The following is a 71196-nucleotide window of genomic DNA, read 5'->3' as shown; positions in this document are numbered from 1 at the left end:
GCATCCTGTTGAGATGATAAGGATCACTGTTTTCTATGTGGAGAGCTCCCTAATCACTAGCTTCATTATCATCATCGATCATCACGGTGTCTATGACCGGCCCGAAAGGAGGACCAGTCACCATCGCCACCGGAGATGACTTGGAGGCATCAATCTTTGCCCTCTTATTCTTTTCCCCGGCCACGAAGGAACGCCTTCTCTTCGATTATTTATCCTCCGGCTGGGGACTCCGTAAAGAAGTGTTTGCACCCGAAATAGGCCCGGAGATACATGTTCGAGTAAGTGCCTCCTGAAGCAGCCCCGCTGCATCAGAACGATCAGCCAAGACGTCCTCCTCGGGGATAGCAATAGAGCCCGCAGGTAGACCTAATTTCGTAAACAAGTCAGAAGGGTTCAACCAAGTTCTCCATATACAAAAAAAAATTAGAATCAAGGTAAGTTACAATTACCATGATTTTTGGCCTTCCACCCGTATTTAAGGGCCAGTTCTTTTCACAAACGAGTTTCTGACGTCGTGATGTCCAAGATCTTTTGAACCCACCGGTCCAAGCCTTCTATCACCGGTGGGATCTATCGAGTTGCTGAAACGAACAAAGGATGGAGGATCAATACGGCTATAGAAAAATACTTAGTAAAAGGAAATACTAAACAAAGAGCTCACAAGTGCGGTTCTAAGCAGCCGGAAAGGATGAAGCCGTTGACAGAGTGATGTCGTTGGTGGCGACTGCAACGAACCATTCCATCCATCCATGGTCGTTGTCATCATCCATGATAGACATCAAAGCATGGTGGCCACGCTTGCAGAGGATTATCATTCCCCCGCGAATAGAGATTCATCATATGAGCTAAGGTTAGCTTCTCTCCAGTCTCCTGGCATAAGCGTCGAAGGCAGGCGACCGTCCTTCACACTGAAGGACTTACCTGTGCCAAACATACCTGGTAGCGAAGGCAAAATTCCGCAATCACGGAATCAAGCTCTCCACTCAAAAAAATGCACCTAAAGTAAAGGGATACGTGTAAAAGTATGTAAAATCTTCCTTGGGAAGGGTCACTCGCTCCGATAGATCAGGAGCAATAATATCCAACTCATGGCAGCGCCAGCCTTCCTTCACGGCAGGAATACTGGAAGGAAGAATGAAAGAAGGGTACCCACTAACAACCCATGTACGAGGGTTAGCAGTAGAGAATTTCTCTTCTAAGTCCTTTGTGATACTGAGTCTCCTTGGGATGATGGAACACACCATTGGAGAAGCAGAGTCCTCGGCTTTGTTCTTGTTCTTTGAAGAACCGACACACTTGGAAGAAGAAGCCAATGAATAAGAAGAAGGAAAAGGCTTTTGTTTGAAGAGAATTAGAGAAAGGATAGAGAACAAAGATGCAAATCAGAAGTTCGAGAAATTGTGAAGTGAAAAGGAAAAGAATGGCGCGTATAAGTAAAATTTTGACGGCTAAATTTATGGCCATGATTACCTCGATAATCGGCAAAAGTTGTGCTGAATCGTGGGATGACGCATTTTTGGGGCATTAAATGCGGAGAGACGTGCGTCTAATTAACCGTCAGAAACCTTCAGAGGGAGTTATAGTAATTCCAGCCAAAAAGAGTGTTTCTACCAATTTTTCGGTAACACAAAGTTATGTCACCGGAAAGAAGGGGGACTATCTGTATAGGGTGAAATATGATATGACACGTGGTCATCTGAAGGAAAGACACATGGAAACCTAAACGGGGATGGCCGAAGACTGCATACTCATTCCGCTTGTCACCGGAAGGGATTACGTTCATAAATGTATATTAAATGCTCTGCGCCTAAGGGTGACAAATGGGTGAGTTGGGCTGAATTTTGGCGGGTCAAGATGGGTTAGGTCAATAAATGAGTCATTGCCCAACCCAGCCCAAAGTGTACTTAGGCTAAGATGGGTTGGGTCAAGATGGGCTAAATAATGGGTCATAGCCCATACCGCCCAACTTGACTCATGTTTTAGAACCATGCTCATCTTGCATAAACAAAGTCTTTTACCTTTTATACATAGGGTAAACCTTAAAATGTGTAAGTTGAAAAATATTTTGCGGGTGGGGTGGGTGGTGCAGAAAACAGAAAATTAAAAATATATATAAAAAAAAGGTAAAAAAATATTTTTGCGCACGGGAGGGGGGGGGGGGGGGGCAGAAAAACGAATAAACAAAAAATAGAAAATTGAAAATACGAAGAAAAAAAAAAAGTAAATCTTTTTTTTGGGTGATGCAGAAAAACGAAAAAACAGAAAACAGAAAATTGAAAATACAAAAAAAAAAATATTTTTGCGGGGGTGGGTGGTAACTAAGTAAATTTCTAGATAAGTTGGGTTGAAATCCCTTTGTTTTGGGGTGAGCTTCACGAGTTATAATTGGGCTACTTCATGGGTCAGAATGGGCTATAAAAAATAATGGATTAACTTGGGCTCAACTCACATAGACCCATGAGCTAAAATGTTATAGCCCAACCCATTAATCTCTGGACGGGTTGGGCGGGTTGGATGGGTTTGAGCTCAAATTGCCACCCATATCTGCGCCCGGTAGCATTTAATAAGGAATTTTCTGCAGCATTAAGAGCGACGGCCCGTTACAGAGAATTTGATATTTATATTCACCGTTACATCTTCGTCAATGACCCTCATAATTGATATTAAAGGAGGGCATGATCCTAGGACCTCCTTCCCTAGACATAACTATAAATAGCGAGCCTAGTTATCATTGTAGAGGACACGAAATTATTTGGCAAAACGTACACTACATTCTATACAAAACTTAATATAACCTTACTTTCTTGCTTTTTGATCTTATCATTGCTGTGTCCGTAAACCTTGTTCCCAGAACTGCCATCTCTGTTGTTTCATCTACATTTTAAGGCTAAGTATTGTACATTTCTTCAATTATTACATTATTTCAGGATCAAATTAGTTTAATTGTCTAGAAACCACGTATAAATTCAATTGTACTATTTTACGGGTAAACAACGCCCCTAGTCAGAGCGCGCAAAAGATGAGTTCGGGCTTCGGATTTATTTCCAATAACATTTATACCCATTATGCGTACTTCAATTATTTCAATTAGCCATTTTTACAAGAGATGTAATATGTAGAGTTGATGGAAAAGTTCAATTTATATCTATGAGTACGTAATCTGTGACATTATGTACATGTTAAATTTTGCAAATATCAAAATTTCCCATTGGCAATGGAGTAATAAACTAAATCAGACGTTAGCCACCCAAAAACATTATCAGATAGAGATGATTTTTTTATTTTGTGCTTCATACAACTGACACTAATTGTGTGATATTTCTTTTTTGTCTTATAATTTTGTGAACCCAGAATTTTATAGACCCAAAAGTATAAGATATTAGTCCATATATTTGTGAAATAAAAGAGGTCTCATACAACTAATATCATTTGTGTGAGACATACCTTAAAACTTTTTCGATAGAGATACATATGTACTTACTCTATCCGTCAAATTATTTATGATTTTTTTATAAATACAAACTTAAATAAGTTTGTATTCATAGTCACAAAAAGTACTAACTTTCCACTTTGCACACATCAGTTTAGAGGGCAAATCCAGGATTTAAGTTTTATGAGTTCAAACTCATTATACTTTTTTAAGTTATGAGTTTATATTTGTTATTCTTGTAATTTTATTAGATTTTTACACATAAAATTATATTTTGCATATAAAATATAAGGTTCAAATGAACCCAATGCTTTTCAAGGTGCATACGCCCCGATTCATTTAGAAGTTGTTTAGTTCGTGTTCTAGTTGTGCCAAGATTATAGGGTAGGAATGACTACATATAGAATAAACTACTGTACCGATTATTGTTTAATTGATGTATTATTGTCAAATATAGGTTGGTAATGCAATGTAACGTTTATTTCCCTCCTGTAGAGTTTAATAATAGCTTCATTAATTGTATGTAACATTATATTTTATTAATAATTAATAATAATATAGGAGTACGTAATAGACTAATTTTTCTGAATGTCCCCACAAATCAAACTATTCCTTTAACTCGTGGATCGCGTGTATAAACATGACACATCTCCTGAGTACTTGGACCCCGACCCGAGAAAAGAAATAAAGTAGTAAACAACTGATGACCACATGATGAAACTAACGACGAACCCCCACCGAGATCGTAACGGCGTGCGTGACTCTTCAGCAATTTCCTCTTTTCTGGATTCTAGTTTCTACTACGGCAGTACACAGTACTGTACCCAATTCTACGATAACCCCAAGTTACTCTCGTCACTTGCTTTTGTCCAATCCTATTCCAACTGTCCTTCTCTCCCTCACAAATTCATATATTCTCCCCTCGAATGGAAAGTAGAAGCAACTTTCAATTTCATATATTCTCTTCCTCTTTAAGTTCCCCTTTTCTTTATATACTTCTACTTCTCTCTTTCTCTTTCCATGGAGGCTGAGGCTGTTTCTGTATCAGTGTCAACAACTATGGAGGGTTTTAACTTTAATGGGCTTTTGAGGTTAACGGGTTGTGTCAAGAATTACGATTGGGGCCGGAACGGGAAGGAATCTTGTGTGGCACGACTCTATGGGCTCAATACTGGGGGAAAAATCGATGAGAATCAGCCCTATGCTGAATTTTGGATGGGGACTCACGACTCTGGGCCGTCTTATGTAGTGGAAGAAGGAAGAACAACAACTGAGAATGGATTTGCTAATGGCGGAGAAAGAGAAAAGCTTACTTTACAAGATTGGATTGAAAAGAACCCTAGTGTTCTTGGTCAAACTGTTCTTCACAAGTGGGGTACCCACCTCCCTTTTCTCTTCAAGGTGACCTTCTATGTTCATTGCTTTTAATTTGCTCAAAGTTTTGGTTTTTTATTGTGATATTGATAAAATAATGCAAAATAACAGCAAATTACGATTTTTGATATTTGGACTAGATAAGGAACCTTTTTTCTTCTGCTATTGATCAGTTCTAGGCTTTGATTTGCGTTATAGGTATTATCCGTTGCAAAAGCTTTGTCAATACAAGCCCATCCGGATAAGGATTTGGCTACTCTTCTGCATAAGGAGCAGCCACTTGTTTACAAGGATGACAATCATAAACCTGAGATGGCTTTGGCGTTGACCGAATTTGAGGCCTTGTGTGGCTTCACAAGTCTTGAGGTACTACTTTTGGTTTGTATATTTGGAGTTCTTTTAGGTTTATCTAGTTTGGGGTAATGCATATATCAGATGCTTTTAAATTATGATATACCCAGCAAAACGTTCCAGTAGAGTTAAGCAACTTGTTTTACTGGATATATATGTAGTAATTATTGGTGCTGTCTAGACTCTAGAGGCTCTGATGTCATAATGATAGAATATCACTTAGCTGTGAGTATTTATCAGGCTCCAGCTTATTGGGAAAATATTCATTCTTAGAGCACGGTGGGGACTCTAAGCTGATTGTAGGGTTGTCTGACTTAATAAAAAATTGATGTTGAGTTTTTAAATCTTGAAAGTTTGTTTTGTTTGCCTTTTCCTTTTTGAGTATTATTAACTGGACCTTGTTGTTTTTCCCACAACCGGAAGGAATAAAGTAAGGGGAAAGGTCCCAATTAGCTTCTTTTGTCTTCTATAAATAAAAGATTAATTACTGGTTGTGCTCTAGTTAGAGCTTGTATATAATAACTAACATGTGTATGTTTTATTATTCTCTTCCTGTTATATCGTCTGTACTGCAAATTTTGGTAGGAGCAAGTCTATAATGATCTAGAAGTGGGGGCTGGCAACTGGTGTAATTAATAGAGTGCTTTATCACGTGGTTGACAAAAACCTAGCTTTTTGACTTGAGATGATCGAGTGGACTTACACTTCTGTAACTGTTTGGAAGAATTAAAAATACTAGATGTGAATTTGATGACTTTTTTCCAGGAGCTTAAAGTGATTGTTCAGACTGTGCCTGAGATTATTGAAGTGGTTGGTGATACGCCTGCAAAGCGAGTATTAGACTTGAACGAGGATGATGGAGAGGAGAAAGTTAAATTAGTGCTCAGAAAATTATTTACGGAGATGATGTCAGCTAACAAAGATGTGATCACGGAAGTTCTTGCCAAGCTGATTAGTCGTCTAAATATTAAAAATAAGGTAAAGTCTCCATGATTATATGAAAGTTCAAGGTTCTTTTGTTTTTCTTTTGATGTAATTTAACTCTCTTTCTGCGCTTCTACATGGTAGTGACTCATTGATGTGGCAATCTGTAAATTTTTGCTCTTCATTGTCTTAGTTAATCATTTGTGTCTTATTGCACAATTCTCTACCCATCTCTCAATCTAAAAACAATCACTATGCCTCCCCTGATTAAATTTGAATTTTTACGTGTTTGTTTGTATATTCTTGAAGAATGTGGAGCTTGTCCTTACTTAACAGTGTATTTCTATCTAAGCACTAAATTCTTCTGTTTTAGGGTAACTTTTGGTCGTATCATCAGAGTTAAAACAGATTCTTTTGGATTTTATCCCCAAAACAGAATGTCCTGCCTATTTTCTTTTATGACACATGCATGCTCAGCTGATCACTGAGAAAAGTCGGCTATCAAATTAGTATGTAATTGGGAACTCTGTGTCTTTAACTCAAATTTTATGAAGGAGTAGCTCAAATACCCCATTCTTTTGGTTGTGTAGCACATGGGTCATCTCTGTCTTAACCTGGGACACATAAGATATTCTGAAGTAAGTGATTTGCTGAAGATGAACCACATGTTGTCTTGTTTTCTCCTCAAGCATATCTGGAACTGTTGCTGTTTAAATTCATGTTGCACGTTGTTTATTAAAGAAGATGCTTGCACTTTGGTGTTTAGGCAAGGCGGCTGACGGACAAAGAACAACTGGTCCTAAGACTTGAGAAGCAGTATCCAGCTGATGTTGGTGTTTTAGCTGCATTCTTGTTTAATTATGTGAAGCTCAATCCTGGTGAAGCTTTATATTTAGGGGCAAATGAACCTCATGCATATGTATATGGTGAGTGTGTCGAATGCATGGCAACCTCAGACAATGTGGTACGTGCTGGCCTAACTCCCAAACACCGGGATGTTACAACTCTCTGTTCAATGCTCACATATAGACAGGTACAGTCAGAGTCACTATTAGAGGCGCTCTTTCATCCTCCATGTTTTATTAACCTTTGTCATATAGGTTGAGACTGCAGATCATTTGAAGGGGAATATCCTTCAGATCGATCATAGTATACGAGCCCAAGATCCACCAAGATAGTGCTATATTCATATTAAAATCACTTGTATCTTTGATTGAGGCATAAAAGTTCCTAAAGTAACAGTACTAGTGGAAATTAGTCAGCAACATTTAGAATATCGCCCAATACCCCTAATAGGTAGATTTTATTGGTTATGGAAGGCAGGCTAGTTATTTGGCAAGACTACCGAACATGCAAGTTACATGGCATTATGTATCTTTTGATCTAGGAACTAAAATTAGTGTTTTCTGTTACAGTGTTACCCTGAAATTCTGCAAGGTACGAAACTAAATCCGTTCACGATGAGATACCTCCCTCCCTTTGATGAATTTGAGGTGGATCGTTGCATTCTTCCCCAACAATCAACTGTTGTCTATCCTTCTTCTCCTGGTCCGTCCATTTTTGTGGTCATGGGAGGAGAGGGAACAATGACCACATCAGCAGAAGAGACTGTTGCTGAAGGTGATGTCCTATTTGCACCTGCAAATACCAATATTACCATTGCAACCTCCTCTGGTTTGCACTTGTATAGAGCAGGAGTAAACAGCAGATTTTTTGAGGAATGACAATAATAGCCACGTACGCTGGCTCATAAATATAGTGAATCTGTGTTATATTGGCTGGCTCCACTTTGTAATATTAGCATGTGCAGGTATATAACCACTTTATTAATGTATTGTTGTAAGCAAAAACTATCATTGGAAGGGTGGAAATTTTGCTCTACTTTCTTTGTTTCTTCATGGTCTAATATCAACTTTTGAGAACAGATATGGTAAGGATGAGAAAAGTACAAATGCTAGAAAAATAAATAAACTCAGAGGGACTAGGGGTGAGCAATGACTTGTTAGTCTCAAATTTTGGTCGTATTTCTTGTCTTTATCTTCACACTGTATTTGGTTGTGCAAGAATCCTTGCTGATGTGTTGTTGATACCTGGTGCGATTCATCCTTTGTCTGATGGACTCTGCCACTCTTCTCTTTGGCTGTTTCATTCATCTCTTTTGGGTAGAAGATTAATAGTTGCACAGCAGTTAAAGCTCACTCGTAGCAAATGCCAATATTTCATGAAAAGTGAAGCCAAAGAAACCCTGAATGGAATAACTAAATGTATAAATGCCAAACCAAACAATTTAATCATTAAAGTGAAAATGCATATCACTTAAGTGTCTTATTTTAAAGGCTGGACATCTTGGAAGCTAAATTTATATGTGGTACTGATTTAATAGAGTTACAACCGATGAGCATCCAAGCGGATCAAACTGTTAATGATTTTGATCGTTGATCTGCCATCATTGAAGTCGTGCTTATTCATCCCTGAGACTATTCTGTCTAACAATTGGACAGAACTACTGTCTCTGTCCTGTTAGTATCTTGAAGATCATCTATCTCCAAAAGCGATAAAAGTACAAATTCAATCCTATTCTAAAACCTCTCAATTGTCAATATCTTGATTGAATCACGGGCCAAGGCAGTGGTTCTCGAAAATATCCGGAGGCAATATCCCTTCATAATTTTGTCCCAGCTTTATTTAAGCCGTTCATCCATGATAGAATCGATTGTGCACCCTTTGTCCATGAGCAATCTAACATCATATCATGAGCAACCCCTTCAATACAGATCGTCGGGATGCCGTAAAATCTTCCTGTTTCATTGAGTCCCTCCATGTCCTGAGAAAATCACATCATTCATACGTTACTTCCAGAGCACCTGAGATATTTAGCTCTCACAAAGAGTACTTTAAATGCACTTACCACAATGAAATCATCCTTTGCACCCACTACGAGTACTTTAAATGCAGGATCCTCGAGTCGAGGGACAGGAAGAGCTGCGTTGAGCTTTCTTAGATCAAACAAAGGCATCCTTGAGCTTTCAGTCATTAGCTGTTGGTAACTAGAAAAAAGGAAAAAAAGAGAACAAGAAATATTGTAAGAATCTTGCTTGAGCGGCAGGGAGAAATCATGATTTTCCAATTGCGTCAATACAATAAAATAGATGCCTGAATCGCTCCGTGTCCAATTAATCAAGGTATTATTCCAACTTAAAATAAAACTAAACTATCAAGATTGAAATATAAACAAACTTACTAACATAACCTAGGAACTCATAAAACAAACTGTTCACATAAACTCATTCGCTACTATTTGAACTGGATATTAACTTAGGAAATGGCCATTAATGGATTGTTGATAAGGAGGAATCCTCAAGCTGACAGTAGAGTAGTATATGCACCAGTAGCCAGGTCTTTACAAATCAACCAGGAATACGTTTAGTTCAAACTACTGATATTTTTGGGAAAGTGGTAGGAATAACTCAAACGGGTAGCATGTTCAAGAACTAACTTCTTTTGCTACTCTTTGATTGTCCAATAGTACACATAGACATCTTCAAAATTAGGTCAGGCAAACATAATAATATGTTTTATGAAAAATATCGTCTATTTTAACCCATTTTCTTCTTTCATTTGATATCCAAAAAAGTAATAAACATCTAAGTTGTCATTGACTGACCGCACAACCAGCTGATCCTCCATTGCTGCTGAGAAAAATGTTTCTTTACAAAGAGGTAAATCAGTTTGAAAAGCTTTGGCTGCCAGGCTCCGAGTTACCTGCTCGAAGTATTAAAGTCACCAATTTGAAAATCACAAGAATGCAGGAATTAAAAAAAGAAGAAGAATGCAGACATTTTATGCACTTAATAAGGATATAACCACTTACTGATTTTACCACTGACAGTATAGAGAGAAAATTTGAAACAGGAAACAAGAAGCAGACGAAGTGGCTTCAATATGTATATCTGTATGCCTTTGTAAATGCTAGGAAAGGCAATTACTTTGATAGTTCATAGCTGAGATAAGTGTGTATAGCATTTCTTTTAAATTAAATAGACAAACCTTGAAAGCAGCAATAGGCTTGGAAAAGAGATACCGCCATACTAAACCACTGAATAAAACAAAAGAGAAATAAGTTATTGAGTGGAAATAAAATTCGTATCGAAAACAAGCTTTATACAGTACAGGAAGTCACCTATTACCCGAAGGGGGTACTGAGCAAACGAGCACAGCTCCAGCAAGATAGGGCAATAAGCTTTTATTTTCTGAATTAGATCCTGTAGCACCAAAAAGAAAAGAAATACGTATCTGTTTTGAGTAAAAACAACCACTTTAAGAAACTTTTTTTTTATAAGGTAACCACCTTAGAGGAACATGCTTTTGATAAGGTAACCACTTTTAAGGAACATACGGATTTGCTCTCATTGATATGAGATGTCCAACAAACAGCTTAAGCGGTTAATGTGCTTTATGATACAAATAGAGTAAGCACCTTAAATGATACTTCAGGGACCAGAAACCTAGGCCTACAATGTCACCCATCAACATACACACAAATTCTACCCCTCTTTTCGTAGGTGAATATAATGAGGTAAGTCCATGTGGGCACCAAGAGGGTGACAGCACAAGAGAGAGCTATGCAACCCAATGAATAATGAGACTAAACTGTAAAGCTTAGAAGACATATGATGTCTTAATACCATGCTGCTCTATTAATCAACTAGAGCTCAATTGCGAACTAGTTGGTTGTCGACTTTATGAATCCTTTGTAACCATTCTGCTCAATTTAAACCAAGTGCTGCTTAGAGAATGCCATATTTAATTCTTCTCTTTTGAGTAAATGACCTTTTCAAATGAAATTTCTATGTCATTGTACAGGTCTGTGCACAATAAAGTTTCTGTAGCGTGTACATAAAGTGCAAAATCTTGTATTGACCATGAAATATTTTTGGAAAACCTAGAAGCATGAAGGTGAAAGTGTAGATACCCACACAAAAACATTCTTTTTTAAGGGCAAGAAAACACTCACACCACTCCTTCACCTGCCTACACTGAACAGAGTTTGGATCCCTACCCTAATATCACACTTTCTTGAAGAAGTGCAATTTAATACGACAAACATGAAGCCACACAACTCTGTGTGGTCGGGCAAATCTCTACAATCTGAATTTAGTTTCACATCATATAGCCTAAATTGCAACTCAAGACAAATTTCCACTTGGGAATTACCTAGACCGTGCTTAAACAAATTTCCTGAATGAAAGAGATAAATAGCAACAGATCTGATTCTATTTTCATTTTGTATTTGGCCAAAACTAAGAGTTGGCTAAATTAGCCAAATAACGATTTGCATAAGAAGTGGTTCACCTGAAATTTGACCAAATAAGTTAACCACCAAAATGTCTCAAACCACAATTTCAAGTAAACAAAGACTTATATCAGAACTAGACCCCCATTCTTAAGATCCTGCGTGGACCTTCTTTCTTTTGAGGAACTTGAGTTAATAACATGAATAACATTCATTGGAACTAATCTATGAGCTAATGGGTAAACCTACAAACAATGTAGCATGCCTTAGTTTGCCAAACAATAAAGAAAACATGATTACCTTTTACTGCTTCGCTTCTAATATTTGCAATGTAATACTGAACAATAAGCCCACCAAATGAATGTCCAAGCAATACTGGTGGCAACTTGATCTCTTTGTGGATGAAATCAGCTATATTACCCGCATGTGTCTACTGAAAGCACCAGAGTACAGAACTATAAGGCACTGAAGACCATTTCGGTAATGTACTAAGAGAAACTTGAATGAGAATGTCAGCTCAACTCAAGGTCATTACTCTAGTAATTTCCTACCTTCCAATTGACACTCAACTAAAATCTCTAAACACAGAGAAATGTCAAATACCTGGAGCGTACCTGCAACTGCTGCAGCAGGTGAATCACTTTCTCCCTGGCAATGTCAAAAAAGGTAGAAATATATTAATAACGTATATTTGCTACTTTGACAGGGTTGCATTTCTTTTTTGCCATTTATATGATAATGAAATATCATCGCAAAATCACTAGGGGATTCCATTTAAATAAGTACATTAAAGCCAACAAGAATTTACTTTAGGTAGTTGTGAACTCCTTCCTAAATTTATCAGGTCTTGTTTACAAGATAAACAGTAGTTTGATCATTCAACCAAACAGCAAGTAATTCGGTCGGCTAATCGGTCTTCAGTATCAAATTAAACATTATCTGGATATTAAAAAGAATTTAAGCAGTTAAACCTACAGCCTAAAAAGAAAGTTAAAGCCATAATATCCATCATATTCGGGCTTTCAAAATACCATGATTAAGCTACTCTATAACTGACCTAGTACTGGCAAATATATGAAAGTCTTAACCTTTTTTTAGCAAAATTATCAATTTTTGAATTCTACATTCTTTAGTCCATGCAATTGCAGTTGTTGAGAACACAGAGTACCTGGCCCAGCAAGCTGAGAGCGTAACAATCATATCCGTTTTGGGAAAAGAAAGGAAGCCAATGTTCAGCCCAGCACCAAGCTGCATGAAAACTTCCATGAATAAAAACTAAAGGTGGGTTATGAGATCTTTTCTTTTCCTCATCTGGGTCACTGAATTGAAGTCCTTTTTGGAAGAGAACCTCCATGTTTAGTCCAGATGGAAGCTTGTGAAAAAGACGGGATTGTCCCTGCTTCAGTTCATAAGGAACCTTCATTTTGTAATCTCCTGTTAGAACAGCACGAGTTCTTGTTGTTAATTTGGTTTGAGGAAATTTGGGGAGAATCAAATTACAGAGTGTAGCCATTGTTTCTCCGATACTCTTTCCTCTGTCGCAGTTTAACGCTTGGAAACTTTTTGTTTCTTTATTATCCCTCGGTTTTTTTGCATCTCGCCCAACTTTACTGATTTTTCGTGATTATGCATTTCACTAAAAAATGATAGGAGTAACAAAAGCACCTTCCATCTTAAATTAATTGTCTACAAAGGGTTTAGTCAAGAGGTTGTTAGAGGTAATGATTCAAACAGTAACATTGGAAAAAATAAATTAAGGATACACGAGTCGGTAATCTGGTGGTGCACTGGTTATTACCTCCCATTCCGTAGTTACGAGTGAAATGAACAAAAAATAAAGATAATTACTCAAGATAGCGGCTAATTTCGTATATAATAATAATAAGTAAATAACATTCTGTTTTTTTTTTCCGATTCGCGCCGGAATGTTCCACATTGGGAGTAAAGCGCTCCCCAAAGGCAACTTCATATCCAAGATTCAGAATATGAGACCTTTAATTAAAAATGAATGAATATTTATCACTACACTACAATCCTTGTTAGTAAATAACATTAGGTACCATCATTATCCATTGAAGTACTATCTAAAACGCAGGCACCATTTACAATTAAATTTTAGTCAATTCATTGCTATTATCTTCTATTGCAATTTTTCTTGTCATCCTCCTCCTTGTAGAATTCATGTATACATACTAAAGACTTCTAACAAAAAATAAGATTGTGCAATATTTTTAAAATAAAGATTAGACATTCACATAACTTAAAGTCTTAAACTATCACAATTATCAAGTTAAAGCACTCTAAAAACTTGAATTATCATGTCAAGGAAAATTGTTGTTGCATGGGTTGTCACGAAATTACAATTCGAACTAGAGGTGTTTAACGGGCGAGCTGGGATGGGCTGTACACAAACAAACCAGCCCGTCCGTTTAATGTTTCGGGCTATTAGCGGGTTGTACTTTTTCGGATTTTTTTTGGTCCGTCCGGTTTCGGGCTGGACCGAGCCGGGCTATTATTTTTTTTTAAAGTAAATTTTATTTTTCTTATTCAATGTTATTGATACTTAAGTATTTGTAAATTTTTAAGGCTTAGAATTAAAATTTAAAGTTTAAAGTTTTAAATTTAAAATTTAAAATTTTAAAATTAAAATTTAAAAGTAAGTGACTACAAAAAATTATTTAATAAGACCAATAGGCAATATGTAAGGATCAAGCCCCGAAGGCTTTCATTTGATATTTTTATTGAATTATATATAATACTTCAAATTAAGTTACAAGTTCTTTTTTGATTTTTTTATTTTTGAACTTGCAAATTAAAAGTTTACAACAATTATAAAAAATAAGAAATAGTACATCAGAAACTGAACTTGAAGGAATATTTGCATCTACAGCAGAAGAAGCATCAACAATGTTAGCATAATAATTATATAATGTTTCTAAATGTTTGTGTAGATCAGAAATACAAGTGTCAATATCAAGAGTTTCAGTTGGTCCAATATCCATTTAAGAATATAAAGCACTGATTAATTGGTGACAAGTGACCATTTTGATAGTAGGGTTTAAAATAGCACCAATTAGGTAAATAAGGAAAATTGGGTAGAAATATTTTTTAAACTTATCTAGCATAGATTCAACAACAGAAGTATATCCTTCTTTCTTCTTCAGATTATGTAGTAAAAGAAAAATTTCAGCAATATGAACTAAACCATTTGCAATAGTAGGATAATAAGCTCCATAAAACTCAAGTGTAGCCACATAAAATTTTTGTAAAATTTTTACATCTTCAATGACATCCCAAGTTCTAGATGTTAACAAACGGATAGGATCGGTACAATGAGAATTAACAACTTCAGTTATAGGCATTCTATATTTATAATAATATTTTAAGAATAAATAAGTATAATTTCACCTAGTAACTATTTCTTCATGCATGAGTCTTAGTTTTGTCTATAGTGTACACATTTTTCTTTAAATGTATTTAATCTAGCACTTCTATTATTTCCTTGATACCGAGTTGAACCGGGCTGTAGCCCTTTAAAAACTCTTTAGCGGGCTTAACGGATTCCGGTGTATCGGTATTGAAAAATTATTCGTTTGAAACTCGCTCCCCGCCCAACCCGTCAGCCCGCCTCCAATGTTACAGTATCGGGCTGACCTGGGCTGAACCGGGTTATAAACGGGTCAGCCCGGCCCCGATTAACAGGTATAATTCGAACTTTAGGATAGTGTCCTGAAATTTGAATTGCCATAACTGAACTTTAGGATACTGTCCCGAAGTTTGAACCAAAAGAAGTGGTTTATTTTAAATTGTGACTATATTGAAAGGGAATACATTACTAATTCTGGTTATGTTCTAAACAAGTCCTAAAAATGGCCACTGGTTAGGGGTGTTCGTCGGTCGATGTGGTACGGTATTTAGATATTTCGGTTCGGTATTTTCGGTATTCGATTTCTTAAAATGCTATACCAATACCGTACCTAACTAAATTCGGTATGGTTCGATTTTTCTCCTTTCGATTTCAGTTTATTCGGTTCGGTAATTTCGGTTCATTCGGTTTGAATATTAACTAGTGTATAGAGTCATAGACCGTAATATTCTTAATTAAAGTACTCAAAAGTACAAAACTAAAAACGTTTGTTGACAAAAGTTTTGTCCAAAACTAACAAATATAAACCCAGAGAGAGAAACTGTAGATAAAGGAATAAATTTGATCAATAAAAATGTCTTGTTACTTGCTCAGAGTTAATTGATGAATTCATATTTAGGTTTTTTATATTTATATTATAATTAATAATATGTGTATTGAATGATATATATACAAAATATCATACCTAATACCAATTTTTTTTAAATTTAAACCAAATATCATACCGAATACCAAAATATTAAATACCAAATATCAAAACTTTTGGTTTCGATACGCTAATTCGGTATTTAACAAATTATGCACGGCCCTGCCACCACTGGTGCACTTAACCTAAAGTTTGCACCCGAGCTTGGCCCTTAATGCTTGGCCCAATTACTGATCCAAATATCCAGAATCTGACCCGAGGTCCTTTGCTACCGAGATCAACATCGGCTTTCATGGACTTGTACTCCTCCACAAGGCAAATGAATCTTCTCCATTGTTTAAGTCATAGTTTCGCATTCAGTTTCTTCTTCAGTGTGCATTTACCACTAAATTCAGTTTACATTTAATCGCTTCATTGAAGCTTAAACAGAATAATTGTTGCAAAAATGATGTCCCCAAAGCCACTTCCAGAAAATCGAGGTTCATCTCACTCGGCTACCATTAGGTATATCAATATCCTTTGAGAAAAACTCGCATGTTAATCGTATTTTGATCTTTATGTAGCTTCTCTCCAGAATTAATACTAAGTGATCGTTTTCCATTTCACTGCATTCTGCTTACTTTGATTTGGCATTTCCTGATACAAATTTATGCTTCATTCGTTTAAATTAATCGCTGTGATAAGTATTTGAAGCTTTTTATCTCCTCCTAAGACCGAAGGTAATTGACCCCCCTTTCTCGAAGATATCGCAGGAATATTTTTCTTTTTTTTGGTTGAATATTTCTATTTGGAGTTTCGAGGGTTTACCAAAGAAATGTGCTGATTCATTGTCCAATTTACGCCTTGTATTAACTGGTTAATCATTCGAATGTTCTTTTTCACATATTAATTTATTTGTTTATAGAGGCAAGCAAGATTTGAAAGCATGCACATTTGACCCTGTTTAGTGTAGTTTTTTTTTTTATATTTTTTTTTTAATTTTTTTATTTAAGTCTTAGAGAATTATCTCCTAGTTAATTTTACAGTGTTTGATGGTATAATGTAGTATTAGTAGAAGGTGATAAGCGAACTCTATAGAGTGGAGTCGAAAATGACTTAAAGATGATAGATATATTTCTCCCTCCTATTTGGTGAAAGTTTTTCCTTTAAGTACAGAATTTAGTAATATTGGCAATTAAGCACCGTAAAATGCTTTTGCCAGGAATACCTTTTTCTTTATGTCATACCAAATATAGGGCCGTTGTTTTCATCAGCTGGTTGAGTCTAAACATGCCAGAGAATTAGTTAAAAATCCTGGAACAACAGATTGAAATTTTGGTCTTACAACAAAAACAACAGCAACTAAGCCTAGTCCCAAACAAGTTGGGGTCGGCTATATGAATCCTTACTTCTCCATTTAAGCTCAACCCATGTCATCATCATACTAAATAAAATAAAAGTGAAAATAAGTTAGATATAAATGAATAATAGCAATAATATTAATATTAGAAGTTCTTTAGCAAGACTAATAATAACGAAATTTTGGTCTTACGGAGTACTAAAATTGTCCAAGCGGATGACTTCCAGCAATATTATGTTTGTATAGATGCAACCTTTATTTTCATAATGGACACACTATCGTTTTATCCAAGAACAGGGAGGGAGGGAGGAGGGGGAGAGAGAGAGTCAGAGAGAGCATTTTCTAACTTCTATTTTACCTTTTATATCTTCAGCGGCTTATTGGGCTGATAGTATGTTTTCCTTGTTTGGTGTGTTCTACTGTTGGTTTTCGGCAAATCGTGGCTTCCCAAGAATTCTGCTAAGTTTATGAATAGTCAGAACATTTATGGCTAATCCTGTTATACTATTAGTATTGAATTCAGAAATTTTAGTTAAGCAAGTTTTCCAACACTCTTATATAAATAAAGCTATCAGTTGTTGATCTTTAAGTGGAAATGGTGGGAAAAAATGAATTTATCATCCTGCTTAAGAAAATGAATTTATCACTGTAGTTTTGAGTCATGTGTGAAGTTTTGCGTACTGTACTGTGAGGCCTCCTGCTCCGTGTTGCCCCAGAAGCTATTACTGATAGACTTGTCCCATTGCAGGCAAACCCCGGTGCAGATAATCCATATTGTTGGGAACTTTATGAGAATATGGTCAGTTTACTCCATGTACCGCTATTTGTCTCAGACAGGGGCTTCAGTTGTTCTTTTTATGTTCTGCTGTCTTCTTCCATCGTGCATATGGTTTCTAGTAGCGCAAAAGCCTTGGAAGGGCAGGGCACTTTCTAATACACAGGTCTAGTAGAGCTATCATTTTCTTCCTTAAATAAATATCGAAAAAGTATTGGAAGGTCATTTCATTGTCACTTATGCTTTTTTGCTGATAATCTTTCTTCCGACAGGTTGTCCCTTCAGTTGTAAATGGTGGTATAACAGCTCTTTACTTCATCTTGTGGGGAAAGGGGCTTAAATCTTGTGGTCCTGTTCGGTAAGTTCAAGGCTGAGTGATATTTTACTGTTCCTTTTTTCCTATCTTGAATTTGGTTTTTGCATCGTCCCTTTTTTCCTGTTCGGTAACTCTGGCACTAATATATCCTGAACTCCTATTTGTGTACATTGCATAAGCACATGGTAGGTTATTCTGGTAAGCAAATTCTTTGGCATATTGTCATTATCTCTTGCGGCCTCTTGTGGTAGTCTATACATGAAAGATTATGATCGTTTTGCTATGGTCATCTGTTTGAATTTGTTTTTCTTCTGTTAATCATCTAGTACCTTCACTTGCCATAAAAAAATTCTTATCCAATCAGGGCCATATTGGGTGAGTATTCTGGTGCTGTTCTAGGAGTATTATCTGGAGTACTGTATGGCAAGAGGGGCCATGTTTGGAAAAAGGTACACTTTTTGATTAACTACTGTTTTATTTATTTGCTTTGAAATTAGAAAAAAGCCTCATACTTTCATGCGACATAATTCTCAGATTCTTGAAAGCATGAACTTGTGGTGGATCTGTTTCTGTCAAATTTATTGTGTATCTTTCATACTGGACTTACACTAGGAAATTTAATTTCTTCTTTTAATGATCTAGTACTATAAGTTTATTTTCGTGGTAGAAAATTGAAAATTCTCTTACTTATTAGAAAGAAAAGCAATTGTAAAATTTTCGACTTTACTCTTTTCTTGGGTGGTAACTCATTGCTATTTTCCCCATCATCAGGTTGGCGGACTCCTTGCAATGCTGGCATCTTTCTACTTTTTATCACAAGGATGGGCGATGGCTTCATATTCTCCATTTCATATCCTTTCTATATTGAACTCTTCTATCTAGTGAACTCATTCTACATACCATTTTGTTCTTCAATTTCCTTCCCTGTTTCTCCCTAGCAGTCTCTTATTTAGCAGCCAACTTAACAAACAATTACCATTTAGCAATGCCTTTGATGATGAGGCACGGACCGAACAGCTAGTAGGAATGAAGGAAATGGTAGTTCCCATTCTCGCTGGAATCTTGTCAGCACTTCGGAGGGTGATCGCAAGACGGGTCTCACTTAAGGTTTGATCCATTCATTTAGCCATATGATCCATTCCACTTTCTATCCTCTCAAGACGGGTCTCCCATTTAGCCATATGATCCATTCCACTTTCTATCCTCTGGTACTTAACTGAGCAAGTAAAAGCTACCCTTGAATATTTTCCATGTCATTTGCACAGAACCAACTGAAGAGGCGACTCCATGCCATAACCCTTACTTCTGCGACGTGCTTTTTGTTTCCTGTTGCCATGTGGGACATGATTATAGTGAGTACATTTTGATACTTTCGATGGCTATGTTGTTAAGAATCTTCTGTTTTACTGTTTTCAACATAATTTAGGAACATTTGGTCCTCCCTGCCCCAAGGGTGTTCCCTTTACCAATTCTTTTATCTCCCTTTTTTCTTCTTCGTCTTCATCATCTTCTTCTACTTCTCCTACTGTTTCTTCTCTTTTAAGTTGCTTGCCCTCTTTGTATGGAGATATTCAGGGATCAAACAATGTAGAGTTGCCGTTTTCAGCATGGGCTTTTTCAAGCAGCATCTTATTTGGGATGATATTGATATTTTACATTGATAGCATTGCAGAGGAAAGGTAGCTTTTTGTGATCTCTGGCTGATCCTTGTGAGATCCTTTTAATTTACTAACACTTAACTGATTGCTATTGCAAATACGGTTTGGTCCTCATCTGACCTTATTGATTAATGTTTAATGTTTTGGCCTGATTGTCTAAAGATCTCTGTTTGTGCAAGGAGTATGAATTTATGTGTATCTTATCCATAACTTTTATCTTGGGGATACACGCCCATTATTGGCAATTAACTGGCAGCATTGCTTCATGGCTTCTTACTTTGAATGCATTTTTTCCCTCTCTTTTGCTTGCATTTCCCTTTTCCATCTTTACTTTTTATATCGTGGCCCATTGCGAGGTAAGAACGACTGTTGTGGAGTAAATAAGTTCCCTTCGTGCTGGGTAATTACTTTTATCATCTTTGATGCCTCTCAAATAAGAGGCATATATTGTGGTCTTTGTTATGTCTTTGGGTATGTTAGATCATATCTTCTCTATTCTGACGCCTTTCTTATATTCTTTGATTTCTTCACTAGACCTGCAAGTCAACGGTCTCATATGGAAATTCTATATTATTGCCAATTTGTAGGTTGCATATGGTTTTCTCTTCTCCAAGGCACTTAATGGTTGCGGGAGGATGCATCATTATCATGGAGATAATATATAAAATGGACTTCTCTTTACTCGGCTTTCTTATTTGTGCTGCCATCTTGGGATTTGGTATGATGCAAATGCGCATACTATTTGTTGCTTTTAGTTAGTATCATAAATTTCTTTCATTGAATCGATATATGTTATTGCATGATATTTACTTTATTGGTTAGTGAGTTGATCTCACTTTTGAATTTTGTAGGCATATATGAAGCTACGTCCTTGGATCGTTCTAGGAAAGATTCTTTCCAAGGATCAAGCTCCAATGGCATCTTGGACGATCAAACTGAAATGTCTCCACTTCCTACTTGATGTGAGCAACCATTTCTCAAAGAATTTGGTTACTTAATTTATTTTCGCCTTTGTTCAGTTGTTGCCTGCCATGTCTCTTTCTGGAAGATGTCACAAGGATGCGCTTTTGGATGAGTTAATGTTATCCAGATTCTTAGATAATGAAGTTAAAGAAAAATTTCTTGACTAGTAACAAAGTGTTTGTAAGCACATAATTTTTGTCTAAACGTATGTTTTGTCAAGCACTTGATTTGCTTCATTAGGAATTATAAGCCTACAGTAAGCAGTAATGAATTCAGATCTTGCTGACGAGAATATTGATGCTTTTGTTTGTCCAGGTGCAATACCAATCATACTTTTGACTCTAAGACAAGTGATGCAAACGAGGAGAACATGTTTTCTGGTATACTCCTTATTGTGTCATGGTAATTGGCCAGAAACTATTTTACAATTTCAATACTTCCCATGTTATGCCCAAACCATCGAGTGCCTGGAGTCGTGGAAAGCACCGCAGGAATATATAACAAGCAGAAATGTTATGTGCATGTTCCATTTGATGGTTGCCATGTTGCATGTACATTGAATTTATGTTATGATTTGATTTATTTGACAGACAAGGTTAGCGAAATATTTGTACAAACAGTATATATTCCTTTATGGATTTAATTTTATTTTCTCCGCTAGTCTTTCATTATATTATGAAGGGTTAGTAGAATGCAATATGTTAATTCAAAATAATAAAATGCAATTATTTATAATATAAAGATTTGAGTAGTTTAATTCAGAGTTCTAAAATATTTTTACTATTAAAAAGTATAAGTATTTCTATCTTTCTTAATAAAGATTTTGTACCTAAGCCAAAATAATATTAGAAAATCTATTAAAAAAATTTCGGGTCCCAAAAGTTGTGGCTAACGCAACCAACCCTCTTGAGCCACCCATAACTTTCTTTTTTCTTGATGAGGAGATGCCCTTTAATTAACGATAGCTCAGTGTCAGATATTGGCACTAAAGAGAGCTAAGTTATGGATGCGAAATAATCACCGTTTCAAGAAATGAAAGACTTGGTATCCATTGGATCACGGTTTTCTGAAGCAGCTAGTGGAAGGCAATAAGGAAATACTTGGTTAGGTAACCTTTATGAGATTTGAAGTTCTTACCTCGAATACTATCAGTCTTTGAATGAGAGAATAAATGCATTTCATTTAGGACACAGAATCAAGGAAGAAATTCTAATAGTCCACCTTCTAAAAAGGATGTAAATTCACTGAAAAGTGAGTAGATTTCAACTGTTTCAAGCAGTGTTGGATCAAAGATGCAGCTTAAACAAGTTTGTAGTTGAATGAAAATTACACTTTGTTCAGTTACATTAGCCGAAAGCAGGCAAAAATGGGTAAATCTGTCAGTTAGTTCTAGGCTCTGTTTTCTCTGCACTACTTAGTACAGCTTTGGTGAGGAGATGAATAACAATTCCCATGGGGCAAAATAGCAAGCAAAGAGACACAGAATGGCGCGTTTCAATATCGTTTTGCAAACCATCATGATATACCTGCCTGTTTGAAAGAATAAAAAATAGCATTAGAATAGTTGGTCAGTCTGGAAGAGAGTGACTTCTACAGCAAATTCAAACTATGCTCAACGGATTGGCTGGGGCGGGGGGATTCAGGTGGCCTTTTTGAGGGCACGTTTATCTTATCTACAAAGCATATCATCTCGTTCAATTCTAGAAAAAGAAAAGATGAAATTTTTGCAGTTCTATATTGGAGTATTCGGCCTTGGAAAAAGTGATCAATTTTTCATAGGGGTATTGAATAGAGGGACCCCCTTCCTTTTCCTCATCCCAAAAGAGACAGAAAGCATACAACTATGAGGCGTGAGAGAGAGAGAGAGAGAGAGAGACCTCGCAGCAAAAAGATCTACAGCCAATAGGTGAATCCATGCAGATGCTAATGTCATCTCACTGGAAAACATCTTTGCTATACCAGGCAGCTGAACAGAATGAAATATCAAAAATCCGAACCACAACATCAGCACAAGATAACAAGTATCATCTGTTGACCACAAGAACAAACCTCTGGAAGCCAGTATTTACTAGCAAACATCAACCGAATTGTATCTGGTGTCCAAGAGAGGTATAATAGAAACCCGTACAGAAGTCCAAGCACAACATATAGTATGGTGCTTCTCATCAATTTTCTGGTCTGCATTAATTATTTAATCAAGCCTTAACGCAATATATCTAGGAAAGAAGTAAATCTTCTCAACCTTCTTAATTTAAAACTTGTATGCTCTTAACCCAAAGTCAGTATCTTGCAATTAGATGACAAATCAATGCAACTGAAACCATGCCCCAGCAGTTCTACTTCCATGCATGACATAATGGGAGAACTTGGACCAAGTGTTTTTTAAGCTAATGATATAACCACAGAGTTTAAGACGAAAAAACGAAATGTTGCTTTACAGAACTGAGATAACTTACGAGTTGAGCTTTAGGTGCTACAACCATGAGGGTGTAAAACGGAAGAACAGCTGCTGTCCCCAGCGTAAAAACACTGCTAGCTATTTGAGAATTAGGCAACCCTGTGAAATAAGACATCAGTTGTCCCAAATTTGTATGCATACATGTATTTCCAAAATCTCAAATAGATCAATTTGATAGTCCATATACAATATAGTGACAATGTCCTTTTGAGGTAAATTCCAAATATGCGCACTAATTAGTTTGCTTATCCACTCCACAGGAAAGAAAATTTGTAGAAAGTGGAAGGTATTGCCTGCAAATATGTTGAATTCCGTTTGCATTATCAACAATCTGTTCTTCGATATACCACAGCAAACCCAAGAACTTATACATGTCGATAGATTAGCTGTTTAGCTCAAAGTTAAATATTAGCTTGGCAAGAAAATCCTCTAATTAATAACAGCGGCCTAATTTTATAAATAATGTCAAAAGAGGATAATTTGCATTCATCATGTATGAAACCCCCAGGTCAACATTTATGACATCGTTAATAGAGTAAGCGGACATAGATTATGACAATTCATCTCAACAATCTGTTAGTCAGAAGCTACAAACCAATAGCTATTACACCTTTGCCACACTTCTTGAACCGTGAAAGTAGGTTCCTGAAAGTACAATATCATGTTCCAATTTTAATCCTAAATAACAGATGTGTTAGAAGGGAGGTGTCATAAATACCCAAAGTGCATTATTCTGAGATGAATGTAAATTAAGATGAATAACCAGATTTCAGATAGAATATAGCTGCTTCCCCAGAATTATGCCAAGAAAAAGAAAAGTAGCAAAACACATATCAAGAACTAAGATAACTGATAAGACTAAAGAAGCATAAGATGAAAATATTACATATAGCAGACACCCTGCAGCTTTTTCTTTGCTGAAGATTTTGGAGGTTTGGCTGAAGTATTACTCTTGATCCTCCCAGAAAACTCCACCCATTGCTATGCTTACTTCCCCCTTTCCAAATTTCTTGACTTAAAAGGTCAGGGGTTATTGTTTTAAGTGCAGAAGAGGCAGGCTGGTTCCTCCTGATATTTCGTAGGATATGTGATGTCAACGCAGGTGCCCAGCTATCCGTCTACAATAAGTAGTAAGGATTGATTACTTCTAATTGCATAATGATTCGGCAGAAATGGCATTTCATTGTAGCTTCAAACTTGCTAGTGATTAGTGAGTAGGAAAACCTCATTTCTTTCTTTCCGTTACCAAGTAAAGATTCATACTATGGAAGATATGTTGAACCTGAACCCCAAGCCTATGTACAATAAGATAGTAATAGATTGACATTCAATTCATTAAGCCTCCAAACACTAGCATGCCTCACCCCTTTTTCTCTCTCTAATAAGAAGAGGCATCGCAAAGGCTTTAATTCCAAACAAGAATTCAATCCTTGGGAAAAGTACCAGTTAATTCTAGCTGGAATGGTAGAAAAGGTAACTCAACTGAAACATGTATGTGGTGCCCCCCAAATACCAAAAACATCTCCAATTAATAGAAAATTCCACGTAATCTCTGCTTCTGATTGCTTAGTTACTCAATACTATGTACCTGAAGTCTTCACTAGTATTTTAACTGTTCTCAAGCCTTAAATGTGAAATTTTCATTACTTGTTACTATCATATTGCAATAAAGCAACTTCAGATCTAACCAGAATAGTAAGTCGGTACTAGAAGTAAATAGTGTCTCTGACTAAGTACCACAACAAACCCAAATATGGAAATTCAATCAGAGCAAATAAGAAGAGGTTAAAAATGCTTCCCATTAAGATGCTTTGAGGAACAACAATTTAACAATAAAAATGAAGAATTTCTAAAAAAAAAATCAGACAAGATATATATAATAAGCTACCAATACCCAAGAAAAAAAAATAGATTAGGACATTGATAGCAGAAAGATCATACCTTGAGTGAGAATTGGGAGCGACAAAAGCAAGTAGAAGTTAAGGCCATGGTTGATGAGTATGGGAATTGAACGAAAATTTGGAGGAATAACAAGAAGAAAAAGAAGAATTAAAACATAATGGATTACTCATTCGGTGTAGAAAGTACAAATTAAAGAGAGCAATTGTAGTAACGGAGAGCTTTTAGCAGGGGAAAACAAGACTATCTTTTGGAACGAACAGAGAGTTTGTTGGAATAGACAAAGTAATGGGGACTCTCTAAATTGGTCATGGCCAGTGCCACTGAATTAAAGTGAACTTGGCCAACTTCAAATGTAAAGGAAATTTCACCAAATCCGAAAATAACACTTCCTATTGGATTTGAAAATCTGTGATTGTACACGTGGCGCAGATGCAGTTTGGTTGTTTTGTCGGAGTTTGTTGTTCGGTTCGTAACTTCGTATAGAGACAAAAAGTTTTCCTCTATTTCTGATTGGCTTATCCTTTCACTTGACTAGGAAGATATGATAATGAAAGAATAAAAATATAGCAGAAAGTAGTGAAAACGTTTTTTGAAGTGTTTAGGATATTAAACTATAAGGAAGCATTGTTGATTACTATATGCGGGTAAAATCGAACTCAGGATTTGACCGAGCATCCAACACGACAATTTGGGATCGAGAGATGGTGATAAAATTCAGGAGATCGGTTCCTGTTTTACCAAATTAGCCATCGGAACCACCAGACTTGACTTCGAGTTTATCAAGGTCATAACCGATCCCGGTCTTAGCGGTCTCAAGGAATGTATTGCCAGCTTATCCGACAGGGGTCCGAAATTCCCGCAACTAACCGGGCATTAAGTCGGAAATCACGGAATATACCAAAAAAGGGACCAACGGTCAACAAATCAAGGACTTTTTTACCTTTTATGGAACAATAAATAATACCTTAAAGGTAGGTTCCTCTAATATATAAAGGGGCCCTCACAATTCATGAAAGACATTGTAACATACACTTATAAGAAATACATTACAATTATCCTCTAAATTCTTATTCTTTAGTATCTTGGTATCAATCAAAGTACATTCAACTCAAGGGTGGTCAATTTTCCTAGGCTAAAATTATCCAACTCGTATGGTTTGCAGTTAATTTATCATTATTTATTTCAATTACAATCTAATTTATCGTTCCGTATCAAGTTAATCCGCATATCCTTTAAACCACTTACAAATTCAATTGTTATCCGATTTTGAGGGTAAACAGTTTGGCCCCACAGTGGGGCTAAGGATAATAGCGGCAATTTGATACGAATCGCCATAACACACCCCATTTTACACTTGTTCTTTGAAGTATTTCTGATTTTAGGTCAGGATCGAAATGTCAAACCCACAGTCTGTCCCTCTAAACATAGACACAGAATCCGGCCACCATGGCAGGAACAACAATGCAGCGCCCGGTAACGATGCAACACCGATCGATCTTGGTCGAATCCTGGTGGTGGTTCCCATCGATGCCTGTTCACATATGGCCATCGACACAAACCAGCCCACCGACCCCGAAAACAGCGTGCGCAGGGAAGTGCGTTCGATTCCCCAAAACACTCACGACGACGAAAATGATGGGATCAACCTGCATATGATCTTCGAAATGCTACAGGCTCAACATGCGGCGATAACTCAATTGCAGAACCAAGGTCGAACACTGAGCAGGAATGAACCCGAACTCCCCCGGGAATCCATCCGCAAGAACGAACCAACCTCGGAAAGAACGAGCGAGAGTAAAACGGGGACTAACCCCGAAATCATAAAATTGCTTGAAGAATTTACGAAACGGATAGAAACAGGGGAAAAGAAAATCGAAGCCAATGATAAGAAGATGGAAACCTACAACTCCATGATCGACCAAATCCCAGGAGCACCCCTGATATTGAAGGGCTTGGGTTCCAAGAAATTTATTAAAAAACATTTTTCCCCAAGCGCCGCTTCGAAGCTGATCCCTAAAGAGTTTTGCATGCCCGAAATCCCTAAGTACAACAGAACGACCAATCCAAACGAACATGTAATCTCGTATACCTGCGCGATCAAAGGGAACGACTTGGAGGATGATGAAATCGAGTCTGTGTTGAAAAAATTCGGAGAGACCCTGTCAAAGGGAGCTATGATATGGTACCATAACCTTCCTCCTAATTCTGTTGACCCGTTTTCTATGCTTGCAGATTCCTTCATAAAGGCACACGCCAGTTCTATAAAGGTCGAGACCAGGAAGTCAGACCTTTTCAAAGTAAAACATAGGGATAACGAGATGCTTAGAGAATTCGTTTCTCGATTCCAAATGAAGCAGATGGATTTGCCCCGGTCGCGGACGATTGGGCCATTCAAGCTTTCACCCAAGGGCTTAACAGTCGAAGCTCATTGGCTTCAAAGTAGTTGAAACAAAATTTGATAGAATATCCGGCCATCACTTGGACCGACGTCCATAATCGGTACCAATCAAAAATCAAGGTCGAGGATGATCAGCTCGGGATCCCTTCCGGATCTATGCACCCCGTCAGGATCATCGACCGAGCCAAGAGAGACACCGATCACGAATCTAGATCAAACCGGAATCGGTATCAACCGTACAATAAGGGCCGTAAAAGCAGTGGATCCGGGCGAAACCCTATGAGATATGAAAGAAGGAATGACCAAGGACAGAACAACCGAGGACTCATGGGCAAAAACAGTTTCGACAGGCCCATCGGGCCTAAAAAAGCACCGAGGCTATTAGAGTATAATTTCAGCGTCAATGCCTCTACTATCGTGTCCGCTGTAACACCCAAATATTTACTAATATTTACATTTTCGATTGAGCATCTTTATAATAAGGAGATATTTTTACTTTGCACTTCATAAATGTGAAATTTACAATACATGAAAATTCCTTACTCTAGGTTGTGTTAATATTGACAAAGAAGTTCCATGGTGTTGCTATGTGTAACACTTAATATTATTTTGATGAATTGTTGTTAAATACATTATAATTAAGTTTTTGGCTGCCACTCTTTTGTATTTATCTAAGGATATTTAGTAGTTGGACAACCATTTTTATTTCATATTTATCCAAAATTCTTAAAGATAACTTTGATTGACTTAGTCTTTCATAAACTCCCCATTTTTATTCTTTCAAGAAAAAGAAAACCCCTACCCTCTCTTCTTCTTATCACCTGAAAACTTCATGAAAACCACCATAAATTTCCACTAAACCAACCAGCAAAATTCGTTCTTGGTGAAGCTCAAGTTGCTCATCTCTTCGGTGGTAAGTTACTAAACCTGTTTTTACACTTGACAGCTATTAGTGTTTTCTTCATATCATTTTGTATAGAGCTCCATTTTAAGTGATCTAAGACTTTCTGGAAAGCTATTTCATATATCTATAACTCTTATGAAGGAACCAAAACCTGGTTTGTCTTTTATGGAAAGCTATTTCTGGAAAGCTAATTTGCAAGTCAAGCCAGTCTTACTTGAGCAGGTCCAAGAAGCGCGGGAGTTAGATGAGAAGCTTGTGAAACGGGTTGAAGAAGTCCAAAATGGAAGAGAATCAGATTTTACATTGAAGAAAGATGATACCTTATTTTATATTAATAGGTTGTGTGTTCCTAATGATTATGAATTGAGGAAGCAGATCTTGATTGAAGCACATAGTTCGCCTTATGCAATGCATCCTGGAGGTACTAAAATATACCGGACAATCAAGGAGCACTACTGGTGGAGTGGTATGAAGAAAGACATTGCAAAGTTCATTTCTAAATACTTGGTATGTCAACAAATAAAAGCTAAACATCAAGTCCCAGCTGGTCTACTGCAACCCTTGTCAATACCTGAGTGGAAATGAGAAAGGATAACGATGAACTGTGTTTCTGGACTTCCACGCACTCAAAGGAATTATGATGCAATTTGGGTCATTGTAGATAGACTAACTAAGAGTGCTCATTTCTTGGCAATCAGAATGGACTACTCATTGGAACGTTTGGCAAAATTATACATTAATGAGATTGTGAGGCTGCATGGAATCCCTATTTCTATTGTGTCTGATAGAGATCCAAGGTTTACATCTAGATTTTGGTCTAGCTTGCAAGAAGCTTTGGGTTCTAGGTTGAATTTTAGTACCGCTTTCCATCCACAAATAGACGGCCAGTCTGAGAGGGTAATACAAATCTTGGAGGATATGCTTCGAGCCTGCATTATTGAGTTTGAGGGTAGTTGGGACAAACACTTAGCCCTGATAGAATTTGCTTACAATAATAGCTACCAATCAAGTATAGGCATGCCTCCTTATGAAACTTTGTATGGGAGAAAATGCAGAACGCCTCTTTGTTGGAACAAGATTGGTGAAATAAAATTGGTGGGTCCTGAGATTGTTCAACAAACTGAAGATAAGGTAAAAATCATCAAGGATCGCTTAAAAATTGCATCAGACAGACAAAAGTCTTATACTGATCTTAAAAGGCGTGAAATTGAGTATAAAGCGGGTGATAAAGTATTTTTAATGGTTTCTCCATGGAATAAGATTATGAGATTTTGCCAAAAAGGTAAACTTAGTCCACGATTTATTGGATCTTATGAAGTGCTTGAGAGAGTTGACCCAGTTACTTATAAACTAGCTCTTCCACCGGAGTTAGACAAGATCCACAACGTCTTTCATGTTTATATGCTTAGAAGATACCGCACAGATCCATCTCATGTTCTTCCTATTGAATCTATTGAGGTCAATCCGGATTTGATATATGGAGAAGAACCAATCCAAATCTTAACGCGTGAGTTAAAGGAGCTTAGAAACAAGAGCATCCTCTTAGTGAAAGTTCTTTGGAAAAATCATTCTGGTGAAGAAGCTACCTAGGAGCGAGAAGAGGATATGCGAGTTCAATATCCACATTTGTTTAGGGACTAGTACCACGTAAATTTTGGGATAAAATTTATTTAAGGGGGAGAGAGTTGTAACACCCCAAATTTTTACTAATACTTGCATTTTCGATTGAGCATCTTTATAATGAGGAGATATTTTTACCTTGCACTTCCTAAACGTGAAATTTACAATACATGAAAATTCCTTACTCTAGGTTATGTTAATATTGACAAAGAAGTTCCATGGTGTTGCTATGTGTAACACTTAATATTATTTTGATGAATTATTATTAAATACATTATAATTAAGTTTTTGGGCTGCCACCCTTTTGTATTTATCTAAGGATATTTAGTAGTTAGGCAACCATTTTTATTTTATATTTATCCAAAATTCTTAAAGATAACTTTGATTGACTTAGTCTTCCATAAACTCCCCATTTTCATTCTTTCAAGAAAAAGAAAATCACTACCCTCTCCTTCTTATCATCTGAAAACTTCATAAAAACTACCATAAATTCCACTAAACCAACCAGCAAAATTCGTTCTTGGTGAAGCTCAAGTTGCTCCTCTCTTTTGTGGTAAGTTACTAAACCCGTTTTTATACTAGACAACTATTAGTATTTTCTTCATATCGTTTTGTATAGAGCTCCATTTTAAGTGATCTAAGACTTTCTGGAAAGCTATTTCATAGATCTATAATTCTTATGAAGGAACCAAACTCTGGTTTGTCTTTTATTTATCCAAAAATAGGTGATGAATTACAAGGCATGTGCTGCCCAGATTTTCTGTTTTACAAACCCTCCATATACTACTGTTAGTATGTTTAGCATAACCTTTTGTATAAAATTGATATGGGGGTGATTCAAGATGTTCTGAAATGCTAAGACACATATCTACAACTGTAAATAAGAACACACAGTCTAGTTTGTCCTTTTTCATCTTCAAATCTGAGTCACAACACGAGACAGTGATACTATCCAGAATTTCTGTTTCAAACATTTTTTGTAATTTTCACCAATATCATGTTTAGTTTGACATGTTAAATCACTGAACTTATATAGATATTTTATTATGTATTTAAGGTATATATATCCTTGTAAAAGCTAAGGGAAAGTGTTTGAGGAAGTGGACGGATTTGGTTTGTCTAGGGCGTAGACGATTCGAACGTCCTCAAGTTGTGGTTGAACTATTTTATGGTAAAACACCAAGATTTGTGTATAAACTTAGTAATATTTTTACTTGCTGGAATATTTTGAAATAACCTGATATTTTATTGTTCTTGTCTTCAATTAATAGCATTATATTCGTGTTATATCAAGTATTGCAAGATATTTACTAAATCGCCCACTTGTACAGATTGTTTGATCATTTTACATTCTTGTTGGGACTTTGTCCTTCTTGTGATAGTGACTTTGTCACTCAGCTTGGCATGCCTCTTGATTTGGATCTTTTTCCATCTTGACTTTGGATTTGTAGTTTCGTCTTAAATTATGAAACTTGTCCGTATTAAGTATGAACTAGGAAGCCATTTTTAATATGGTTCTTGATTCTCTTGACTATTGGGTTTTGACCCTACTTGATTTGGGGCTTCGGTCCATCTTAATATCTGATTTTTCTTAGTGTGATGACATGGCGTACACATTGGGCAAAAAATGGATATTTGACAAGCTTTCTTGGATTGATAGTATACGCTTTCTCAACTCTTGAATCTTGAACATTGTTATTGATATTTGGAAACACTTCAAGGGTTGATATTTGATACTTTTGATATATTTTTTCACTTGTTTATGTTTCATTTGAGCTACCTATGACTGAAAATGGAATTAGAGAAGTTAATGTCTCCAAGCCTAAAGCTTATACGCTATTAAGCTTTATGCTTAGCGATAGTTGTTTTCTATCGTAGGTAATGTACATGATAAAATTTGAAGACGACCTTATGAAGTAGTCTTTTTGGGAGCACTTATGGTGATCACATTTGCATATGCACCATGGTTTTGTATAGTTTTGGGTATGTTATTTGGAGGCTTGGATATTAAGACCAAAATCTTGTAAGTTGAATTTGGCAACTTATTTTGCTATTTTAAGGTGTGCTTAATAACTCAAGTCTTGTAATATGTTAAATTTACACTTTGTCTTATATATATGTACAAAAAAAAAACTAGTTTCCTTTTTATACCCGATAGTTTGAAATTTATGTACAATACAAACTTGCAGTGATGTTGAATGAAAGTATAATTTTGTTAGGAAGTTGCTTTAACGTGTTGATTATTCAAGAATGGTTATATCACCTTATGTTTAAATTTTGACATTGTATTTCATTTTAAAAAATAAAATAAAAATTACGAAGAGTATTTTCGAAAGTAAAACTATTGCACTTTGGACCTCATCGCATGGGCCTATTTTCGCTACTAAATTATTCTGAATATTTTTTTAATTAATATCTTCTTAATGTTGTAAGTAGTAAATTAGATCTGTTTCGTAAGTAGCACTCTCCCAAAGGGGTTGTTACAAGTTTTGGTATCAGAGCTAGGATTGTGATTCTAGGATTTTTGTTGTGATCGTACCTAATATTTTTGTTATTTTCTTTGTTGAAAATGACTTGGAGATTATAAAATTTTGTATACTTGTTTAATGTAATTTGATGAATTACTTGTGCATATGCATCATGTCCATGTCCCTAATGCAGTGTGATCTTATCTTTTATAGGAATTTAATATGGCCTCTTCTTCGAATAGAGCTATTGAATCTGTTGATGAAAGTCAGGCCCATTATAATGCTCCACCTCACCTCCAAGAAGGAGATGAGGTACCCTTGCCTAACCTAAATCATCATCGTGTTAGTGAAAATGAAGTGAATAATAATCCAAAAGCAATGGGTCATAGTACTCCTATTATGACTCCTCCATTTCAACAGATGGTTGAGTTCTTTCGTCACTTGGCTGGGACAATGTCAGAATCTAGTGAAATAAATTTTGAGAAGATGAGGAAAATGGATGGAGTTGAATTACAATGGATAGAGCGCATAGAGAGGGTCTTTGAACAACTAGAGTGTACTAATGTTGTCAAATTTAAGTATGCTATCTCTCTTTTACAAAACGATGCCTATGATTGGTGTGTAAGTGTGCCAAATGCAAAAGCAAAACCTCCGGTACTGACTTGGGATGACTTTGTGAAAGCATTTCGTGCGAAATATGTCCCCCATGTCTACTGTGATGCAAAGAAAAAAGAGTTTCTGAACTTAAGATAAGGGAGTATGCCTATTGCAGAGTATCAACAAAAATTTCTCAGGCTTTCTCGCTATGCTGGAGGTATTATTGATGGTGAAAGAGACAAGTGTAGAAGATTTGAAGAAGGTTTGAATGGTTACATTCGAAAATCTGAGGCAATCTTGCAACTCGGGGATTTTTCCAAGCTAATTTCAGCTGCTCTTACTTGGGAAAGAATTGACAAGGAAGAAGCTAGTAGGAGAGAAAACAAGTTTAGGAAGGGTAATTCAGATTATGGCGATCGATCCAAGAAGGGAAAATTTGACTATTCCAAGACTGAAAGTGCATAGAAGTTATCATATCATAAGTAGAATAAGCCAAATTTCTCTACTGCTAGTACTCCAAGTTATGGCCAAGGCAAAACTTATACACCTACTTGTGCACAGTGCGGAAAGAATCACTATAGTGCATGCAGAAGAGCTTCTGGTGCTTGTTTTAATTGTGGAAGTATGGATCATAAAGTGAAGGATTGCCCTAATCCTAATCCTCTTTCTTATACACATACCAATGGCTCATTTCAAAAGCCTATCACTACTCATTCTCAAGCTAATAGCGGTGCAAGACCTAAAAATATGCAAGCGGCGGGTTCGGGTGGAGTTAATCAGGTTAGTGGGTCGAGATCTACTGCACGAGTCCATGCTATGAGATAGAAGAATGACCAAGATGGCCTGGACGTAGTTGTTGGTAAATTTCACTTATTTGACATATCTGTTGTTATATTATTTGATCCTGGATCTTCGCACTCTTATGTTTGCTCATCACTTGCATTTCCTGATACTGTTAAATCTGTGAGACTTGACTTTGATGTGTTGGTCACGAGTCCATTAGGTCATCAGGCTGTTGTTAACAGGATTTACCGAGATTGTCCATTCATGATTCAAAATCTGGTCTTCTTTACAGACTTGCTTGAAATGCCCTTCCAAGACTATGATGTTATTGTTGGTATGGATTGGCTCCATAGGCACCATGCGTTGGTTGATTGTAGGTTGAAGCAAGTGACTTTTAGAACTCCTGCATACTCACACATAGTAGTTCAAGGAGAAAGATCATTGACAACTAATATTATTTCTGCCGTCTTGGCAAGGAAGATAATTTGTCAAGGTTGTGATGCCTATCTTGCTCATATAGTCGATACACAATTGGGGAGTACAAGTATTAAAGACATACCAACCGTGTGCGACTTTCCTGCTGTATTTCCTGATGATCTTCCTGGGTTGTCTCCGGAAAGGGAGATTGAATTTCCTATAGAGCTTGTCCCTAGAACTACTCCTATTTCTATTGCTCCTTATAAAATGGCTCCAGCTGAATTAAAAGAGTTGAAGGCTCAATTGCAAGAACTTCTTGAGAAAAGGTTTTATTCGTCCCAGTATTTTGCCTTGGGGAGGTCCTATTTTGTGAAAAAGAAAGATGGCACTCTTAGGCTTTGCATTGATTACCGACAGCTGAACAAGGTAGCAATCAAGAACAAATATCCACTGCCTAGAATCGATGACTTGTTTGACCAACTGAAGGGTGTCAGCTTGTTCTAAAAAATTGACTTGTGGTCTGGATATTATCAGTTGCGCGTGAGGGAGCAAGATGTTCCTAAAACTGCTTTTAGGACCAGGTATGGCCATTATGAATTTTTGGTAATGCCATTTGGTTTGACAAATGCTTCTACTACATTTATGGATCTAATGAATCATGTATTCAAGCCTTATCTCGATCAATTTGTGGTGGTGTTTATTGATGACATTTTATTCTATTCTAAGAATAGAGAAGATCATGATAAACATCTCCGGAATGTCATGCAAATTCTGAAAGAGAGGCAACTCTATGCGAAGCTTTCCAAATGTGAATTTTGGCTGAGTGAAGTGGCGTTTTTGGGGCATATTATATCAGCTGAAGGTGTGAAGGTTGATCCTAGTAAGATTCAAGCTATTGTTGATTGGAAACCTCCTAAAACTCCAACTGAGATTAGAAATTTCTTAGATTTAGCAGGATACTATAGGAGGTTCGTGAAGGGCTTCTCTATTATAGCTTCTCCTTTGACCAAATCTTTGGGGAAAGACGCCAAATTTGTGTGGGATGAAAAGTGTCAAGAGAGCTTTGAAAAGTTCAAATCCTTGTTGACACAAGCTCCAATACTTTCTTTGCCAGCTGAAAGGAAAGATTATGTGGTATACAGTGATGCATCTCACAGTGGCTTGAATTTGGTAACTTATTTTGTTATTTTAAGGTGTGTTAATAGCTCAAGTCTTGTAATATGTTAAATTTACACTTTGTCTTATATATATATACAAAGGAGAAAACTAGTTTTCCTTTTTATACCCGATAGTTTGAAATTTATGTACAATATAAACTTGCAGTGATGTTGAATGAAAGTATAATTTTGTTAGGAAGTTGCTTTAACGTGTTGATTATTCAACAAGGGTTATATCACCTTGTGTTGAAATTTTGACATTGTATTTCATTTTAAAAAAATAAAATAAAAATTATGAAGAGTATTTTCAAAAATAAAAATATTGCACTTTGGACCTCATCGCATGAGCCTATTTCCGTTACTAAATTATTCTGAATATTCTTTTTAATTAATATCTTCTTAATGTTGTAAGTAGTAAATTAGATTTGTTTCGTAAGTAGCACCCTCCCAAAGGGGTTGTTACATCCGCCATCAGACACATCAAAGATACCTAATAGCCTCGACCTTTGCAATCCGATCCATCCCAAAGGGATCCTAACCTTATATGCAAATATCACGGCACTCACGATCACAGAACAGAAGATTGTCGACAATTAAGGGAAGAAGTAGCCTGGCTGTTCAACAACAGGCATCTCCGAGAATTCCTTAGTGATCAGGCCAAGAGTCATTTCAGGAACAGAGATTTGAATAAACAAACTGAACCAGAGGAACCTCAACACGTCAAAAAGATGATCACCGGTGGAGTCGACATCCCCCAGGGACAGATGTTGAAGCTCACCAAACTTTCCATCACAAGGGAAAAATGGACTCGAGATTACCTACCGGAAGGAACCTTATCGTTCAACGACAAAGACGCAGAGGGGATCACACAACCCCACAATGATGCACTGGTAATATCGATACTCATAAATAAATATCGAATTAAACGTGTGTTGATTGATCCAGGTAGCTCAGCCAATATCATCAGATCGAGGGTCGTGGAACAACTCGGCCTACAAGGTCAGATCGTACCTGCATTCCGAGTCCTAAACGGGTTCAATATGGCCTGTGAGACCACTAAAGGGGAAATAACATTACTGGTAAATGTCACCAGAACCATTCAGGAAACCAAGTTTTATGTAATCGAAGGGGACATGAGATACAACGCTTATCTTGGAAGGCCATGGATTCACAACATGAGAGGAATACCCTCGACATTACACCAGGTGTTGAAATTCCTGATGCCCAAAGGAACCAAAACAGTGTATGGGGAACAATCGACCGCAAGGGAAATGTTCGCAGTCGATGATGTGATCTCGACATCCACACTCACAGTATATAATAGTCCGAATCCGGTGATAAAAAATGGGGCCAAATAGCAATCACCGATACTAACCTCGACAGAATTGGAGGAGCGGGGGATAGACGATGGTGACGACTACGGAGTCCCCAGGTCTTTCATAATCCCCGATGACTCCAACACTATAAAATCAACAGTCGAGGAACTGGAGCAAGTCGTATTAAATGAACACTTGCCCGATCGAAAGGTTTACCTGGGCACGTGGTTAAACCCCGAGCTCAGGAAAAAACTCATTCAATTTCTTATAGCTAACAAAGATTGTTTTGCTTGGTCCCTCCTCGATATGACAGGGATACCACCAGAAATAACCACTCACAAGCTAAGCTTGGATTCGAAGTTCTACCCGGTCAAGCAGAAGAGGAGGCCCCAGTCCGAGGTCAAACGTGCTTTCATCAAGGACGAGGTATCCAAACTCCTTAAAATAGGGTCCGTTCGGGAAGTTAAATACCCGCATTGGTTAGCAAATATAGTGGTAGTTCTCAAGAAAGGGGATAAATTAAGAATGTGTATAGACTATAAGGATTTGAATAGAGCATGTCCTAAGGACTCCTTCCCATTTCCAAATATCGATCGCATGATCGTTGTCGTGACCGACCATGAGATCCTCAGTTTTCTCGATGCCTACTCCGGGTAAAATCAAATACGGATGAACCCGGATGATCAAGAAAAGACCTCCTTTATCACTAAATACGGCACATACTGCTATAACGTAATGTCATTCGTGTTAAAACATGCCGGTGCCACTTACCAACGCCTAGTAAACCGGATGTTCGAAGAACAAATAGGAAAATCAATGGAAGTTTACATTGATGATATGTTGGTTAAGTCTCTGTGAGTAGAGGACCATTTAAAACACTTACAGGAAACCTTCAACGTATTGAAAAAATACAACATGAAGCTGAACCCGGAGAAGTGTGTGTTCGGAGTTGGATCAGGTAAATTCCTCAGATTCATGGTATCCAATCGGGGAATCGAGATTAACCCCGATAAGATCAAAGCCACCGAAGATATCACGGTCGTAGATAACATAAAGTCCGTGCAGAGGCTAACCGGGCGCATAACCGCTATGGGGCGATTTATCTCGAGGTCCTCTGATAAGAGTCACCTATTCTTCTCATTATTGAAGAAAAAAGTGACTTCTCATGGACTCCGGAATGCCAACGGGCCTTGGAAGAGCTCAAGCAATATCTATCGAGCCGACTGCTACTCCACACGCCGAAGATAGACGAACAACTATACCTATACTTGGCGGTCTCGGAGATAGCGGTAAGTGGAGTCCTGGTTCGGGAATAAAAAGGTACGCAATTCCCAATTTACTACGTTAGCAGAACTTTAGGTGAGGCCGAAACTAGATACCCCCACCTAGAGAAATTGGCGCTTGCTTTGCTAAGCGCCTCTAGGAAGTTGAAACTGTATTTTCAATGCCACCCCATACGTGTTGTGACTACTTACCCATTGAGAAATATAATGCATAAACCCGAACTCTCGAGACGGTTGGCGAAGTGGGTCGTTGAGGTCAGCAGGTACGAAATTGAATATCGGCCTTGAACTGCCATTAAATCTCAAATTCTGGCAGACTTTATGGTCGATTTTACGCCGGCACTGGTACCCCAAGTTGAAAGAGAGTTATTATTGAACTCGGGGACTTCTTCGAGGATCTGGGCCCTCTTTACAGATAACGCCTCAAATGCAAAAAGGGTCCAGACTTGGCATCGTATTAAAACCACCAAAGGGCAATATAGTTAGACAATCTATTAGAACTATAAGATTTACTAACAATGGGGCCGAATATGAGGCCATGATTGCAGGTCTCGAACTAGCCAAAAGTTAGGGGGCGTAGATGATCGAAGCTAAGTGCGATTCACTCCTTGTGGTATACCAAGTTAATGGGACCTTCGAGGTAAGAGAAGAACGAATGCAGAGATACCTAGATAAATTACAGGTAACACTACACCGGTTCAAGGGATGGACTCTACAACACGTGCCTCGCGATCAAAACAACGAGGCCGATGCCCTCGCTAATTTGGGATCGTCGGTAGAAGACAATGAGCTCAATTCAGGGGCAGTCATACAACTAATGAAATCGGTAGTCGAAGAAAGCCATGACGAAATAAACTCAACGAGCCTAACATGGGATTGGAGAAACAAATACATAGAATACTTGAAAACCCAAAAACTGCCCTCGAATCCAAAGGAATCGAGGGCCCTACGTACAAAGGCAGCCCGATTTAGTTTGTCTGAGGATGGAACCTTAGTCAGAAGAACGTTCCATGGCCCGATTGCGATATGTTTGGGACCGGGGGATACCGAATACGTTTTGAGGGAAATTCACGAAGGCACCTGCGGAAATCATTCAGGTACCGAAGCACTGGTCCGAAAAATAATCAGGGTTGGTTATTACTGGATAGACATGGAAAAAGATGCGAAGGAATTCATACGAAGATGTGATGAATTCCAAAGGCATGATCCGATGATTCATCGAGCCGGAGAGCTGCTACATTCGGTCTTATCACTATGGCTATTCATGAAATGGGGGATGGACATCATTGGTCCGCTTCCACGAGCACCCGGTAAGGCCCAATTTATTTTATTTATGACTGACTATTTTTCTAAATGGGTGGAAGCCTAGGCATATGAGAAGGTCAGGGAGAAGGAGGTCATCGACTTTATCTGGGACCATATCATATGTCGGTTCGGAATACTGGCTGAAATCGTGTGCGACGATGGGAAATAGTTTATTGGCAGCAGAGTAAGCAAGTTTATCGAAGACCATAAGATAAAAAGGATCTTATAAACTCCCTACCACCCTAGTGGGAACGGACAAGCAAAATCCACCAATAAAACCATAATCCAAAACCTCAAAAAGAGGTTGATCGATGCCAAAGGAAAATGGAATCCTGCCCGAAGTCCTCTGGGCATATCATACAACTTCAAAGTCTAGTACCGGGGCTACCCCGTTATCGCTGGTTTACGGTGCCGAAGCTTTGATACCGGTCGAAGTCGGACAACCAAGTATCAAGTTCCAATATGCTACTGAAGAAGCAAATAACGAGATCCTGAACACAAGTCTAGAACTACTCGACGAGAGACGTGATGCCGCCCTCATTCGAATGGCAACCCAGAAATAACGAGTCGAGAGATATTACAATCGAAGAACCAACCTTAGACACTTTAATGTCAGGGACTTAGTATTGAGGAAGATCACGTTAAACACTCGGAATTCGAATGAAGAAAAACTGGGACCGAACTGGGAAGGTCCGCATCAGGTTATTAAGATCACCAGAAAAGGGTCATACAAACTCGGAACAATGAACGGTGAAAAATTACCTAGCAACTGGAATATAACCCACTTGAAACGATATTACTGCTAAGGTATGACCCCGATCACCTTCTCTTACTTAGCTACATTTTTTACTAACAATTGCAGACACCCAACACAATTTTTTAGGCCTGAAAGCATGCGTTGCACTCTTTTTCCCTTGATTCGATTTTGTTTCAAATATTTTTTTTGGCAAGGTTTTTAATGAGGCAATAATGAAATTGTGCTAACTTACAATCGAAGTCAACACTATTCGAGGCTTATCTACGACAAACCCCGAACACTAGGTGGCATAATCCGGGGGGAATGATTTTTTCTTGTGCTCGAGCAATCTAGGCTCGCTCAATAATAAGATTTTCTATAGAGGACAAACGGTCGATTGAACCGTGCCCACATAGATCACCCGAGCCCGGACACAAGATACAAGTTTAACTTTGTATACTACGCACAAAATTGAAATGAAGTCTATGCCTTTTAGATAAAAGTTCCTATCCTTTCAAAGATTTTTTCGATTGGTTCCCCAAAGATATCGAGCCCAAAAGCCACTTCACTTGGGGATTGATTATTTAGCGTTGCCCGAATTAAAAGGCTACGACCATTCCGGGTTAAACAAAACTTGAGGGAATAAAGCTTATTTGGCGTTGCTCGAATTAAAAGGCTACGACCATTCCGGGATATAAAAACCTAAGGGTAAGAAGCCTATTTGGCGTTTCCCGAATTAAAAGGCTACGGCCATTCCGGGATATAAAAACGCGAGGGTAAGAAGCCTATTTGGCATTGCCCGAATTAAAAGGCTACGGCCATTCCGAGGTAACAAAACCCGAGGGCAAGAATCTTATCTGGCATTGCCCGAATTAAAAGGCCATGGCCATTCCAGGATATAAAAACTCGAGGGTAAGAAGTCTATTTGGCATTGCCCGAATTAAAAGGCTACAGCCATTCCGGGATAACAAAACCCGAGGGCACGAAGTTTATTTGGCATTCCCCGAATTAAAAGGTTACGACCATTTCGGGATAAGAAAACCCGAGGGCATGAAGCTTATTTGGCATTGCCTGAATTAAAAGGCTACGACCATTCTTGGATAACAAAATCCGAGGGCACGAAGCTTATTTGGCATTGTCCGAACTCGAAAAAACTACGATTATACTAAAAACGGCTCGGAGACGTACGAAGCCCGTGACAAAAGGTACCTTCGACAAAATTATAAAGGAATTATAAGTACTTTGGGAAACATTTTGATTCATACCGAATTGCATTGCCTTAAGAAAAATCAAAGGCAAAGCCTGTTCGAAACCCCGAACAGGACCTAGCTATTTAGTGCTAAGGCATTTCAATCTTTTCAAAAAATAAAGAGAAGGACAAAGGAAAAACTCAAGAATTATCGAAAAACTTGTATTATATATATGATCTTTACAAAGGCGTAAGAAGCCCTGACAAAAAGTACAAAATACAAAGAAGAAAAAACAAAATCAAACGGAAGCCGCCTAATCTTGGCCGGAGCCCGCCTCGTCATCGGGATTCCCGGGGTCTTCTCCATCCTCGAACCTGCTTGAGTCCTTGGAATCCTCCTCCTCGGGATAGACCAACTTTCTGGCCTCGGCTTTGAGCACCTTGGAATCCTTGATCTCGGCCGATAAGTCAAAACCCCGAGCGTCAACTTCCTCGATGGCCTGTCTTCGAGATTGCCACTTCATATGCTCAACTATATTTTTTGATTGGTCTTGAGTAGGTTCGGCATCGGCCTTGTACTGGTTCACCATTTCAGCAGCTTCGGACTTGGCCACGACGACCTCTGACTTAGCCGTTTTAAGCTCCTTGACCAGGTTATCTCGATCTGAGCCGGCCGAACCGAGCCAAGATTGGAGCTCCTCAACCTTTTTTGTTTGAACCTCGGCCCTTTCCTTTGCTTCTCTTAGCTGGATTTCGGCCGAAGTTAGTTGTGCCCGACCAACCTCTTTTTCCGAGGCCAAACGATCCATTTTGCCTCTCCATTCATCGAAAAACTCAAGAATTATCGAAAAACTTGTATTATATATATGATCTTTACAAAGGCGTAAGAAGCCCTGACAAAAAGTACAAAATACAAAGAAGAAAAAACAAAATCAAACGGAAGCCGCCTAATCTTGGCCGGAGCCCGCCTCGTCATCGGGATTCCCGGGGTCTTCTCCATCCTCGAACCTGCTTGAGTCCTTGGAATCCTCCTCCTCGGGATAGACCAACTTTCTGGCCTCGGCTTTGAGCACCTTGGAATCCTTGATCTCGGCCGATAAGTCAAAACCCCGAGCGTCAACTTCCTTGATGGCCTGTCTTCGAGATTGCCACTTCATATGCTCAACTATATTTTTTGATTGGTCTTGAGTAGGTTCGGCATCGGCCTTGTACTGGTTCACCATTTCAGCAGCTTCGAACTTGGCCACGACGACCTCTGACTTGGCCGTTTTAAGCTCCTTGACCAGGTTATCTCGATCTGAGCCGGCCGAACCGAGCCAAGATTGGAGCTCCTCAACCTTTTTTGTTTGAACCTCGGCCCTTTCCTTTGCTTCTCTTAGCTGGATTTCGGCCGAAGTTAGTTGTGCCCGACCAACCTCTTTTTCCGAGGCCAAACGATCCATTTTGCCTCTCCATTCATCGACCTCATATTTGACTATATCCATTTCAGCTCGGAGCTGAGCAATCCGATCGAGTTTTTGCTGGACATGCAGATTTTGACCATCAGTCACTGAATCAAATTCATCATCACTTACTTCGAAAACTTTTACCTGATCGACCAAGTCGGCATGGTCATTCCGAGCCATTTCTAGCTCGGTATGAAGTTTCTTAGTCTCCCCTTCGAGCTGCTCACTGAGAAGTTTAAAAGCGTCTCTCTTCTCAGTAAGCTCTCGAACTCCAGCTTCGATTTATTTCAGGTCATCCCGGTACCTCAAAAAAGTATCGTGATGAAGCATAGAAGCATACGAACAAGAAAAGAAATGCTAAGTTATCTGCGAAATAATCTAAGTGTAAATCAAAAATTCACTTAGGAAAGCATGAAGTTACCCGGTTCAGCGCCTGTTGCGCTTCATTGAAAAGGCAGAGTGCATCCACTTTATTCATCTTAGCTTGATCATCCTCGGTCACCAGGCACCGAAGATAGCTGGCCACCCCTACGGGGGCAGAAAGAACCCGGGCATCCTCCGGAAGGGAAACAACGATGGTGCATTTCCGATCAGGATATGCACTCGGGGCAGGGAACCGATCGACCAATTTCGGGCTCGAGAAAGGCCCGCTTGATTCAGAGGGTGAGATCTTCCTCGGTATCTCTAAATTGCCAAATCCAATGGCGTCCTCCGTGGCCGTCGAATCCACACCGTCGAACAAACTACGGAAGAGGTTGTTCGATCTATGGGCCTTCTCGATGGGACGTTTTTTTGCAACTTGGGCTTCGCTAAACATCGACTCTGTGAACGAGGGTGACTAGGAAATCTATATCGGGTTGAGTGCTTCCTGCGGGGCTTTTCCCGCATCTCGGGAAGCCTCAGCTCCTGCCTCCACCTCGGCCTCCCCGACATGATGAAAATCGGCCTCGCCTCCCCTAGTTTGGAGGCCCTTTGCCCTTTGAGCTGCAATGGCATACTGGCCATCAGATCAAAGGCTTCTCCTTACCCCTCGGACTCATCCCTTAATCGATAGAGTGAGTTCGGGACAGTGCTTGACCACTGGTGCTTCCCTTGGGTTTATGCGCCAATCCTTTCCTTGGCCTCTTCTTCTCAGGGCCCGGAGAACTCGGATCCTTTTTCCTTTTCTTATCTTTATCCTTCCCCGAAGCAGGGGGATCGGTGAAGATATCATTATCACCGGATGGAGTCCTCATCTAGACATCTTTTGGTAAACCTACAAAAAAGAAGTAAAAGCAAGTCAGAAATCGATAACGCGAAAGGGAAATCAAAGTCAGTTGAGAAAACTCTTACCATGGGAACGAGCCTCACATCGGCCCTTCGAGAGCTCGCGCCACGAACGCTCAGAATAAATCCTTTGTTTTACAATGCCCTCGACCCATTCCTTGAGTTGAGGAACCGCATCCGGCATCCGAGCAACATCTGTACCACCACAAAATATAGATGAGATAAGAGGAAAAGAAAAGAGTAACGAACAAAATCTTAAAAGTGAGATTATACATACGTTTCATATTCCACTTCTCTAGAAATGGCATATGCTCGGTTGGGATCAAATCCGAGGTCTTCACTCGGATAAAATGTCCTAACCAGCCTCGGTCCCGATCTTCATCGATGCTGAAAAATGGAGCTGGGCCAGCTTAATCAGTCCACCTCGATCTTGCTCACGAAGAAGCGAAGGAGAATTGCTATCCTCGAGAACGAAGGATGAATTTGACCGAGGGTTACCTCTACCTCTTATAGAAGGAAATGATGACTAGATCTAAGGGGCCCAACGTGAAAGGGTAAGTGTAAATACTTAAAACACCCTCCACGTGGGTAGTAATCGCTTCCTCAGGCGTGGGGATCACTACGTGTTTATCAGCCCAGTTGCAATCTTCCTTGACCTTGACAAGGACACTATCGGTGACCGAGCATATATATCTCAAGACCGGCTCACACCGGCCCGGTACCGAGGAGGTTTTCTCGACATTGAAATCAACTCCGGTTGGGCATCCCATAGGGACAAATATTTGCAGAGGAGGTTCTGGTGTCGGTTCCTCGACAGCGACAAACGAAATATTTTTCTCAACAACCGATCGCGAAGCAGAGGGAGTTTCTTTTTGAGGAACATATTTTGAAGTCTTTGCCAGTGCTTTTAAATAGTGAAAAAGTGGAGAAAGGGAGATGTTAATGAAAGAGAAGGTATGATTGACAGATGAGCAACTTTTACGAAAGTTTTCAGAAAACCAGAAGGGAAGAAGTTTGAATGTAAGCCAGAAAACTAGAGAGTGAGAATGATGAAGTTTCTTAAAGCACAAGAACAAAATGTTTGAATGTAAAGTTCAAATGAATAAGTGAGAGGATATTTATAGTTTTCCAAACGACGGTACACATCTTGGAGTGGCCGACCGTTAACTGACACACATTTAATGCCTAGAAGACTGGACCGATGGGACATTTCAAATGTTCTTATCACTTACGTCATGATTTTGTTGCTTACGTCACGATTTCTCGAAGAGGAAATCAGGAGCTCACATCGTTTCTTGTCATTTACTCTCTGAAAAATGAGGGGACTATCTGTATACGGGTAAAATTGAACTCAGGATTTGACCGAGCATCCAACACGATAATTTGGGATCGAGAGATGGTGATAAAATCCCGGAGATCGGTTCCTGCCTTACCAAATTAGCCATCGAAACCACCAGACTTGCCTTCGAGTTTATCAAGGTCATAACCGTCCTCGGTCATAACAGTTTCAAGAAATGTATTGCTAGCTTATCTGACAGAAATCACGGAACATACCATAAAAGGGACCAACGGTCAACAAATCAAGGACCCTTTTACCTTTTATGGAATAATAGAATAGTACCTTAAAGGTAGATTCCTCTAATATATAAAGGAGACCTTACAATTCATGAAAGACATTGTAACATACACTTATAAGAAATATATTACCATTATCCTCTAAATTCTTATTCTTTGGTATCTTGATGTCAATCAAAGTACATTCAACTCAAGGGTGATCAACTTTCCTAGGCTGAAATTATCCAACTCAGATGGTTTGCAGTTAATTTATCGTTATTTATTTCAATTGCAATCTAATTTATCATTCCGTATCAAGTTAATCCGCATATCTTTTAAACCACTACCAAATTCAATTGTTATCCAATTTTGAGGGTAAACAATTACATATCCCCGGGATTGGGATTTTCGTCTCATTCGTTCAATTTTTGACAGGTTTATTTTATTTTTTTACAGTATTTTATAATAATAATATTCGCACCTGAACTATACCATCCATTACCTTTCACTAGCATAAATATATGTTAAACTAAGGCTGTCTAACGGGACGAGCCGTCCCGTCCCACTTAATTCTAAATGGGATGGGCCCATATTAAACGGGATACGGGATGGGACGGGATAGCCATTTCATCCCGTTTGGTCCCGTCCCGTCCCGCCTGTCCCGTCCCGTCCCGCATGTCCCGCGTTTTATTATTATTATTTTTTTGAATTCTAGTCGTTGGGAAACGACTCCAATTGCAAAAATAGTCGTTCCCAACAGCCAAAAACGGCTATAATTGGCCTCCCCCCTCCAAAAAAAAACTTTTAATATAACCCCTAAGTTTATTAAATTATACTTTGACCCTATTTTCTACTATAAATACCCCCATCCTTCTTTATTTTTTCCCACAAAAATCAATCATTCTCTCTCAAATCTATTAATTCTTCAAGTTTCAATATTTAATCACGGTGCACTCGTTCCATCTCCTAATTTTAATATATAATTTTTGCGTATCATTTTAGTGTTTAATTTTTGTGTTTACTTTACGTGTTCTATTTTCGTATTTCATTTGTATGTTTTATTTTTGTGTTAACTTTTTAAATTTAATTTCATATTTAAATTATGGCACCTAAAAATGTATTTGACTTTAAAAAAACTAGTAAAAAAAGTAGTAAAGTTGAAAGTAGTAGTAATCCTAATCCTAGTCTTAACCCTAACCCTTCTCCTAGAATTAGAAAACATATAGGTGAAATGACTCATGTTGATTAAACTTCATTTTTTCAACCCCCGCATGTTATAATATTAATTTCGGAGAACAACTAGATTATGAAACTTTACAAAGACAATTTGACAATGATATTTTTATTAAGGACGAAGAAAATGAGGATGAAAAAAATGAGGAAGAAGATTTAGATGAAACACCCACTAGTCCCGCAATACAAGCTCCAACTTAGACTGAATCTCGGTCTGGAGCTTTACCCCCTGTACCTCCTGTAAGGGGTAAGCATAAGAGGTTCAAATGGACTTGTTCGTAAAATTTATGAGAATTTAGCAATCCAAGAAAATGAACAACCATATCTTGAAGACTGCCAAGCTAACATATATTTTTATGTTAGATCAATATTTGATAAATATAAATCAATGGAAACAACAGGTGGTGAAACTACCCCTTCTACTTCTAAGTCTAGAGTAGAAGTTCTATGGGTAGATATGGATGATATAACATGTTTTGATTCCTCTATTGATGATGAATTTGATTCTTATCTTAATCAAGGATTGGAAAGTATTAAAGACGAAGAAGGCAACGAACAACTTTTGGCATGGTGGAGGGAGCGTGGCAAGACTATTCCAATACTTTCAATAATGGCCCGAGATATCTTTGCTATTCAAGCATCATCAGTAGCATCGGAGAGTGCTTTTAGCGCGATAAGATTTCAAATCGGAGATCATAGACATTCATTAGCGGAGGACAGCCTAGAGATTTCCGTATTATTCAGAGATTGGATTAATTCAGAAAGAAGAAATCTTGGTTTTGAAAAATTAACCACTAGGGAAGAAGAAGAATACAATGAGATACTTAGCACTGAGAGCGATGACGACATGTAACTCATGGAACATCAATCAACATTGCCAATTCCAGAACAATGTCCGAGAGAAATTATAGATAAGTTACAACGAAATTATATAGGAGCTTACAAATATTAGTATGATAATTTGTAATTGGCTACTAAGAGGCCTAGTTCAAACAGAACCCTTCCTAGAAGGTGGTTGCGCAGATTATGTGCTCTTCAAAAGAATTATATTTGTATGTGAGATTTGAAAGTTCTATTAATAAAATATAAGGCTCTAAGCGTTGAATTATTTTTATAAATTATCTTACACTCTTACTTAGTTACTTAATGGCTTGAAATTATATTAAATAAATTATAACTCTATTATAAATTTATAATTAGTAGAATATTTCATTACAAGTCTTTTGTTTTAATATTTTATAATTCTTTACTTAGTTTCCTAATTTTCGTTTAATTTTTAATTTTATTAAATAAGTCAAAAAACTAGCTGTTGCAAACTTTAAAAACTTAGTCATTGTCAAAAGAATAGGCGTTGCCAAACTCAATGCTTAAATATATATTTTTTTTAAAATGGCACTTAAGACCCGCGAACCCGTCCCGTCCCATCCCGTTTGTTAGCGGGACGGGATGGGCCTACTGTCCGTCCCGTCCCATCCCTTTTGTTACGGGATGAGATGGGCCTACCATTTTGTCCCGTCCCGCCTAAATGTTATCCCGTCCCGTCCTGTCCCGTTGGACAACCATATGTTAAACTAAGGCTTAAACAAATATAAAGAAATCACCTGCAAAAACTTAAACGTCGATCTCTAAGATTTGCATTCCCTCATAAACCATCAGGCGAAACCATTAGGCCGAAGGGGACTTCTTTTTCTTGTTATATATAGTATTTTAATCCTTTTACTTCTCTTATGCACTTCCAAAATCAGATACTCTATTAGATTCCGTTATACTGGTCTTCCAGTCGTCGAATACATTAACAAAGAACCTCTTTTTAGCCCGTAAAGTTAAATTAAGAATGACTGCAATGCTTGTTATTTTCATGTACACAACTCAACAATGGTTCTTTACAAAGCCAGAGGGTGTAGGAGGAGTCATATTAATCTTTCATCCATATAAAATGAACTTTGTTCTGTTCTTTTTAATGTTACACAATGAAAATGACTTCCTCATTTATTCTACCATGCAATCTTACCAGATAAAGTAATTAGTTTCTTTCTTTCAGCTCTCCCCCCTTGCCCCCCTAAACGCAGAAAATAGGAAAATTGCAGAAATGACTAGGAGATGGTATGCTCATTCAGCCATGAAATAATGTCACCAAAAACTCGAAGTATCATTTCATCCGGCTCACCCTCAAGCAAGGCATGATAAGCATCCTCATAAAGGATCAGTTTCTTGTCCGAACTACTTGCCCTCTCATACAGTGCTTTACTGACCGATGGATCTGTCACTATATCATTCTTTCCGTGCAAGATTAACAATGGCAGAGAGACCTGTAAAATAACATTACTATCACTATGTAGATTACATTTTGATGTAACAAAGATTACATAGGCTGATTGCATGAAAGTTGGAATTCAATTATGCTTATTACCAAGATCCTGGCAGAAGTTGCAGTATAATTGAGGCTAATATAACATAGAAGTTTCAGTTTTGAGTAGTAAAGACACTGGATTACTGTAGAAACATGTACATTTTTATCATGCAGTTGTAGAACAACAGTGACATCAACTTCACTGCTCCAATTCACCTTGACACAGGCACTAACAATCACCATTAGCAAAGAAAGTATACAATCAACTGTGTAACCAAGAAACTCAACTATGCCTCGATCCTTTTTATCAACTTTTATATTATCACATATATAGGGATCTGGAAAGATCCAATTCTGTGAAGTTCTTGCTCCCTACATTAATCAGTCCTCAAAGCGATAGAGGGAAGATTTTTGTGGATCCAGGGTCAGCCTCATCTTTGTAAAGAGATTCAAGTAATTTCAGAATACTAACCTGCTGGAATACAAAATTTGAGATAACTAATATCTAGTGTTCTGGTGCTACACTTCCAACAATGCAGGAAAAACTAATTAACTAAGGAAAGCATCACAAAGATAAAGAGCACAATAAGGAGTTAAAATGAGGTACGTGACACCCTTTTTTGAAAGAATTAGCATAAATTAATTTTCCAGTCAGTACACTCTTGCTCTTATCACCCATCCCTTCTCATTCAAAGTACTGTTCTTTTGCAGAAAGGAAAGTTCGCAACTTAATCACAGTTATGGATAGTTGTCTACGCTATTTGTCAAGATAAATGAGTACAAGTGTTTCCAAAACAAAAACAGTACAACATGATACACCAGCTAGAATGAACAATAAAGTTAAAAAAAAAGCATTTATAATATCAAGAAACACTTAGGACCTCATTAAATACAAAAACAGGACAACAAAATTGGGGGGCAACCGCCATACTGAAAACGGAAAAGCTTCACAAATCAACCTTTAAACAGTTAATGCGGTGATGAGTTTTTACACTACATAAAATAAAAGTTGGAAGACGTTACACACCTTTTCCAGTAGTCTCTCTATCTCTTGGGTGGCATTCAGTAACTCCAGGGCAGTCCGTATACGGGGTTTATGTTTGTAAGAGATGATATTATAGGCAGTCTGCATACAGAAGAACCAGGTCGCATCTTATATGATAAATTGGGCGCGGTACATACATGGTCAAGCAGGCGTGTGTGTCATTATGAACTCCTAAAACCTATCATGTCAAGCAGGTGTCTGCATGTCAAGCAGGTGTGTGTGTGATATTTCTGGCACAAGCACTATTAGACTCTAATATCCTGCAACCATAACTTTCCTGAACTCCTAAAACCTATAACCTTTTGAAGCTGATTTGCTACAGAAAACAAAGAAATATGTACCAGTTCTTTCTTCTTTGCATCTCTGACTGCCAATTCTCCCAAATCCTGCGTCGGAACTAGCTTCTGTGTTGGGAGGAACTTTGCGACGCCAATTAAAATTTGTGTTACTAACCATGGTGGAACCATGTTATCTGCAATCTATATGACAAACCTGTTATCTCTCTATGTGAATCAGATATCAGAAGCATCAGTAAGAATTTAGATGCATTTCCAGAAATATACTTTGCACATAGGTGCCACAAGAACAGCACCATTCCAAGCATTAGGTTGCTTCTGGTGAACTTTCAAAGCTATAGCTCCACCCATGGATTCCCCAAATAGGAAGCTTGGTAGATCATGCAACTCTAGCTTTTCTGCAACCAACAGTTAACTGTCATTTCTCCAGTATAGTGTCAAGAATTACAAGGAAATGAAACTTAAGCTCGCGTTGGTCACACCTTCACATGTAAGAACTTTTGAATTCCAATTCTACATATTATTTGTTTCTTGAACCTCTCAGATGAACTCCATTAAATGATGATGATGATGAAGTTGGTTATCCAATTGAGTCATACCTTTAACTTTCGAATAATGCTCAATAACATCATCGACCAGCTTGTCGAAACTTGGGATATAGCCATGAAGACCTTCTGAAAGACCAAATCCAGGGTAATCCATTGCAACTACTCCATAACCAAAAGATGCTAATTTCCTTGCAATGCCTACAGATAAGGACAGTTATTACAATGTCCTTTTTTTAAAAAATGACTTGTCTGAGACTTCAGATGCTTTTGCAAGCCACAAACCTTCGACTAAAAATGTGCATGTATCCCCATAACCATGACAAAAGTAGACAACAGCTTTGGGATGTATCTCTGGAAGCCAACTTTTGGAGAAGATTTCCAGCCCTCGAGAATTAACCTCATAAGACTGTCCAGCAGAATGTCGAATTTGTACAATGTAAATCACATAAATATTATGGCTATAACATCCAAATGCCAATAACTTATGCTAGATATGAATATATACGCTAAAAAGAGACTTCTCATTTGCCTTAGTACACGCAAGGGAAAAAACGCTAATACCCAAAGCATCCTTGAGGGACCAAGTCATCTTTCACGAACTATCCTCTTTGTCACTTGCAAGAAATTTAATGAATATGATTTATAAGAACGTTTACATTACTGATAACATGTAATAAAATTTGGAGCTTATAATCTTAAGAACCAAGCATATCTCCTCCCAATGAGTATTTGAAATTGTCTTATAATCTAAATTTAAGCTTGACAGTTAAAACTGGATGTGAAATGGAAACTAAATCCCAATTTAATTCTTCTTACGCCATCCAATCATTCCTATGCGAAATCTCAATTCCCAAATAAGAAGTGAAGCAAACATCATTTACTAAAACAGCAGGACCGATAAAAAATCACACATTAGCTCCATCTCTTTTTTATTTTTATTTATTTATTTTTACGAGCTATCAACGTCATCTCTCATTTGAAAAGGCCAAGTAGAAAGAAGGCCATATCCATAGTTTGCTGTACTACAAAGTACACAACAAGCAAATGATACACAAATTGACTGTTTTAGCAAGGAAAATTAGGCTATAAAGCATCAAACCTTTCCAACAACATTAGAAAAAGGAAATAATAGCGTAAGCTTTACCTCCTCCATCTTCAATCCAGCATGTGTCACCTGGTGCAAAGATAGAAGAAGCAATCATTAAATGAACATGAAAGATGAGTAAGAAACGCGTTACTTTCACATAGGATCACGCCCACTTGGGCACTTTTCTCCATTACAGTAGACGACAAAGGTAAAATATTAAATAAGTACATCGGTCTCAAGTCTCAACTGTCAATGTTTCCAAAAGTAACAATCTTAATGAAGAAGGCATAACAAGCTTACACTGGAAAGTACATTTGCAAAGATGACGTACATAAAACAGTTTTAACCAGATAAATGCTTCCTTTACAAGATTATACAATTGACAAATGTCCTTTCATCTTTTTAGGAACCAAATGAGGATTGACAAGATTAATAGCTATCCGTCTGATGTAAGTTGGAAAAAGCCAATTTTGTTAACACTATTTTAAGTTTCTTAAAGCCATAAATTCTTTTTGGCCTGGATTTAGGAACAATGTGCCACTAATGTTTTGATCACTAATTGACAGAAAAGGGAATGCTCAATCTTGATATGCCCTTGAACTGTTAACAGTTGTCCAAAGTGAATTCACACGATAGAGAACCTCTTGAATCAATAAGCAAATCCACAAAAGCAATGGATACTGTTATCAGCACCCCAACTGCACTGTCGTTAAATCCGCCAGCAGATTATATAAGGCGATATGTTCAGTATGGCTGAAAACATTTTCCTTTTTCCTTAGTGTTTAGTTATCTCGAATTCTGGAGAATATTTTCGTGCAATAGTTTCCATCAACAGAGCGAAAATGACTTCACTCACTTATTATTTTTCCTTTACAAAGATCCTAAATCCTAATCAATGTCACTTACTTCTATTAACTGTTTTTTCTGTCAACCTTAAGTACTCAAGATTATGCCAAAACACTATTCTCATACCTTATCCTACATCTTGGAAAGTTACCATATATCAACCAAATTTTATATCCAATCAAACGCTGGAAAATGATTCAAAAAAATTATTTTTCGGGGTAAAACATTTCCCACTAAAAACGTCCATATCAAATGCACCCTAAAAGTAGAACATTAAATAACGTTTACAGTCTATTTAGCAAGAAATATTTAATTTATTTAATTAGTCCCACGCAAATACTTCAGTCCTTTTGCAGTTTGCACCATTGACAAAAACCATCAAGATAAGATTACAATCAGTCAGTTTTATGCAATAAAAATCCAAACTTTGAAGCAAAACGTCTATCTTTTTTTCTATTATATTAAGAATAATGACAATCCAAGATGGTTGAAATACCTTGAACAAGATATGATCAATTGAAAGCTGAATATCCTTAAAAGCCTCCCTAGCACGACGTCTGGCCTCCACGTTGTCCATATCTGCATCCAATATCTTCTGCAATCCCTCACTTATGCCTGGAAATTTCTTCTGATTTCCCATTGCAGAGCTCTCTCACGTCAAAGAAACTCTAGGCAGAATTAGATTGAAAAAAAAAGGGAACGAAAATTAATGCGCATAGAATCTATTGAGTGCCTTTGATAATATTGCTATATAGTAGTCATTAGTCAATTCAACATAACGTATCATATTAATACTTTTCTAGAAGGTGGAAAATTTAGAAGAAAAAGAGAAGTACATTGGGATATGCAACTTTGACGACAAAATTTTAGTGGTGTGGGATAAGTTTTTTTTTTTTTTTTTTTCCTGGTTTATTTTAAAGCCCATTTTAATTAGTTTAACAAATTGAGAAAATTGAAAGTGAGTGTTCGTACCTCGGGTTGATTATGTCCCTTTGAATAAAGGATCATAGTATTAAAGTTATGGTTTGGCATAATCCTAAAAATGAAGTATGCGCGTTACGGCTCTCGTGTGTTTGACCAATTTCGGAGGTTGGCCAAGGAATAGGAAGTCAAGTACAAACATGTATTGGTCTAAAATAGGAAAAGATACCTTCTTTAACCAAATAGCCAAAATCTTGACTATTAATTCATCGGTTCCATTTGTACATGTTATTTACTCAACTCCTATTCCCTACTCAATATATTTTTAGTAAAATTGTAATGGATTTTACTAAAAATTAATATAAGATTCACATAAAGGGGATTAGAGTGGAATGATATATTCCATAATAGGTTTCATTCTTCTTACATAGTTTAAATCTTCAAATATTAGAATGTAATAGTTTAAAATCCATAGTAAAAAAGAAAAAGAAAATGTTAAATCAGGCCCCTTAAATAGATTTTTTAATTATCTAATATTACTTTTAAAAAACTGATGTTTAATTATTAATGTTGATTTCTAGAATTATATTTATTAATTAATGAAGATTAAATTTTGCTCCAAAACTGTGTATTTCCCATACGAGGAGCGTATTCACCGGAAAGCAGGGGTTGCCAAAATTAATTACTATGCTAAGTTCTTGTTACCTTTTCCTTTCCCAACACCACTGGCCACTTTCGAGAGCCATGGACCGTTGCTTTTCTCTTGCCGCCGATTGAATCGGTTTTCTGGGCCGATTAATTTCTAAAGATGAATTGTGGCACTAATCCTATGATTCAAGTTGTTTGTCCCAAACCTCGTCCAGTAAGGCATCCAATTTGTCATTCCAAATTGAGGTGATTTGATCTATTTCTCTTTATCCGTATTTTTAATTGGTTACCCTTAATTCTGTAATTAATTTCGGGGTTTTAATGGAGCATCAACAGTAATCAAGCTGAAACCTTGGATTCAAAAGCTGGAACAGAACTTTTTGATCTCATCCTAAAAGAGGTAGGGGACTTTCTATACATTTCTGACCTGAGCACATTGCAATTTAATCTCTATGGATTTTGTTTGTTGCCTTTGTTTCTTCGTGTTATTCTTATTATTTCACTAAACATTTTCCCAGGAAATTATGTGTACATTTTCAGATTTAGGGCAATTTATACATGATAAACCTTGTAGTATAAATTTGAATTAGTTTTTTCTTAAAGGCTTTCCATGTCAGAGGGTAAGGTAGAAGAATAGAGATCTAGTCCTTGGTAATATTGGAACCTCGCTAAGTTATGCAAGATATATATATATAGTTGCAATTATACTAAGTAGTTTGTCACTGTGAAAATCAACATATTCATCTGCCAATGGTTGTTGATTTCAAACTAGAGTACGATGTGATCTTACATGTGCAACAACAGTACTATGTTGCAAACTGCCTGCAGTGGTTTCTGCAAAGTTGGCGTACGTAGGATATTTCATAAGTGGTGTTACAATTTGAAGAAGTGGACTAATGAATAAATCACCATAATGATAAGTAGTGTCATTTTTTATATTTATCTTCAATATTTTTATTTTTCTTAGACATATCTTAGACAAGAGTGGGTTGCTCTAGTGGTGAGCACCCTCCACTTCTAACCAAGAAGTTGTGAGTTCGAGTCACTCCAAGAATAAGGTGGGGAGTTCTTGGAGGGAGGGAGGCGAGGGTCTATCGGAAACAGTTTCTCTACCCCCAGGGTAGGGGTAAGGTCTGCGTACACACTACACATTACCCTACCCAAACCCCACTAGTGAGATTATACTGGGTTGTTGTTGTTGTTGTTGTTGTAGACATATCTAATAAAAAATTTCGACGAAGTGTGTCCTTTGACACCGCATGCAACAAGATGCATACGCCTGTTTGATCAGTGGCGGAGCCAGAACTATCCCTAAGGGGAGTCAAAATATAAATAAGCAAGCATATGAAAAAAATTAAGGGAAGTAAGTACATAGTATATATACATAAAAATAAAATATTTAACGTATTTACGCGGTATAATTTTCCGTCGAAGGGGTGTCAAGTGACTCCACTTGCCAATGAGTGGCTCCGCCACGGCGTTTGATGCCTAAGTTAATGGATATAAGTTATAAACACGACAATAGATAGATCTTTTACACCATCAGTATATCTTAACTTTTTATAGCAGGATAGTTACAGTTTTTATCAGGTTGTTTGCTTGTCATAGCAATTATTGGAAAATCGAAATGCAGGAATAACTGATGTGTAAATCACATGACATTGATATATGGCCACAAACCTCCACGGCTTATGTCCTCAATAGGCATTCAACACAATAATTCTCATTGCCTTAAATGTTTTTACCTGTACTCCTGATATCAAACTTCATCAGAGTACTAAATGTGCACTACCAGAATACTCTTTGACTGTATAGATCATCTTTTTTACTTACCAATTGTCCCACATACCTTTTCTGGCCTTTCTATACTTAACTGCTGCTGTTTCTTTTTGTAGCACCGTTTCAGATGGTGCTTATGTTAATTACTTGTTCAATCGGAAACGCTAAAATTGATTATCCAACTTCCTATGTGGTCTAACAGGATGGCGTAGCTGCAATGCGATCAGCATCATCTCCTCCTTTTTTCACAGGGTCACCGCCTAGCCGAGCGATGAATCCATTAATTCGTGATGTGTACTTTGCAAACTATGGAAAGCAATTAACCTGTACTTTATCATCATCACCAAGTCCATCTACTTCAGCTTCACCTTCTCCATCATCGAGTTGTAAAGGAAGGTCATGCGCAAGGACAAGACTTGAGGCAACTCAAGCAACAAATAGAGTGGAAGGCTTTGATTGCCAAAACTCTCGCCTGACTGCTATGGTTTGAACCTTCCTTTATGAACTGTAAATGAAAGGAATTTTAACAGCTGAATGTGATTTTGTTTACTATAAGAACCTATCCATAAGAAAAAGATAAAAGAAAATTTTGACTAGAAAAAAGAAGACAATTTTTGGATGGTAATTAGCAATAGAGGCAAGTTTGAATTTTTCTTGTATATTATGCAAGGATGTCTATCTCTAGCAATTTTTGATGTAAGGTGGTTGATAGCTAGGTGATAAATTTTGTTCGTTGCCTGTATATATCTAAGTGTAAACAGGAGTGATTTTCTTGAAAATATGTAATATTGTATATATGGTGGATCTGTATTTTTAAATCGTGGGGTAGATTCCGTTCGGTGGTACTTTATAAATGGTAATTTAGTTATATGATCCTCTTCGTGTTATGGAGTAGTATTTTTCTTTCGTTTGGACGATCTAGTCCATATGTTGCTAGCTAGTACGTGTGTTATTGGATATAGATGTGGAAGTTTGTATAACACAATACACCAATTGCAACTTACAGGAAACCCCAAATAGATGTCTGCTCTTATTTTCTCTAAAGCTTTATCGACCTTTCCAAAAAATAGAAACCCATCGTCCTCTGTAAAGAGTTCTTCAATGTAGCCAAAGAAGCAAGAGTTGCAAGCCAAAAATTGGTTCAACTGCATGAACGTCAATCTTATTTATGTCACAAGATCAATGATCAGTGACACAAAAATCCAATTTCTCTTACTCCCTCCGTTTCAGTTTATATGAACCTATTTTCTTTTTGGTTCGTTCCAAAAAGAATGACCAATTTTTAAATTTAGAAACAATTTAGCTTAAACTTTTAATTATATCCTTAATGAGAAGCTTTTGTAACCACACAAATAATCTGAATCTCTTTTTAACTTGTTTAGGACTATAAATTTCAAAAGTCTTTATTTTTTCTTAAACTCCATGCCCAGTCAAGTCAAGTGAGTTGATTAGGGTATATATCTTTCTCAGTTAAAAGGAAAGGGAGAACGAGCGAAACAGAGTGGCGCGTGCAGAATGATTGAGACTAGTTAAGGGCTTAAGGCATCGTAGAACTTGTACCAGTAGCGGCACTGAGGATCAAAATTAATACAGCATTAATTATATAACGCTATAAATTATTATGGATGCAAAATTTAACCACTACGTATATTCAATCTAAATTTTCAGTGGCACTATAAAAACCAAAGACTGCCACCTTTCTTCCTCGAATTTATCACACTATCTCCTCGTACTATTTCAGAGTAGAAAGTTCAAAAGAGTGATGCCATGCCATTACAATTACAGAACCACCAAAACTGAACTAAGAGTTCATTCATTTCATTCCCCAAAAGAAACAAATCGAGCTCACTTACAGATCTCTAGAAAATCTGAAACAAACTGACACCTAAAAAGTATATTCTAGAAACCCACTGACACTTGTGTAGTACGAGTGATTAGCTCCCATGCAAAACCTTATAAACTCTAAAACTCACAAAATACCAAAAACAAGAAGCAGGCTTTCACATTGTAAAATTCATCCATGTGCCCAAAAAGTGGTCGGTGTTTTTTTGGAGACTTCTACCTTTCCCCTGTTGGGGATTACAGGTTTAAATGCTATGTGCTATTTCCCGTTCCAGTAAATGACGTTTTTAGCCTTTTTTTGGTTCAATTCTCAAAATTTTGAATTCATTTCTTCCTCAAACTATTTAAACTAATACTTAGTAAGATAAAAGAGTTTAACTTCCACGCGCTAGTGGTGTAAACTTTTGTTACATTAGTAGATGGCGGATACGAGATTTTCGCTTAGAGATTCAAAAAAAAATAAAAGGTCAAAAAATGAAAAGAAAATTGTGGTTAGTGAAAATTGAACCAACTACCTCACAGAGGATTTGAGCCCCTTGACTACTAAGCTATGCTTTTAGCTATGTCAAGGGAATTTAAACTGTAATATAACGAGACACAAAACAAATTTTGCCTTATATGTATAGTGTAATTTTTCGGCAAAGACGGTTTGGGTGAAACCACTCCCGCCCCTAATTATAGGTAAATCGTGTATAATAAGTGGGATTAGTAACTTGAAAAGTACAATATGTAACATGTTACAACATATTAAAAGTACATTGATCATGTAACAATCTCTCTACATTGTAGTGCATTATTGTATAATTTAATACAACTTTAATATGATGTCATGACCTTTTCAAAACTACCTTACTTTTAATATTTTAGACAAGCTTCATTAAATTCAATAGTATATCATTATTCTCGTAACGGACAAGAATTAGCCAGCCTAGCCTCGACCCTCGTCTACCTGTTAATTACTCTCTATCTATCTTCAATCACTTCCAGTAGAAATTTTAAGAATACATGTAATCAGATTATCAAAGAAGTACGGCTCGAGATTTAGTTCTCTCTTATCTTCCTTTTAATTTTTGCATGAATAAGAAAAAGCAAATAATGCCTTCTCAAGTATCCAAAATTTAAGACAATTTTAAGGAGGAAAAAAGAGTGAGAGGTTTGTGTCTGATTATGTGCTGACTCATGCATGCACGCATATAATCCAAAAACCTTAGCTTTGCTCCCCTCAGTATATATTCCCCCACTCAGTCCCTGCACTCATCAAAGCACAGCAGAAAATCTTCTCTTTAATTTTCTTCTTTTCACTTCTAATCTTTTTGTAGTCTCTATTTTTTGTTTATGGGATCTCTTTACGAAGGTGATGAGGTGAAGATTATCCAAAGAAAAGTAGAAGAGAAGAAAAAGCTGCAAAATGAAGTGATGGAAAATGCAGATTCTGAGGAAATAATGCCTTTAGATGTAAAAGATTACGAAGAGCTGGGACTGATAATAGAAACCAGCGAAGTGGAAAGTTTTGAAAAGACTTGTATAGATTTTAACGCTTTGTTTTCTGATTTCTGGCCTGATCAAGAAGAGACAGAAACTTACAAAAACACCTCATCATCATCAGCTGGGAGCAACATTTCAATGGTATTGGAGGAGAATTATATTAGTCCAGTAATCCCTCAATTAGTGGAGTTTGAGAAATGGATGGAAAGTAATTCTCCAGAAAGATCAGGGGAAGAATTATGGAGAGGTTATAATTTGGATTTTGAGGAGGAGAAAGATGATAAGATTATGGAATGGATTTGGTATCCTTACAGTTATGAAGAGTTCTTGCGTTTTTATGAAGGATCATCGTCATAACAGGAACTGCTAGTACTAATTAATTAAGAGACTACTTTTTTTCTACCTGTTTGTCTTTTGTGTAGTGCCCAAAAATAAAAGTCTCTCTAACAAATATATGAACTTCGTCAGTTACATCAAGTGTTGTATCAAACAAACAAAAATTAAAAAATGGGGGTGTGTTAGTTTTGCAAAATTTCGCCAGAATATACAGAAGATGTTGGTTTTGCTTGAAAATTAGACAACAATGTTGTCATTGCCCCAATTGAAAATGACAAAAGGGAGATTAATAAACTTTCTCCTAGTACTCCTGAAACTGGATTAACGAAGCCCTAATACAAGAAACAAAAAGAAACTGAGAAACAGTGCAAAAATAAGGCATGGATATATACATATATATATAGGAGATGGTTATGAACTTTGGAAGGAAAAAAAAATTGTTACTTAAAAGGGATGCCTGGAAAAAGAAAGTGCTCCTAATAAAAAAAGATAATGCAATGGTAATTAAAATATGGAACAAGCCACGCTTACTAATCAAACACTTAACACGAAAATTGACATAATTAATGCAATTTATTTGATAAAAAGGAAAGAAAGAAAAGGCTACAGAAACGCAGTTAACTCAATATATCCAACAGCATTAATTTAGGCAGATCTTAGAGGGTCTCACTGGTGAGAGAAATGGAACCAACACAAACATGATGAATATCGATAGCATAAGATGAAAACAACAATGTTAACAATGGCAAGCAAATTAGTAATGGCTAAAGCTATATTGTAAAAGATATCTTCAAGTAGTAATTGTTTTTGGTCGGGAGGAGTATCTTGTCGCTTCAATATCATGTCGTACAAAACAGTTTGTGATGTCTTTAAAGAAATTACGACAATTGCTAGATAACCGGTCTGGAATAACAGGAAGCCCATGCCTAACTGCAGCTTATTATTAGGCAGCCCTTTCTCAATCGTCATTTTTGTCCTTCTTTATTTTACGATATATATATGTATTTAATTAGTTTCAAGAATGGGAGCAAACTAATGGCAACCTTATATAGACAAATGAGATGAGTATAAATAGAGGATTACATATTCCTAAATGATAAGATAACTAATTGGAAAAACTCTTTCAAAATCTTTATTCAAATGATAATAGATATATTATGTAACAGTATCTCCCGAAAAACTGAAGATTAGTTAATATGATCCTATTATTACTATCTTCCACCACATGGCTGGAATTCTAATAGGATTCTAAAAGTAAGTTTTAAACAGGATCGTCCTTGAATCGAGTGCAATATCCCAAAGAAAACAATTTGCTAAATTTTCCAGAAGTGATCAGTTATAAAAATCCACGAGAAGATCCTAAATTAAGGCTGATCAACCAATTAAAAATATATGCATTTGTCAGTGTCAACACCAATTAAACGACTAAGGTGTATACGGGTAAAATCGAACTCGGGATTTGACCGAGCATCCAACACGACAGTTTGAGATCGAGAGATGGTGATAAAATCTCAGAGATCGGTTCCTGCCTTGCCGAATTAGCCACCGAAACCACTAGACTTGCCTTCGAGTTTACCGAAGTCATAACCGGTCCCGATTATAATGGTCTCAAAGAAAATATTGCCAGCTTATCTGACAAGGGTCCGAAATTTCCGCAACTAACCGGACATTACGGCGGAAATCACGAAACATACCAAAAAAGGGGATCAATAGTCACCAAATTAATGATTTTTTACCTTTTATAGAACAATAGAATAATACCCTAAAAGTAGGATTCCTCTAATATATAAAGAGGGCCTAGAAATTCATGAGAGGACATGGTAACATACACTCATAAGCAATACATTACCGTTATTCTTTAAGTTCTTATTCTTTGGTGTCTTGGTGGCGATCAAAGTACATTCAGCTCATGGGTAACCAACCTTCCTAGGTTGAAATTATCCAATTCACGTGGTTTGCAGTTAATTTATCATTATTTATTTCAATTAAAATCTAATTCATCGTTCAATATTGTTGGCCTAAGTGAAGGTTAGTTTTGAAGATTGACAAAGGAAGCTCAAGCATGAACCAGGTCCATCCCTTGTGTGCATAGATACGGGCAGATTTGAGGATGTGGGATGCACGTGAAGGAGATAAGCTTAACTTGGTCTAACTAATATCTCCTGATCGAAAATGGTTGCATAATTGATAAGGAGAATGACTCCTTAGTCAAAGAGAACACTATCCAAGATAAGGGAAGAGTTAGAGGTTGAGATCAACTAGAACTCTTCCACCAAGGAAGAGTAGCATTAGAACTCTAGTTATTTTCTACTATACTAACTCTATAAATCGAAAGGATGTTCTCATTCTACAGGTGACGCACAAAAGCAAAAGTTAAACATGAATTGGGAGCAAAATAGCAAGGCATTTTGCAAGCAGTTCGTATGTAATTCAAGTTTGCGAACCTGAAGCTACATGAATCAGATAAAAGAACCAATTCCAAGTGTCTGTCTTTTATTCTAGTTCAATTGTAGTAGGTGTTTTCATAGTGTACTTTTCAGCTTTATTTAGAGGCAATTGTAATAGGTACTTAGAGTATTCAAGTTAGAGTTAACTTGAAGTTGTCGCAACAGTTAGAGGCTGTATGCCACAACGGGATTAGAGTTTATTCTAGGTTTACAAAAGTATTTTGTAAATGCAGTTTTTGGCTCAGTGATTTAGTAAAGAGTTTTGAAAAAATTACTGGGAAGTAGGTCGTGATTTTTTCACCTTTTGAGCCATGTGTTTTCCACATAAAAATCCTTGTGTTCTTTAATTTCTGCATTTATTATTCCGCAACAGTAGTATAAGGAACACATAGAAGAACCAGGTCCTTCTATAATCTGTGCACGCAAAAAATTGGACGCCACACAAATCACCCCTCTCTTATATGGTATTGAAGTTAAAAATATCAATTGGTATCAGAGCAGGTTATCCTTGAAGAGGCTAACACCTTAGGAGAAGATCAAGATGAGTGCACCACCTGAAAACTGGGAAGGAAAATCCACTGCAAGGCCACCACTCTTTAACAGCTAATATTACTCTTGGTGGAAAAACAGAATGAGAGATTACATCATAGGAGAAGACTATGAGCTATGGGACATTGTCACAGATGGTCCACTGGCTACTATGAAGATAAATGCCGAAGGAGAAGAGGTGCCAAAAACAAGAGTTGACTGCACTGCTGACGACTTGAGGAAATGTGAGAAGAATGCTAAAGCCAAGAAATGGCTTGTTTGTGGACTCGGTCCAGATGAGTACAGTAGAATCCAAAGGTGTACCACTGCTAAGAAAATATGGGACACTTTGCAAGTGGCCCATGAAGGAACACCTCAAGTGAAGAGGTCCAGAGGAACACTACTATATTCTCAATATGAGAATTTCACCATGAAGGAAGGGGAAACCATCCAAGAGATGTATACAAGGTTCACCACACTGACAAATGAACTTAAGTCTCTTGGAAGAATTATTTATGAAGAAGATACAGTTGAGAAGATTCTGACAAAGGTTCTGCCAGTTACTTGGGAGAGCAAAATCACTGCCATTCAGGAATCAAAGAACATTGCCACTCTTAGGTTGGATGAGCTAATTGGAAATCTCACTGCTTATGAACTTAAAAGGCAAACCATGAAAATGGATGTACCCAAGAAGGAAAAGAGCCTGGCATTCAGAATCACTGAAGGTTCTGATCTAGAGGAAGATGAAATGGCTATGATCACAAAGGACTTCAAGAAGTACCTAATGAGAGGAAAGGGTTCTTCAAGAAGTGGAGGCTATAGCAAGCCAAGGGTTACTGAAAAACAGATAAATGAGGGCTGCTACAAGTGTGGGAAAATTGATCACCACATCAAAAACTTCCCTCAATGGGAAATTGAATGGAAGAAGGAAAGAGCTAAACGAAGAAACAGAAAGAAGGAACAGGTTCATCCCAAGAAGAACAAAGGATCAACAAAGGCTATGGTTGCTGCTTGGGGAGAAAGCTCTGATGAGGACTCAGATGATGAAGATAGAGATGAACAAGCACTTATGGCAATTGGAGAATCTGATGAGGAATCTGAAGTAAGTATAATCTATCTAAAAGACAAGATTAAGTTTTTATTTAAAGAAAGGCTATCTGAGTTACTTCTAGATTTCATTGATGAATCTGAGGATATAAACAATGAAAATGAACAACTGTCTAAGGAATGTGTGATTTTAAAAGCAAAGTGTAAGAACCTGGAACTTAGAGTTAGTGAGATTGTAAGTGAAAATACTGCTCTAAAGAACCAGGTTCATGAATTTGAATCAAATGTCCTAGAACTTAGATATGAAAACTTAAAACTGAAATTAGGAACAAGTAAGAAGATAGCTGATTGCACACAACTCACTCTAGAAAAAAATGTAGGTAAACTAAAAGATGAGTTGTATAAGAAGGATGAGCAGGTAAGAATTCTTACAGAGGATCTAGGCAAGGTCAAGAATGAACTAGACAGAACTTGTAAATGGAACAGGTCCTCCGATGCACTATCATGGCTACAAGAACATCATAGTAGCAATAGAAGAGGAATTGGTTTTGGGAATCTGCCACCTAAAAGGGATCCCAAAAGCAAGTATTTCACACTTCCTGAGAACAAAATTTGCACACACTGTGGTAAGACTGGTCACTATAAAAGTGAATGCACTACAAAAGAAAAGGCTAGTCAAAAGAATTAAAAGTTTGCTCAAGGGAAAAATAAGCTGCCAGGTTGGGCTAAAAAGAATTTGATTCATCCTTTTGCCTATAGAAAGGGACCCAAACTAGTTTGGGTTCCTAAGCCTAACCCCTGATTTCCTTTTGCAGGTCCAAATGAAGGGGAGCAACCATATATGGTACATGGATAGTGGCTGCTCAAAGCACATGACAGGAAGCAAGAACCGATTCCTTTTACTTGAGGACCTCAAAGGAGGTAATCTCTCCTTTAGAAATGGGAAGAAAGGTGAGATCATTGGGGTTGGTAAGGTAGGTAAAACTGACTCTCACTCGATTGAGAATGTCTATTTGATAGACGACCTAAAATACAGTCTAATTAGTGTATCACAACTATGTGATAAAGGTAACTTGGTAGCATTTACCTCTACTAAATGCTTTGTGATTAATCTTACCACTGACAAGATTGTTTTGTAGGGAAAAAGAGTGAACAATATATATATTGTAGATCTGTCCACACTATCAGAAAATGAACTCACTTGCTTAAGTGTGTTGGACAATGATCCCCTCCTTTGGCACAAGAGACTTGGACATGCAAGTCTGAGTCAACTCAACAAATTAGTCTCCAAGGACTTGGTGATAGGACTGCCTAACATCAAGTTCAAGGAAGACAAAGTTTGTGAGGCTTGTGCAAGAGGGAAGCAGGTAAGATCCTATTTTAAATGCAAGAAAGTGGTAAGTACCACCAGAATGATGGAACTGGTCCATATGGATCTCTGTGGTCCAATGAGAACATTAAGCAGAGGTGGTAAAAGATACGTGATGGTGCTTGTTGATGATTACTCTAGGTTTACTTGGACATTGTTTTTAACATCTAAAAATGAAGCATTTGACATGTTCACTTCTTTTGTTAGAAAAACTCAGAAACAACTAGGTAATCAACTTGCATCAATTAGGTCTGATCATGGCACTGAATTTGAAAATGCTAAATTTGCTGAATTTTGTGATGAGCATGGCATATATCATAATATTTCTGCTTCTAGGACTCCACAACAAAATGGAGTAGTTGAAAGAAAGAATAGGACACTTGAAGATATGGCTAGGACTATGCTTCTTTCTAGTAAACTGCCCCATAGCTTCTGGACAGAAGCTGTAAATACTACATGCTATATCATAAATAAATGCATGACTAGACCTCTTGTTGAGAAGACTCCCTATGAGTTACTTAAAGGGAGAAAACCAAATATATCCCATCTTAGGGCATTCAGATGCAAGTGCTTTGTGTCACGACCCAAACTAATGGGCCGTGATGGGCACCCGGTACCTTACTCAACCAAGTACCAATGTAACGTATCTTACTTATTACATCATCATAGGTAAGTGGTCCAGAAGGGCCGCATGAGGTAAGAAGAATAAAACACGAAAGAACACTCGACATAAAATGACCCAACCTGATATGCTGACTTATACATATGACGTACGGGCCTATAAGGCCAAAATAATCACTAGTACACTAAACATAGGCCGACAAGACCATACAATCTTTCATATACATGACATATGTCTACAAGCCTCTAAGAGTGGATAAATACCATAAAGGTCGGGACAAGACCCCGCCATACCAAATAATACACGCCTAAATCATACTGACCAAACAAGTAACTCCGGAGCAAATGGAGCGCACCAACATCTTCTGCTGAGCTGATAGCCTACTTGGAGGACTCTCGACCTGTCTATCGGGACCTGCATGCATGAAACACAGTGTCCCCAGGCAAAAGGGACGTCAATACAAATAATATACCGAGTATGTAAGGAATGAAAATCAGTAAACAATAGACATGAGAGAAACATGGAGTAAAAGACTCAACATGTATATATGAATAGCTTTGTGAATCATTTAATATTATAATGTCATGCATGTGCATATAAATATCATTCCATGTATGGTTATATGCGTTCATAACATCATCAAGCCTCTGAGGGCATCCCATCATATCATTTCGGTTACTGTGGGCAAATCATCAACGTATACCAGCTGATCAAGTGGTGGTGCGTATATAACGCCGTAACCTTTTCCCCTATATATATATATACGTGTATATAACGCCATCTGTTCATGGGTCAATGTATATGTATAAATGCATGAAATGCATAAAAAATACGTTAATAAGATTTTTCGAAATATCATAAAATCAATATGCCTTTCGGATAAACTTTATCAAATACGTATTTTTCTGAGACACATGAACAGAAGATATATTAATATTTAACATGGGGAATCAAGAACGTAGGCATCTCTAATACATCTATGAATAGAGTCATTTATGAAATATTTGCGTTTATTCATTTCGTTTGTATCGTATTGATCATGCTAAAAGAAAGAAGGGGAGCCTTAACATACCTGAATCGATTCTCTTGACAATCCTTTTAACACCGTTGATTGCGACAACGCGTAACGGCAGATCGAAGTAGGGAAAAATTCTTATGATATTCTTGAGAAAGATTGCGCCGTTCTCCCTTATAATTGCCAAATCTCACGTTTTGATATATGACCCTCATGTTCCTAAGAATGGATATGTGACTCTCACATTCTTAAGACTTACAGTGGCTTTCCTTTGTTAAATGTATATGTGATCTCACGTTCTTAAGAATGCCAAATCTCTCATCTATAATTTAGAAGGGTCTTATATTTGGATTTGTATGGGCCCCACTTCATGTGGTGGCTTAACCACATAATCATTTAGTTTTCCACCTTTTCTAATGACTTAAGAGTCATAGATGTTAAGGTTGTTTGCTGCCACGTGGGTGGTTATCCATTCTCAATAATAAACCACCAATTATCTTAATTAAGTGTTAATCTCTTACTAAAATTAATAATTATCCGATTATCCACATAATTAAAAATTATCTTAATTTACTTAAAATACTACACACTTTTAATACACTTTATACACCTTACTATTATGGCCATGTGGTACCTTGTATGGTACTAGTCCATAAATATCGGGTATTTTAGCTCGGGTCGTATTTTATCCAAAATGTCAAACTTCGACGAAATTCATTTTCTTCGATTTGCTTACCCTCTCACCTTCACGAATTTAGTCGTCACTTGTTTGAAATAGCATAATGCTTATAATCTCAAAATAATCCCATTCCCGAACTTACATCGATTAGCTTACGACGAAACTTTAACGTATGAAAATGCGGGATGTAATATCTCATTTCCGAGCTTTCATCAATTTACTTAGGGCGTACTTTTACGTACCAAAACATGGGTGTAACACTTTGTGTACAACAATGGTAAACACTCCTTAGGCAAGTTTGATCCCAGAAGTGATGAGGGAGTATTCTTGGGATATTCTTCACATAGCAAAGCTTATAAAGTCTATAACAAAATAACTATGTGTGTTAAAGAAAAGTATTCATGTGGTTTTTGATGAAACTAAAATTCTTTCTGAGAGACATGAACATGATGATGAAGCAATTGGGCTGGTAAGAAACTTAAATGAAACCATAACCCAGACTGAAGCTGCACTGGAAGAAGGAACATGTGATGGAACAGGTTCTTCCACCCAGAGAAACATGATAGGGGGAATAATACAAAGAGAAAATGATCCCCAAACCTCAATGGAACCTGTCCATGAATATGTTCCACAACAACAAAACACTGAAGGAATATCAAGGGGAAACCAGTTGGTTGTGAAACCTTACAAGTATCAAAGTTCTCATCCCATTGAGAATATAATTATTGATCCAACCTCTGGAATCAAAACCAGATCTTCATTAAAGAATCTTTATGCTTTTGAAGCTTTCTTATCTCTTATTGAACCTAAAAATGTTGTTGAGGCTTTGCAGGATGCAAACTGGGTAAATGCAATGCAAGATGAACTTAACCAATTTGAAAGGAGCCAAGTTTGGCATTTGGTACCAAGACCCTTAGACAGATCAGTAATTGGGACAAAATGGATCTTCAGAAACAAACTTGATAAAGATGGAACAGTTACAAGGAACAAGGCAAGGTTGGTGGTTCAAGGATATAGCCAAGAGGAGGGCATAGACTACAATGAAACCTTTGCTCCAGTTGCAAGGTTAGAAGTAATAAGACTCCTTATAGCCTTTGCTGCTTACATGGAATTCACCCTCTACCATATGGATGTCAAGAGTGCCTTCCTCAATGGCTATCTAAAGGAAGAAGTGTTTGTCAAGCAACCTCTGGGCTTTGAAATAAAGGAGAGTCCTGATCATGTATACAAACTTGACAAAGCACTTTATGGGCTCAATCAGGTGCCAAATGCATGGTATGAAAGATAATCAAAGTTTTTGCTTGAGCATGACTAGAAGAGAGGTAAAATTGACAATACTTTATTCTTGAAAGAAAATGGTAAAGATCTCTTGGTAGTTCAGATATATGTTGATGATATAATCTTTAGAGCAACTACTGATACGTTAAGTAAAGAATTTGCTAAACTAATGGGGAGTGAATTTGAAATGAGCATGATGGGTGAGCTTAATTTCTTTTTAGGCTTACAAATTAAACAAAATTCAAATAGAACTATGATCCATCAGCAGAAGTATGTAAAAGAGTTGCTTAAAAGGTTTAAAATGGAAGACTCCAAAGAAATTGACACTCCTATTGCAACAACTACAAAGTTGGATATAGATGAACCTGGTTCATCTGTTGATCAGAAGTTGTATAGGGGAATGATTGGCTCATTGTTGTATCTCAATGCTAGTAGGCCTGGCATTGTTTTTAGTGCATGCCTTTGTGCAAGATTTCAGGCAAATCTGAAGGAGTCTCACTTGACGGATGTCAAGAGAATTTTGAGATATCTAAAAGGCACCACTGATCTTTGTCTTTGGTATCCAAAAGGTAGTAATTTCAATCTTGTGAGATATGCTGATACCGATTATGTAGGTTTTCTTGTGGATAGAAAGAGCACCTCAGGTATGGCACACTTTCTTGGATCATGTCTTGTGTCTTGGGCCACCAAAAAGCAAAATTTAGTGGCCTTATCTACTGCTGAAGCTGAGTTTGTTGCTGCTGCCTCATGTTGTGCTCAATTGTTATGGATCAAACAATAATTAATGGATTTTGGAATTGATGTTGGTTGTATTCCCATTTTTTGTAATAACACCAGTACAATTAGTATGACCAAGAACCCGGTTCATCACAAGAGAACTAAGCACATAGATGTTAGGCATCACTTTTTGAGGGATAACTATGAAAAGGGGTTGATCACTGTAGAATTTTGTGCTACTGACAAGCAAATAGCTGACATCTTCACAAAAGCCTTAAGTAGAGATCACTTTGAAAGGAACAGATTAGAATTAGGGATGGTTAACATCACCTAACAGGACTAGTTCAGAATTCACAATGAAAAAAAAAAATTGGTTAGAAAATCTGGAAATTGTGTAAATAACTAGGTTAATTTTTGCTCAGTCTCATACGGCAAATAGTATACTGTGTGCCATGTGTTAAAATGACTCATTAATCTCTAATAATATTTTCTCTATTTTGGCAAATTTAGACATGCACAAGAGGATTTTCAATGAATAACCTGGTTCATCAATCAATGCTGGTTCATCTAGATAACACAGTATATTTTGTACACTCTACATAATTTGAAATAATAATATTTGAATCATGAGAAGAGTTCTACCTAAGTCCATATTTCTCTTAAACTTATCCAATTAAATTGAACCAGTTTCACTCAAGAGAATCCTAACCAAATTAAAGCACCTAGATTCTAGGGAAGACTCCACCGTCTATTCAAAACTGACATTTCAGTTTGATTAGACTTCTAATTACCCCCTTGGTTCTGATGAGCCTACCACCACCTATTAATTACCCCTTTCTTTAAATTGATCATCATCTTCTCTGCCTTCTCTTCATAAATCTCAAACCGTCGAAAATTCTTTCCATCTTCTTTCATTGTCCAAAATTCAATCTACCTCTTTTCCTACTTCCAGAACCAAGCACAAAATGACTAATCCTTATGATAACCCTGGTACACCTCTACCATGCTCCTCATCTTCAACCACTCCTCAACCTAAGAAAAGAAGAGTAAAAATGCTTGCTCGCAAGACTGTGGCTGGAAGTGCATTATCAAGAGAAATTAAATGCACAACTAAAAGCTAGCCAAGACCAAGAACACTAGAACTCTGACGACTCCTTCAAGTTTGCGACTGCGGGGATAGAAATTGGGTCTTCTGATACTGAACATGTAACCTCTAGCCCAAATACTACCACTGAGGTCATTTTTGAGTTGGCTAAAAATCTAGAGAATAGGTTTATTTTGGTTGGATCTTTGGTGGATGTAGAAACCTTTGAGTCTAGAAGGAGAGGTGGTAAAAATAAAAAGGGAAAAAAAAGGAGAATGAGGGCGCTCGTAGTGAAGAAAGGGGAATGGGTAAAAGAGTGGTTGATTCTTCACCCACTCCTGATAGAATGGCTATTTATGGAGCAGATAATGTAGAGGAAAGTGTCAAGAAAATAGGGGAAAGTGTGTCTGGAGAAGCTGCTGAAGGGCTGGTTAAACTTGGGCAAAATGAAGATGAACCCGGTTTATTAGTTTAAGAAACC

The 71196-nt window shown here is 37.3% G+C and overlaps 5 protein-coding genes and 2 long non-coding RNA genes across 8 annotated transcripts; 4 read left to right on the top strand and 3 right to left on the bottom strand.

Annotated features, from left to right (window-relative positions):
* The first annotated feature begins 4143 nt into the window (after nt 1-4143).
* On the top strand, nt 4144-7960 carry LOC104110589 (mannose-6-phosphate isomerase 1-like). Its single transcript, XM_009620116.4, has 5 exons — nt 4144-4831; nt 5003-5170; nt 5921-6133; nt 6846-7112; nt 7495-7960. Exons 1-5 carry the CDS (start codon nt 4451-4453, stop codon nt 7801-7803), a joined length of 1338 nt encoding a protein of 445 aa, XP_009618411.1. The 5' UTR covers nt 4144-4450; the 3' UTR covers nt 7804-7960.
* A 382-nt stretch (nt 7961-8342) lies between these two features.
* On the bottom strand, nt 8343-13051 carry LOC104110582 (uncharacterized). Its single transcript, XM_009620108.4, has 8 exons — nt 12541-13051; nt 11976-12020; nt 11673-11802; nt 10260-10341; nt 10127-10175; nt 9744-9841; nt 8988-9126; nt 8343-8903 (listed from the first exon to the last, which is right to left on the bottom strand). Exons 1-8 carry the CDS (start codon nt 12883-12885, stop codon nt 8742-8744), a joined length of 1050 nt encoding a protein of 349 aa, XP_009618403.1. The 5' UTR covers nt 12886-13051; the 3' UTR covers nt 8343-8741.
* A 2880-nt stretch (nt 13052-15931) lies between these two features.
* On the top strand, nt 15932-21368 carry LOC104110575 (uncharacterized). The gene is made up of 11 exons (XM_009620104.4): nt 15932-16168; nt 17752-17944; nt 18051-18136; nt 18459-18543; nt 18866-18944; nt 19071-19201; nt 19360-19446; nt 19670-19773; nt 20340-20470; nt 20604-20714; nt 21031-21368. The coding sequence occupies exons 1-10, from the start codon at nt 16110-16112 to the stop codon at nt 20711-20713; spliced, it is 1065 nt and encodes a 354-aa protein (XP_009618399.1). The 5' UTR covers nt 15932-16109; the 3' UTR covers nt 20714; nt 21031-21368.
* A 569-nt stretch (nt 21369-21937) lies between these two features.
* Nucleotides 21938-25429, bottom strand: LOC104110560 (protein ABA DEFICIENT 4, chloroplastic-like). 2 transcript variants are annotated; one of them, XM_009620089.3, is made up of 6 exons: nt 25115-25429; nt 24060-24291; nt 23172-23272; nt 22765-22893; nt 22593-22681; nt 21938-22245 (listed from the first exon to the last, which is right to left on the bottom strand). In XM_009620089.3, the coding sequence occupies exons 1-6, from the start codon at nt 25160-25162 to the stop codon at nt 22095-22097; spliced, it is 750 nt and encodes a 249-aa protein (XP_009618384.1). In that variant the 5' UTR covers nt 25163-25429; the 3' UTR covers nt 21938-22094. The 2 variants fall into 2 exon arrangements, with proteins under 2 accessions (XP_009618384.1, XP_009618393.1); XM_009620098.4 differs by lacking the exon at nt 22765-22893 and having other exon boundaries at nt 25115-25426.
* A 5068-nt stretch (nt 25430-30497) lies between these two features.
* LOC108947540 (uncharacterized) lies at nt 30498-31181 on the top strand. Its single transcript, XR_001972015.3, has 2 exons — nt 30498-30550; nt 31055-31181. It is a non-coding gene; the product is annotated as an uncharacterized lncRNA (long non-coding RNA).
* Nucleotides 31182-48656: 17475 nt separating this feature from the next.
* Nucleotides 48657-53754, bottom strand: LOC104110555 (caffeoylshikimate esterase-like). Its single transcript, XM_009620081.4, has 8 exons — nt 53415-53754; nt 52130-52159; nt 51268-51391; nt 51037-51183; nt 50705-50835; nt 50483-50620; nt 50124-50222; nt 48657-49055 (listed from the first exon to the last, which is right to left on the bottom strand). Exons 1-8 carry the CDS (start codon nt 53556-53558, stop codon nt 48840-48842), a joined length of 1029 nt encoding a protein of 342 aa, XP_009618376.1. The 5' UTR covers nt 53559-53754; the 3' UTR covers nt 48657-48839.
* Nucleotides 53755-54526: 772 nt separating this feature from the next.
* LOC104110549 (uncharacterized) lies at nt 54527-57084 on the top strand. Its single transcript, XR_011413786.1, has 3 exons — nt 54527-54733; nt 54824-54887; nt 56469-57084. It is a non-coding gene; the product is annotated as an uncharacterized lncRNA (long non-coding RNA).
* The last annotated feature ends 14112 nt before the right edge of the window (nt 57085-71196 follow it).

This window comes from Nicotiana tomentosiformis, chromosome 2, assembly GCF_000390325.3.
Source record: "Nicotiana tomentosiformis chromosome 2, ASM39032v3, whole genome shotgun sequence".
NCBI lineage: Eukaryota > Viridiplantae > Streptophyta > Magnoliopsida > Solanales > Solanaceae > Nicotiana > Nicotiana tomentosiformis.
The sequence above is the reverse complement of the archived record's forward strand: the minus strand, read 5'-3'. Positions and strand labels throughout refer to the sequence as shown.

Bases quoted from the DNA above. Each gene is read 5' to 3' on its own strand.
- LOC104110555 (XM_009620081.4), bottom strand. From the start codon at position 53,558: ATGGGAAATCAGAAGAAATTTCCAGGCATAAGTGAGGGATTGCAGAAG. The intron at 52,160-53,414 runs GTATTTCAACCA...TCTTTGCACCAG, and splicing joins TTGATCATATCTTGTTCAAG to GTGACACATGCTGGATTGAA. The intron at 49,056-50,123 runs GTGTGTAACGTC...GTTATTTTACAG, and splicing joins TAGAGAGACTACTGGAAAAG to GTCTCTCTGCCATTGTTAAT.
- LOC104110575 (XM_009620104.4), top strand. From the start codon at position 16,110: ATGATGTCCCCAAAGCCACTTCCAGAAAATCGAGGTTCATCTCACTCG. The intron at 19,202-19,359 runs GTTTGATCCATT...TCATTTGCACAG, and splicing joins CAAGACGGGTCTCACTTAAG to AACCAACTGAAGAGGCGACT. The intron at 19,447-19,669 runs GTGAGTACATTT...GGAGATATTCAG, and splicing joins CCATGTGGGACATGATTATA to GGATCAAACAATGTAGAGTT.
- LOC104110589 (XM_009620116.4), top strand. From the start codon at position 4,451: ATGGAGGCTGAGGCTGTTTCTGTATCAGTGTCAACAACTATGGAGGGT. The intron at 4,832-5,002 runs GTGACCTTCTAT...TTTGCGTTATAG, and splicing joins ACCTCCCTTTTCTCTTCAAG to GTATTATCCGTTGCAAAAGC. The intron at 7,113-7,494 runs GTACAGTCAGAG...TTTCTGTTACAG, and splicing joins CAATGCTCACATATAGACAG to TGTTACCCTGAAATTCTGCA.
- LOC104110560 (XM_009620089.3), bottom strand. From the start codon at position 25,162: ATGGCCTTAACTTCTACTTGCTTTTGTCGCTCCCAATTCTCACTCAAG. The intron at 23,273-24,059 runs GTAATATTTTCA...CTTATTTCACAG, and splicing joins CTGCAGGGTGTCTGCTATAT to GGTTGCCTAATTCTCAAATA. The intron at 22,894-23,171 runs GTAAGTTATCTC...TAATTAATGCAG, and splicing joins TAGCACCTAAAGCTCAACTC to ACCAGAAAATTGATGAGAAG.
- LOC104110582 (XM_009620108.4), bottom strand. From the start codon at position 12,885: ATGGCTACACTCTGTAATTTGATTCTCCCCAAATTTCCTCAAACCAAA. The intron at 9,842-10,126 runs GTTTGTCTATTT...TACTTCGAGCAG, and splicing joins AGCCTATTGCTGCTTTCAAG to GTAACTCGGAGCCTGGCAGC. The intron at 9,127-9,743 runs GTCAGTCAATGA...CCTTTTTTCTAG, and splicing joins GAGGATCAGCTGGTTGTGCG to TTACCAACAGCTAATGACTG.